The sequence below is a fragment of the Ceratotherium simum genome, chromosome 18, assembly GCF_057802395.1.
Source record: "Ceratotherium simum simum isolate JZ-2026a chromosome 18, ASM5780239v1, whole genome shotgun sequence".
NCBI classification, from domain to species: domain Eukaryota; kingdom Metazoa; phylum Chordata; class Mammalia; order Perissodactyla; family Rhinocerotidae; genus Ceratotherium; species Ceratotherium simum.
This window is the reverse complement of record NC_141917.1, coordinates 54,292,698-54,364,786: the sequence shown is the minus strand read 5'-3', so window position 1 is coordinate 54,364,786 and position 72,089 is coordinate 54,292,698. Positions and strand designations below refer to the sequence as shown.

Below are 72,089 nucleotides of genomic sequence, written 5' to 3'. Positions count from 1 at the left end.
TCTTCATTTCCATCTGTCTGATTTGGTGCTTAGTGTAAGTGTTGTCAGTCACAAAGGCAAAGTCACCAATTTCTGGAGGGTACATTTCTTCATATTTGCTTGCAATAAACATGGCAGTGACACCAACCAGCTGCAGCATCTTCTTAGGCACACAATTATTCTGCAATGGGAATTTCACCTTGATTAAGTAACACGTATTTGAAAAAGGAGACACAGAGCTATGAATGAGAGGTGGGAAAGACCTACTCCCATAACAAAATCTCAGTTAATGACACCCTCTCCACCAAGACAGATTTTAGCTGAAAACATCTGTTTCTTCTGACTATGCTAGGACCCTGGAAGGAAGAACCCTCAATTACTGAATTATGCTCACCTGCATGAACCGATCAATAATGGAAACAGTCATGTACATGGTCTCCTGCAGTAACCTGAATTTCATTTGAACCTGCACTAGCCAGTCAATTAGGATGGCTCTCATGTTTCCAGTGACTTCACGACCAAGTAGGTATTTTGGTCTGACTGCTTGCTCTTCCTGCAAAAAAAAAAAAAAAAAAAAAAGCTGATTATCCTTAGAAGCAAGACTCCATGTGACATTTCTGACCAAAAATATCAGTCACTACAGAATAGCTGTGGAGCATTTAGAATCTCTAATAATTCTAAGCTTAATTATTTATATGGTCACTATAAACAGCTCTATCACTGAGGAAGAAAGCCAACATTAAATAGGAAAATGTGACAGGTTTTTCATATTGGCAAATCTATGTTCAATTAACCATCACTGCTACTGGCCCACACCCCGCACTCACTTCTTCCCAAATAAAGATGCCATACTATCATCTCAGATCTTTTCACTTAAGACTCTAAACCCAGAACCTGAGCTTTATGAAGTAGAGAAAATAGCAGCAGCTCCCAGATCAGCTGGAACCTAATGTGTTACCACTCTCCTGCTCCAGGGTTTAAACCCCAAAAACACCACAGATAGAGAAGAATGAACCATCAAGGACCAGCACATACATCTGCTAAGCCCACTCCTCCACAGTTAGAACACAAACTTTAAAAATGGTGAAGAAACCCAAAGCAGGTCCTGGCAAAGAAGTCTTCTTGCAGGACAATCCTGTAGAAAATGGAGATCCCCAAAAGAACCAGGCAAGAAACTGAAGATGTTAATGATGCCAAGAGAAGAGAATGCATTATAAACCAACAATTGGGTCAATTTAGTAACTGTATAGCTCATGTTGTTAGCATACAGAATGCTTCCTTAGTTTTGGGGGGAAAGTGCAAATGCCACCAATAGAAAGTTTCGGAAGTGGGATGAAATGGAAGAAAATTCCTCTTGGACACAAACAACAATTTCCCTGATATGGCACACCCATCAGCCACATTCACTCAAAATGCCATGTGTTGGGGTTGGCTGTAATTTTTCAGCATCTTCTGCACTACCATCCACCTCCTGCCTGTTAGCCTTCTTAAACCCAATGTTTGGGACTTGCTGGCTCCTAACTGTGATGGATATCAATATATCCTTCAATCTGCGGACTTTCCATTACAAAGAGCCATGGTAGTATCTGCTCTCACTTGGAAATCTCCCTGTTCAAAATGGAAAATAAAGACTTCATTGGTCTGTTTAGCAACTTTTTATGTTTGGTATTCTATGAAGGAGATTTTGAAAGTGAAATCTACTGTTAAGAAATGCCGCTCACATCATCCTTGAACTATTGTAAACTGTTAATGGAAATATCTTTAATAAAGCTAGATGCAGTTTAGAAAAAACAAAGACTAATAATACTGACCTCAAGTTGTCTCAGATAAGCATAGATATCTTTCACATATTCACTACAAAGGTTTGGATCGGCTCCATCTTCTGCATCCACATCATTCACTGCAAGAATTACATCAGAGAAAGCCTGACACAGATATTCTTCTGCAGGGGCACATCCAGATGTTTCCATTGGGCTTGGAGAGGGAGTATCAACCTTGAAACAGAGAGACCTTCTGAAATAATAGCAAAGAAGAGCATCCAATCTGGGCATGAAGGTCAGATTACTGGTACCAACTCAAGAGACCATCTGCTGAACAGACATGTAATTCATTTCCTTAATGGAAAAGGATCTTCTTTTCAAATGTATTCAATTTCTCTTTAGGAAGTGATTAATATGAAAACTGAAATGCCAACTTAGACTGAGCCAATTTGAAGAGAACAGAACCTAAACACTAACAGGTAAAACAGAGAAGCAAATTCATATTCTAGACTTTCCTCCAAAGGAAACTGATAAGTAGTTAATCTGTTTATCAGCAACATGTGAAGTTAATCCAAAGGAATGACAAGTCAGTCTTTAGACTTTCTGTGAAAACATGGACTGCTTCTCACTGCTCAGGAGAACATAAGTTCTACCAAGGATTAACTGACTTTATCACCATTAACCATTTTCTTCAAGCTCCAGTCACCCCATTGTTCAAACATTTATGGAACACTTTCTTCAAGTCAAGCTCTGTGCTAGGCACTGGCTTTATGGTGTCCTCAAGGGGCTTTGAATTTAGAAGAAATAAGTAAATGAAGTAAGGAGACTGATTCTAGGAACAAGGGTGAGGTTGGGGGAAGTTAGGGAAAGTTTCAGGAGTTGATGCTTGAGCTGTTTTGCAGGATGCAAAGGTTATTAGCTAAAAGAGACAGAAGGTGGGAAAGGCATTTTTAATAAGCGGGAAAGCAAAGGCAAGAATCAGTATGGGACTTTCAAGGAAACCTCAGGTGGTTTGGTATGGCCAATAAAAGACTGCATGCTACAGGTTTCATGTGCTATGTCCAGAAGGTCAATACTAAAGCAATAGCCTCAAATCTCCTACCCTCAGATATAAGGAGCTAGGCTGAATGACTTTTACAGATATTTTCCCAAGAAGTTTTAACTAAGTTTTTAAAATTAGAGCTTCAGAATGTAGTTCACTGCAACTTCAGCAAAGTAGCCTCTTTTAGATGGTCTGATTTTCCTTCCCAGGAGTAGAAGGTATTTACATACCTGATAGTTAATAAAAAGTTCTTAGTTTTTGAGGCTACACATTAACTCATCTTCTTACCTGTTCTCTGAAGAGCTACACTTTCTTTCTGCTTTACATCTTTATATATTGCAATGTTACAGGCTTATTAATTATTCAGTGGTCATATTAGGGAGTAAAAAAGAAGATTCAAGAGAATAATTTGTGTTTCAGTCAACAAATATTGGACAGTGATGGCTTGTACCAAAGACAGCAAAATCACTGGTCCAGGCAGCTACTACTCAATACCATTAACGAAGGAGGGGCAATAGAACAAAACGATTAAAAGCACAGGTTCTGAGGCCAGACAGCCAGGTTTTGAATCCAATATGTGCCACTGATTAGATGTGTGACTCTCGAAAAGATACTTAATACTTTTCTAAACCACTATCTAAAAAAGTAGAGGTAATAATACTAGGTAAGAGAGTATAAGATTATGTCAATGCATGTAAGGCCCTTAGCAGAAACTACCTCCTGCTAAGCACTGGATAAATGTTACAATTTTTAGTATTTATTTAAATGCTATTCCATGCATTAGTAAAACGAGGGGCAACAAACAATCAACAGATTCTAAACTGGCACAATAAGTTTACCAAAATAGGCTCGGGAGAATGTTTTTCTTCTTTAACAGGCTCAGGTTCGGGTTCTGGCTCAGGCTCGGGCTCCGGCTCTGGCACAGGCACGGGCGCCTTTTCCAGTGGTTTTGGTAGTTTTTTAGCAATAACTTTTCCAGCAGTTAAAGTTTTTGCTTCCTGTGGATGAAAAGGAGAGAATGGAATGTTCCTCCATCAAGAGTCACAGTTAGAAGGTGGACTCAGGGAAGTTGAATCGGGAGATAGTTACCTTTTTCAGAGGCAGTCTGGCCTGCGGCTGCTCACTCACTTTGTTACCTATGTCTCCAAGAGCTGTTCTTGGCCTCAGCCCGGGCTTGGAGGCTGCAGCAGTTGCCACAGGCACGCGCTTTGCGCCTGCCATACTGACCTTCGCCTTGTTTTCAGTATTAATTTTCGTGTTCTGAAAGAAGCAAGAGCACTTTGAGAGCTGGCCCAGCCAGGTTAGAGTGAGTCAAGGGTTAATCAAGGTGGGACAAGAGAGAGGCTCTCCGGAGGAAAGGCGGCTGTAAATGGGTCCAAGGGAAACTGGGGTCCCAGGGTCTACGCTATGGCTGTGACAAGTTAGTTTCCTCCCAGAACTTCTTCTTTCACCCATCGAGGTTTAGTCCCCGCCGGCCCTAAAATACCACGAATTTACATCTGAAAGAAAACCGAAAAACCTTCAACTGCAGGCACCTTCGTTCCGGGAAGGGGGTTAAGCAATCGGTGGGAGCTCACTCAGGGGCCCTGGTTTCCCGTCAACCCTCCACTTGCCTCCCCAACATTTATCCAAGGCCCGTCCAGTTCTCTTTCTCACCTTCCTCTCTCTGTCCGTACGTCCCCCAAACTCCCCCACCATGCCAGAGGCCCACCAACCCCCCTCCACCTCCCCAGATCGCTGCCTGGGTCCGCTCCTGCCGAGGGCGGGGGGGAGCCTCCGGAAGGCGAGATAGGGCGAGGACACGCAGCGCACCAGTAAGGCCGCATTTGTTCACCGTCCGCAGCAGCTCACCCTGGTGACCCGGAGCGCCATGGCTTCCTCTTCACCAGGCAGCAGTTCAGTGGGGAGAAGCAGAGCAACGGAGCCCCCGACGAGCCAGGAACCTGAACCCACCACCGACCAACAGCCGTTCCTGCGCAGCACGCCAGGAGGAGCCGGGCCGGCCTCAGGTTTAAACCCCGCGCCGCTCCCTCCTTATTGGGCTGTTCGTGGCACTCGCTCCCTTCCCATTGGCGGCTGCCGGTTCCTGCGAGAATGCGTTTCCATGGAGATCCCGCGAAGTGGTTCGAGAGGGGGCCGGGCCAGAGCGAGGCTGCGGCCCGGGGGAGCCTGGCCAGGCCCTCACGTGGCCTGGCTCCGCGCCTGCGCTCTCGCGCAGCTGCTGCTGGCACCTGGGTAGGCGAGTGGTGCGCGTGTGGGCCTCCTGGAGAGGCAAATTTGTGTGCCGCCCGAGCTAGGCAAGGGGACGGCCTTGTATCTCGGGAAAGTGACAGTGGAGCAGCCGCAGTTTGTGAAAGTGAGAACGTGTTATGGCTCTGGTCCTACTTATTGTTACACACTTTACTACAGAGGAAAGACTTTTATATATGTACCTTCTTTCGTTTGATCATTCCAACACTCTGGGGTGGAGGAACTGAAGCTCGGAGAGGCTTTGGGTGGCTTTCCCAAGATCACACATTAGTAACACAGGGACCAAACTTAGGTTTGTTTTGTTTTTCCGGATCTGTGATATTTCCACAACACTAATTGTCTCAAGAATATTGTCAGGTTCTTAACCTGCCAGATTACTTCTCAAATTGTTTACCAAAGCCAATCTTTTTGTTTTAGCTTTTTATTTGAAAATAATTTCGAACTTAGACTTGGTGGTCAGGGATGGTCTGAGAAGGTGACATTTAAATTGAGGCTTAAATGACAAGGAGGGGCCGGCCCTGTGGCTTGGTGGTTAAGTGCGCGCACTGCAATGCTGGTGGCCCGGGTTCGGATCCCGGGTGCGCATAGAGGCACCACTTCTCCGTCCATCCTGAGGCCGAGTCCCACATACAGCAACTAGAAGGATGTGCAGCTATGACATACAACTATCTACTGGGGCTTTGGGGGGAAAAAATTAAATAAATAAAAATCTTTAAATGACAAGGAGAACATTGCGGATAGAGGAAGGAGTCTGTGAAAACCCAATGATAGGAATGAGCTTGTCATGTTCAGAAAAGCCAGTGTGGCTTGAGTATAGGGCAGAGGGGAGAGTAGAGATGAGATTAAAGAGATTGGAGAGGGTAATATTATACAAGTCCTTGTAGACCAAGCTAAGGGGTCTGGGGTATCATAAGTGCAGTGGAAGCCCCGTTCAGGGTTTTAAGCCAAGGTGTGGCATAATCTGTCTTGCAAAAAAGATTACCTTAGTCATTGTGGAGAGAATGTGTGTAGGTGGGGAGGTGGAGGGGAAGCAGGAGGAGAGAAGCAAGGGGAGGCATTAAGAGGCTATTGTGGGAGGCCAGGCAAAAGATGATGGCTTGGATGGTACTAGTAGTGCTAGACAGAAAGGGATGGGTTCTGGATATATTTTGGAGGTAGACTTGCTGGATCTTGATGGTTTGCCTGCTTGGAGTGAGCGAAAAAGGAATCAAGGATGACTGAAGTTTTGGCTTGAGTAACAAACAGAGAAGACTAAGAGATGAGCAGCTTTTAGGGGGTAGCAGGTTTAGATAGGAAATGATAAATTCTGCTACTTTTGGAATGCTTAGAGATATGCAAGAGGAGAGGTTCACTAGGCAGAGGTCAGGGTAGAGCTAAAGCCTCCTTTTGCTCTAGATAGTATTTAAACCCTCACACACATGAGGTCATCTAGAGAAGAACTGTAAAGAAGAGTAGATGCCCAGGAGCAACCCCTGGGGCCCTTCATATTTAAAGATTGTACAGAGCAGGAGAAGCCAGTTAAGAAAATTGGGCAAGAACACCAGAGAGGTGGGAGACCAAATAGTGGTGTCTCAGAAAAGAGAAGACAGTGTTTCACAGAGGGAATAGTGGTTTAACATGGCAGATTGAATATACACATTTCTCTCTCTCTTTTTTTCCTGAAGACAGTAAAGGGATTTAAAAAAAAACTGCAAAACTCTCAAGGATGGGTGAGGAGACAATACCGACAACATTTTGGAGGCAAGAAAGCACATTGAAGAATCGTAATAGAAGTATCAGACAGCCCAAGAAAGTTGAAATCTAAGCTAGCAGTGGAAAGCCAGGAAGCAAACTGGTTCATGCAATAGACTCCATCAAGTCTCAGGGATTGGAGGCACCAGGAGCCTATGAAATTGGTGTCGGTGGAGCTGGAAAGAGGCTTAGTAGATTCCCTCCTGCACATCTGCGCACAGTGAAAGTGCAGCCTCTTCCTGGTCCTGGCAGATGACTGGAGGTTTATTTTATGTTCTGGTGAGGCCAAAGTAAAAGAACTCTGGAGTTCAGATGAAGTAAAATTCTTCATACCAAATGGTGAAACCTCCAGTTCTCTTCGCCCACTCAGTCCGCTAAATGCAGGCAGCTGAATTTATATCCTCCTAAATGAGATAAGAGCATGCTTCTCTGTGGAATGGACCAGCCCAAGAGAAAAGTCTTAAAAATATTGATGGTTAGAGTGTCCAGTGAAAAGGCTGAGTCACCCTTAAAGTGATGCTCAGTACTTGACATGCTTACAGACTGACACAGAGCTTCTAATCAATATTTTAGTGTCTTACTCTTAACTATTAATAGCCATCTAGGGAGCACCAGACATTTGAGGAAATCCTCCAACTTGAAAGAAAAAGACCAAAACAAACAAACATAAAAAGAAACTCCAAGGTAACAGGCAATTCTAAAAGTAGAAAGCTAAGAAATAAAAATAAGTTACCATCTATATCATCAGAGAAATAAAAGATAAGAATGCATCCAGAAGCAAGTTTAACAAAGAGCTCTAGGAGGGGCTGACCCAGTGGCATAGTGGTTAAGTTCGGTGCCCTCCACTTTGGGGGCCTGGGTTCACGGGTTTGGATCCGGGGTGTGGACCTATGCCACTTGTCAAGCCATGCTGTGGAGGCGACCCACATACAAAATGGAGGAGGATTGGCAACAGATGTTAACTCAGGGTGGATGTTCCTCACCAAAAAAAAAAAAAAAAGAGCTTTAGGAAATTAAAAATATGATAGCAAAAATTAAAAATGCAATAGCAAGTTTGGAAGAGAAAGTCAAGGAAATTTCCCAGAAAAAAGGCGAAAAGATGGACTATAGAAAAGATAAGAAAATTAGAGGATCATCCTACAAGGTCTGGTATACAACTAATAGGAGTTCCAGAAAAAAAGACCAGAGAAAATGCAGGGAGGAGATTATTAAAGAAATAATATAAGAAAACTTCCCAGAAGTGAACTAAATGAGTTTTCCGAACTGCGTCTGAGTGCCCTGCACAATAAGTGAACAAAAGACTCATCCCATGGCACACTGTGCTGGCATATGACATTAAGAATAATGGGAAGACCCTAAAAGGAAACAAAATCAGCATACAAAGGATCCAGAATCAGAAAGGAATTGGACTTTCAACAGCAATGTTGAAAGCTAGAAGATTCTGAGGGAAAATGATTTTCAGTTTATAATTCTGTACCAAGCCAAACCAGGAAACAACCATGAGGTAGAATAAAGGCATTTTCAGATTTACAAAGTCTAAAAAATTATCTCCTGTGTACCCTTTCTTAGGAAGTTATTGGAGTGTGTAGTCTCCCAAAACAAGGATGAAAATGAAAAAAGAGGAAGATGTGGGATCTAAGAAACAGTAGTTCCAACACAGAAGAGGGGCAAAGGAAATTGTCAAGACTTGGATGATCCTAGGCTGGCACCTTTCAGTAGGCATAGAGAGCAGTCAGTGCACGCTGGAGAATGACAGGGATGGTTGGCTCTAAGTGGGACATCGCCAAGGGAAACAATGAAGTTGATAAATTACCTGATGTATTTGAGCTTACTGAGAAGAGATTTACACTTCTGGTAGAGCTGGAGATAAATTAGTGATAGGCATAAAAAACTAGGCAAATGAAAATAAACAAGGCAGTATTAAATCTGGAGCAAACTAAAAGTTGTTAAAAGAAAAAGGAAATGTAATCACAATAGGGTACATAGGGCACTATGGTAAATCATACAGTCATAGTAATGGAAACACTGAATACTGATTTAACCAAAAATTATGATTCAACTGTATTGAGAGAGTGGGGAGAGAGAGGGATATATATGAGTGTACATGTGTGCTGGTGGTGGTATAAAAGAGCTAAACCCTCATCTTCCATTGTAAGAAGTTAGTGGGTAATTTTTAAAACTGTATAACCAAAAAATAGCAGTATAAGGACATTATTGAGAATTATGACTGTAAACAGTAAATCACACAGTTAAAAGAATAGAAAATGGTTCCTTTTGGACAGCAGGAATGGGCTGCTGATCAGAGGTGTGCTGATTTTGTTATAAGATTTAAAGAACTATCTGACTTAAAACTATGCACATATGTAACTGAAAAAAATGAAGTTAAAGATGGGGAGTGGTTGATTGTGTTGACTGAAAATCAGGGACATTCACACTAAAATGGAGATAGAAACAGGAGTTGAAAAAGAAGACCCAGGATATAGAGAAACATCATGAAATAACTTCTTCAATCATATACACTGACTGTCCCATTTGTAGAGCTGGTATATACTTTAACCTCTTACCTCTGTTCGTTGAATTGTTGATGGTAGCTTTGCTATTTTTTTTTTTTTAGGTTTTAGATGCTACATCTAACAGTCAAGGAGGTTATACCATAAAGAGTAAGTCCTCCTCCACAACCAAAAATGTATTGAAGAGTTCTTGGGTATCCTTGAAGAACGTTCTATGTACATGTAAGAGTACATAGATTTCAAAAGAATCTTTAAATCTTTTTTTTGGTGTGTGAGGAAGATCAGCCCTGAGCTAACATCCTTGCCAATCCTCCTCTTTTTGCTGAGGAACATTGGCCCTGAGGCCGAAATCCATGCCCATCGTCCTCTACTTTATATGGGACGCGGCCTCAGCATGGCCTGACAAGCGGTGCATTGGTGCGCACCCCAGATCCGAACCCGGGCCACCAGCAGCGGAGTGTGCGCACTTAACCGCTATGCCACGGGGCTGGCCCTTAAATCTTTTTTTTTTTAAATTGTGAATAAATCAAGTTTATTCAATCAATAAATACTTTTTGAGCTTTAACTATGTTTTACACACTGTGCCTAGGGTTACCTGCTTTTAAGGTGCTCACATTCTTACAGATATGAAGATAAATTATTACAATATGATAACATTAGACAGAGTTCCTTCTCCCATCAGCCCTTTATTTTCTTCCCTTTTTCATCTCTTATGGGCAGGGTGACTTTGGTTAAGAGGACAAAGAACTTCATTAGCATCATAACTATTATAAGGACTTTTTGTTGCAGGTGATAAGAACCCAACTCCAACTGGATTACGTAACAAAGGAAATTTATTTGCTCCCAAAACTGACAAGTCCAAGGAGTACCTAGCTTGAGGCATGGTCGGCTCCAGGTATCAAGCAAAGGAGACTGTCTCTCCGTCTCTTGCTGTGCTTTCTTCCTTTTGAAATTTAAGAATCTTTAAATCTTTAGAGAAAAAAACAACAGAATATTGTATTGAGAGAGCAAGAAGCATCAAGATACCTCTGCTCCTACCCCACTCCACTCTGTGTATGTGTGTGGGCGTTGGGACATGCAAATTGGTTTACAGAGGTAAGAGTGTTAAAGAATTAGTACTTGAGAAGATAGTGAAAAACTGTTATATTTAGAATGTGGTCTGTATGTATTTAAATTTTTCTTGAATTGGCTCTCATGCAAAAACGTCTCCTCAGCACTGAGGCTCTATTTATTGTGACTAATTATAGCAGTCTAGCAAGGGGAACTTGGTTACAAAGCCTCATTTTAGTCCTCAAAGGACTTTCAGTTTGCAATGTTAAGTGATGGCATGAAGATGGAGGCAGATAAAAGGGAAAGAAGAAAAGGAAGTGCAAGTAATAAAAGAGGAGGCCTGAGAGAAAGTGATGGAGAATGAGAGAGGGCTCATGCTAGTCCTGGAAGTTGAAGTAGGATTCTCTTCCACAATCCACTCCCAGGGTTACTCTGCACAATAAGCAGTCTTTGTGTAGTGAGTAGTCTTTCCAGAAGGCTGAGTAGCTTGAGACTCTAAAGACTGGAGCTGAGTAACATGGGGTACAGTACAGAGCAGAAACTTGAAAGCACAATTTAAGTCTTGCCTTGGCGCCCAACTGTACTTTACAGTCAGCTGTTTGGTGGAGTCAGAGGTGGGAGTAGATGAAAAGTGCCATTGATCATCCAAAAACTCTGTGATGCTCCTAGCTGAGGAACCTGAAACTCAGAGTTTTAGCAGATTTGTCACATAGCCAGGATATGGACAAGTCAAGCTTCAAAATCATAGCTAAATCCACTGATTTTTCCTGATTAACAATGGATGCCCTCTCCTCCGTAAAGGTTTTTTTAATCTCCTATGAGAAAGAGTTTTCTTCTGCTTCTGAACTCAGAACGATATTACATTTACTTTTCTCCCAGCATGTATCTCTTCATTCTTTTTTACATATTTTTATATGCTCAGTAACGATTGCCTCCCTGTAAGGGCAGAGGCCATATCAGACCTCTTTGTTTCATCCACTGTTTTATATATATTAGGCATCTGTTGACTAAATATGTGGCTCTAATGGTTCCCTTGGATTAATTTAGGACTATTGCCTTGATTTCATAGGACTGCAAGAGATCATCTCACATTCGTTGGATCCAAAACCCATCATTCTAAGTCAGAGAATAAGCGACTGGCCCTTAGATCACAGCCATGGTGGAGGGTCTTATTCCTAGGCCAGTCAGTGTCCAGCCCACTGGACAATTTGCAGTGTTCCGTATTAGGCATTCCTATCCTGCTCCTCTGGAAAATCGAGGCAACTCCACAATGGGAAACTACGTGAAGGAAGGCATTTGAAAAGTATCAGTCAGTGTAACTTCACCTGATGCTTTTTCAGGGCTAGACAATTAACCCTCATATGATTACCTAACAGGTCTGTGGTTAACTTGTAACCTGGTATTCAAGTACCCTCAATGCCCTGCTCCTAATCTTCCTTTCTAATTGTAGGCCTACTCATTCCATACCCAAAAGCCACAATTATGCAAAGCTGAACTACTAATGGGATTACACATTTCACTCCAGGTGGAATTAATCCCCTTGCCATCATATTTCCAACCCCACTGGTCCGTTAGGTCTGTCAAATGCCACCTCCTCTTCCCTTCAGCTAAAAGTAACCTCTATATTTTGAATTTTGCCACTCCCTTACAGCACCAAATCTCTCTAAATCTTGAATTATAGTTATTTACATCTTATCTTCCCTACTGTAATAAGTATATTGAAGGCAGCGTTTGTGTCTGATTCATTTTTTACCTTAAACAGCAAACTTACAAATAAGAGGCAATGAATATGTTACCTAGTCCAAGTCCCCGTCCTCTCTCACTTGGGCTTTGGTAAAAGCCTCCTAACTCTCCTCTCGATTCCACTTTCATTCTCCTACCCTGATGCTGTGTTACCCTGAAACACATCAGCTCAATCCAGTCCCTTCCTCAAAGCCCTCCAGAGGCTTTCCAAGTCCCCACCACACCATCTGCCCAATCTTGCTGTCACATTGGCCTTCTTGCTCGTCTTCTGTCATGCTAAGCACCTCCTCCTAGAGGCCTTTGCGTTTGACATTCTCTCAGTCTAGAGTAGTGGATATTAGTAGAATATGGTCTAGGACACTGGATATTGTTCGCCTTCCTACTTAAATGAGCTTCTAAAGTCTTCTTCCATGGGGATCCTCTTTGGCCAATCTCTAGCACCCCTGTCACTATCCTCGTATCCTGCTTTAGTTAAGAGGGTCAAGCCTGAAAGCAGAGTGCCTGGTTTGGAAAGTTGGCTTTACTACTTACTAGGTGTATGATTTGGGGCAAGTTAAACTTTTTATGCCTCCGTTTCCTCATGGGTAAAATAGGGGTAATAATTATACATATTTATTGCTTAGAACAGTGCCCATCTGGTACATGGTAAGAATTCAATAAGTTATTGCTTTTCTTCATAGTACTTATCACAACCTGACATTTTTATATATTAGTCTGTCTCCTCCACTAGAAAGTAAGCTCTGTTAGGGCAGGACTTTGTTTTATTGATGGCTTTATCCCTAGCGCCTAAAGCAATGTCTTGGTATAAAAGACTTCAATAAATTTTTGTTGAGTATGAATGAATTTATTAAATGTTTAAAAAACCATAAATATTGACTTATATTATTTTCTTAAACAGATTTGTCATAACTGTGTGAATATTAATTTTGATAGATTGATGTACTATACTATTGCAAGGGGAAACCTCCTTGGCCTTTAAATTCAAATGGAAAATAGCCATAAAGTGGAACAATATGTACCTGAAAAAATCTAGTCTACTATACTGCATTATTGAACTGATCAGTTATGTGATAATACCAGAGTACTAGGAGAAAAAATGCACTTAAAGGGCTTACTACAGTGCCTAGCACATAGCAGCTTCTAAATTAATAATTACTAGCAAACTATAAAAACACTTAAAAAAGAAAATGCAATATAGAAGTTAAATTATAATTAAAAAGATTTTGACAGTTATGTACAGCTGTGTAACCACTATCCTGCTCTAGATATAAAACATTTCCATCACTCCAAAAAGATCCCCCCTGCTCCTTTTCAATGAACTCCCTGTCTGAGGCAACCACGTAGTAGGCAGAATAATGACCCCCCCCCCGGCCCCCACAAAAGTGTCCTTGCCCTAATGCCCAGAACCTGAGAATCTGAACATAGCTGTGAACACATTACATGGCTAAAGGAACTTTGAAGACCTTGAGATAGGGAGATTATCCTGGATTACCTGGGTGGGCCCAACTTAACCACGAGTCCTTAAAAGTAGAAGAAGAAGGCAGAAGAGTGTCAGAGAAAGATGCAACTGTGGAAGAAGAGGCAGTTGAGACTTGAAGTGTGAGAAGCACATGACCCATTGTTACTGGCTTTGAAGATGGAGGAAGACCCATTGTTGTGGCCTGGTGCCACAAGCCAAGGAATGCAACTGGCCTTAAGCACCACCTGCTGGGAACACCAGCAAAGAAACAGGAACCTCAGTCCTACAACCACAAGGACTGAATTCAGCCAAGAGCCTGAATTGAGCAAAGCAATGGATTCTCCCCTAGAGCCTCCAGAAAGAAATGCAGCCCTGCAGCATCTTTTTTTTTTTTTTTTAAAGATTTTATTTATTTATTTTTTCCCCCCAAAGCCCCAGTAGATAGTTGTGTGTCATAGTTGCACATCCTTCTAGTTGCTGTATGTGGGACGCGGCCTCAGCATGGCCAGAGAAGCAGCACGTCGGTGCGAGCCCGGGATCCGAACCCGGGTCACCAGCAGTGGAGTGCGCTCACTTAACTACCAAGCCACGGGGCCGGCCCATGCAGCATCTTGATTTTAGCCCAGTGAGACCCACACTAGACTTCTGATCTACAGAACTGTAAGATAATAAGTTTGTGTTAAGCCACCAAGTTTGTGGTAATTTATGAAAGCAGTAGAAAATTAATACAAATCACTTTCTGTGCTCTGTCACTATAGATTAGTCTTCTCTGTTCTTGGACTTCATATACATGGAATCATATGGTATGAACTCTTGTGTCAGGCTTCTTGCACTTAACATAATGTTTTTGAGATTCACCTATATTGTTTGTAACAATTTCTTTAACTGCTGAGTAGTATTCTGTTATGAATACACCACAATTTATCCATTCTCTTGTTGATGAACATTTGGGTTGTTTCCAGTTTTGGGCTATCACAAATACATACATTCTTATACAAGTCTTTTTGTGGAGACACCTTTCCATTTCTCTTGGGTAAATACCCAGGAGTGGAATTGCTGAGTCACAGGGTAGATGTATGTTTAACTTTAAAAGAAATTGCCAAACAGTTCTCCCAAGTGGCTGCATCATTTTACACTCCCATTAGTACTGTGTGAGTTCTATTTGCTCCATATCCTCACCACTTCACTGAATTGAACACTTAAGATCTGTGTATTTTATTGTAATTTTATTTATTTATTTATTTATTTATTTATTTATTTATTTATTTATTTATTCCCCCAAAGCCCCAGTAGATAGTTGTATGTCATAGCTGCACATCCTTCTAGTTGCTGTATGTGGGACGCAGCCTCAGCATGGCCAGAGAAGCAGTGCGTCGGTGCGCGCACAGGAGCCGAACCTGGGTCGCCAGCAGCAGAGTGCGTGCACTTAACCGCTAAGCCACGGGACCGGCCCTGTGTATTTTATTGTATGCTAAGTATACCTCAATAAATAGAAAAGAAAAAAATGTAACAGAACACCATGTTTGTATATGCACAAAATATAATAACCATCTGTGAGCATCTGTGTCATAAACTGTGCTGTGGATAGAAGGAGCAAGACAAAAAAATTTGATTAAAAAATCCAATTTTACCATTTTAATGGTATTATATATTACTATTTACTAGAAAATTTTCCTTCTGTAAAATCACTCTAAAAATGAACATTAGTGGTTTTATAATTCATCTCAGTTTGGCATCTATATATACTCTCTTTGCATATTTAACTTGCATACAAATTAAGGCTATTAGAAATATTTGCCTTAAAATTTCTATTTTAAGACATCTAGGGACAGCCCTGGTGGCCTAGTGGTTAAGATCAGCACGCTCTGCTTCGGAAGGCCGGGTTTGGTTCCTGGGCGCAGACCTACCTACACCACTCATCTGTCAGTGACCATACTGTGGTGATGGCTCACATAAAAAGAGGAAGATTGGCAGCGGATGTTAGCTCAGGGTGAATCTTCCTCAGCAACAAACAAAAAACAACCAAAAACAAACAACCAAAAAAGACATCTAACATTGCTGATGGGAGGGTAAATTGTTACAATCTCTATGGAGTTCAATTTAGCAATATTTTTTAGATTTATAAATGCCCTAAACCCTTTGATTCTAAAATTCTGCTTGTCGGAATTTAGTCTATTTATTTGCACATATGCAAAATGATGTTTATACAAGGCTGTTCATGTTAGCATAGTCTACAATAGCAAAAGATTGGAACCAACCTAAAAAATCCATCAATAGGATTACTAAAGCAGCTAAGAAAAAGAATGAGGATGCTTGTTAATATTTCAAGCGTAGAATAATTTCTAAGTGGAAAATAATACATACATGTATTTCCTTGTATATTCATAAAATATCTGGAAGAATATACTAGAAACTGACAAGTGTGGTAACTTCTAGAGAGGAAAGCTGTGTATCTGAGTGAGAGAGGTGGGAGGCTTTTTGCCATTTACTCTTGAATTTTGGACCATGTGACCATTAATTAGTAAAAACATGCATCTCTGCATTAATATAGTAGATATTTTAGGGGAGAATCATAATCTAAATTTAAAGTAAAACCAGAATCCTTTAGTTAGAGATATGTATATATAGCTTCATTATTCTTCTGCTTAGACAAGTTTAAAGTTTCATCAATTATTATGTAAAAGGCACAATAAATCTATATTATAAAAGATGTAAAGTTTATTCTAAGTGAAGATCATGAGCTCCCAAACTGGTGATTAGGGAAAACAATGGTTGGAGAGAAAAGGAAGGAGAGAGATTAATAGGTGTAGTAAACAACCACCACCACCCTTCTTGGGGCAAATAAACTGTTCAACAGGCTTCTGTTTGGGTATTGTTTTAAACTTATTTGTACACGTAACATCTAATTAATCTCTTAGGAAGCTGATTTAAATAGAAAAAAGAGATAAATTAATGAAAGCTACCTTTGAAGTCAGGTTTAAAATAATAATTCCTCAACTTTACTTAGCCCTTTTCAACTTTCGATTCATTTTCACATACATTATTCCTTTTGCTCCTCATAACCCCGTGAATTTGAGCAGTTTTTATTCTGATTTTATGTATGAGGGGAAAAAAAGATATCAAGAGAGGCTGATTTGCCTGAAGTCACATGGGTTTTTTTTTTTGGTGAGGAAGATTGGCCCTGAGCTAACATCTGTGCCCATCTTCCTCTGTTTTGTATGTGGGTTGCTGCCACAGTATGGCTTGATGAGCAGTGTGTAGGTCTGCGCCCAGGATCCAAACCTGCAAACCCCAAGCCACTGAAGCAGAGCACACGAACTTAACCACTACGCCACTGGGCTGGCCCCAGTCACATGGTTTAAATGAGCTGGAACCAGTACCCAGTTGCTCTCAATACTGGAGTCTTCCTACTTTCTTTTTTTTTTTTTTTTTTAAAGATTTTATTTATTTTATTTTTTCCCCCCAAAGCCCCAGTGGATAGTTGTGTGTCGTAGCTGCACATCCTTCTAGTTGCTGTATGTGGGACTCGGCCTCAGGATGAACGGAGAAGTGGTGCCTCGATGCGCACCCGGGATCCGAACCCGGGCCGCCAGCATCGCAGCGCGCGCACTTAACCACCAAGCCACAGGGCCGGCCCATGGAGTCTTCCTACTTTCTACCTACATCCCCTTACCCTTCAGCCGCTGCCCTCTTTCTCACCTTGATAGCTCTCAATCACATTAATTTTTCTGCTATTTGTATGCCTCCCCCCCCACCCCAAAGCCCCACTAGATAGTTGTATGTCATAGCTGCACATCCTTCTAGTTGCTGTATGTGGGACGCGACCTCAGCATGGCCGGAGAAGCGGTGCGTCGGTGCACGCCCGGGATCTGAACCCGGGCCGCCAGCAGCGGAGCGCGCGCACTTAACCGCTAAGCCACAGGGCTGGCCCTTTTTTTTTTTTCCCAGTAATTTTATTTATTTATTTATATTTTCCCCCAAAGTCCCACGGGACCGCTAAGCCATGGGACTGGGCCTATATGCCTTCTCAGGGAAATAATTTTAATAATGGTATAATCTTTACTGTACCTATCTACTTAAAAAAACTTTTAATTTATAAAAATTGCATTAAAATATCAATATGCAATTATTTTCCCACCACTCAAAAATTTTAACATGTAGATTCTGGACCAGAAAATGTATAAACAGAAGACAAGGAATACCAAAATAACTTATAACAAATTTCTAAAACCTCTCACACATGAAAGTTGGTAAGATAAAAATATGATTTACAATACATGTTTGCCATTACGGTATAGATAAGAAAATAGTACCCATACTAAAATTAATTCATCCTACTTATCAAAATTCCTAGTATAAGAATGAAAATATTCAGATGCTTATAAGTAGACGGGTATTCAAAAATTTCTTTTGAACAACATTCTTTGGTGTTCATAAAACTGCATATATTATTATATATCTATATATCATAGTCTTTTCAGACTACACAGTTTAATTTATTAATTAATTATTTTTTCCTCCAAAGCCCCAGTAGACAGTTGTATGTCACAGGTGCATATCCTTCTAGTTTCTGTATGTGGGACGTGGCCTCAGCATGGCCAGAGAAGCGGTGCGTCGGTGTACGCCCAGGATCTGAACCTGGGCCGCCAGCAGCAGAGCGTGCGCACTTAACCGCCAAGCCACGGGGCTGGCCCTACACCTTCAGCTTAAATTGGAAATGAAAAAGTATAAACTAGATATTACTATAGGAAGTACTTATAGGGTATTTTGATTTCATGGTGCCCAAGTGTTTATGGACAAGATTTACTTACTAAACTTTAAAATAACTACCTATTCTTTGATATTTCTTATATATCTACATGTTCCAGAAATTAAAAAAAAAAAAAAAAAGTTACATCTCTAGGAAGAAAATTCAACTTTGAGTTAACAGTTATTTATGATTCTCTCAACCGGCTGCTCCACAACACAGGGAGCTAAAAAATGAAAAGATGGAAAGCCTAGCATTGCTTGGATACCAGCTTGATATGCAACTTGAAATGCCTGATGCCTAACAACAAATAGAATATTCTACGTTAGAGGAAGAAGACAAGTGATTGAGTAACATGCACACAACTTAGTATAAGTTCTTTACCCTAATAAAGTAATTATTCATTTGCAAATATTACCAAAAGTAAAAAAATTTATTTTACACAGTGGTTGGTTTTTGTAATACATCAAAAACTGTAATGTTATACTTCCCTATTCTCACTGCTTGTCTCATCTCAGTGGTTGAAGTTTCTCCCAAATAATTTAGTTTACATTTAAAGTGGCAATACAGCTTTTACTTAATGGATTTAAGTTATAATTAGAAACCAGTTTTATATACATAAAATCCATAAATATAGAATTTTTATTCCTATTTTATCCTAGGGCTATGCAAAAAATTGACTAAAAATTTTTCAATTGGGTCTTTGTAATAAACATGTAAATACATTATTTACAACGGAGATCCTTTCTGACAGAAAGTAAACACACAGAAGTAATTTTGATCTTGACTAGAATCCATCATTATATGTTCATTTTTGAAGATGATATGATACATCATATTCACTCAAATTTTAAGATTCCTGTTATAATTCAAATAATTACTTTACTTGTACAATTAATGCTTCATTCTGTATTTAAATTTCCTTTAACAAAGATTCCTTGATCCAATAGTAAGAAGGTTTAAAATTTTTTTTCAAACATGGCAAAATGTTTCTGTACAATTATGTGCAATTTTTTTCTTTCTGGCAATATTATAAATACTGAGTCATTTAATCTTCATTGTTTCATACTCCAGGGGTAATTCTCGAGTCATCTCACATGATATAAGTACCATCTCTGTAGTATTTCATGGACTCCATTTGTTTTGTCATAGCCAGAACATCATGGAATCCAGTACTTAGGCCAGACATATGTTGAAAGTATGCCTCTTTTTCCACTTGAATTGTTAAATTGTTTACTCCAGCATCTTTAAGTATTCCTGTAACCTGTTACAAAAATCCATACATTTTAATGCCTTTAGTGCATATGTCTTAAATGATTGATATCACATTTTTTTATAGCTACAGATAGTCAAAGGTAAATCCACAAAGTAATGTTTATTATTTAGTTGGTCAAACGTTAGATAGGATGTTTTAGAAGGCCAGTAAATTACTGACCTGACATTCAAAGTAGAAAAGGGAAACAGCTATTGTTTCCAATTTGGTATGCCTAGGATAGAGCTACAGGAACTATTTTGATCCTTATCTCCAACCATAGCATATACCCTGCCAATTGTATTGTTCTTATTATTAATTTAGGGCTATATTTATAATAACATTTCTGGATAATCTATTGGAAACTAAGGTGAATCATAAATGAATTTTTTTTACATAAACTTGTCCTGTAAATACTAAAACTTGATTTTATTTTAATCATTTTTGGATATAAAACAAATCTACATGTAAAAAATAAGTTACATTATCCTTGGACAGCTGAAAGATTGATATTTTTGAATAGTTAAATGACTATTGAGCTGTATAACTTATAATGTGTGCAATTTTATGCATGAATTACCTCAACTGAAATTACTTTAAAAACAAAAGATTTATTACCTGCTGTACTATTCGTTGTTCCAGCACATCGGATGTCACCTGTATGTGAATTGTTCCTGCCACAACACTGGCAGAATGACGCCAAAAATGAGGGTCTCGGTATGATATTAATCCTTCAATTTTCTGTATCTGTCAAATAAAGAAAGAGGTGATATAATGGACTTAAAGGCTAATTTACTTCACATAAAGCAATCTTTTTGGTTCAGGAATAGACCAAATCAGCTAAGAAGCTGATTAAGGAAAAAAAAAAAAAAGGTAAGAAGGAGAGCCAAGAAGTGAGAAAGGAATAGGAGAGGGACAACTAGCTTCAAGTAAAGCTGCCCAAAATATTTCGACCTGGGAGAGATGCCAGGGAAGGAAGCTCTCAATAGGAAGTAAATGGGGGTTACAAGTATCTTTACACCCAACAGTTGCACACCTGTTTTCACCTATATATAAGAGGTACTTTGCCTATTTTAAACACTGGATATGCTCAATGAACTACACGGTTTCCTTGCACTGATAAAAACACACTGGCATATTATTTGTTATACAGATCAAAAGATATCTTCCATGTTCAACAACAGAGGCCTGGTTAAATAAATTACAGACAACCCATACAGTGCAACATTACACTGTCATTAAAAACGTATTAGAGAGGAGTGACGTCAGCGTTATGGTGGAGTGAGTTTTCCCATGAACTCTTCCCCCGATAAGATACAACAAAAGGAACAGTCACAAAACAACAACGGAATCCCAGACAGTGAAAAGCTAGATCGGAAAGATCCATGCTGCTGCACATCTGAGATTGGAACGTGCTGGGCCCCTGGAGGAAGTAGGGAGAGGTGAGAACTCCTCTCCCTCCCCATCAGATCAGCGATCCCGGTCTGCCCGGCTCCCAGAGATGGGGGAGGGGCGGTTCTCTGCGGGGAAACCGTAACTCTTCGCGCTCTCTCAGCCAGTGGGAAACTCGCACACAGAGGACTCAGAAGAGCCACAGGGCTACCATCAACATCTGAGCACCCCAGAGAGCGGATAACAAGGGGAAAACGAAGGGCAAATGAGAAGCCCCCCACGCCAGGGACCCCAGAGGGCAAAAGAGAGAGACCCCCCCCCCCCGCAAACCAGACCCTGCAGCTCAGCCAACCAGACCAGCCCAAGTGATTTGCGGCAGACCAGACCAAGTGATCCTACCGGCAGACCAGATCAAGCGATCCTACCCGCATATCGCAGCGGAAAACATGGCAGAGGGCAGGGGGCTTAGATTACACAGCCCTTTACCACCACACAGTGGTGGCGGGTGGAAATTGCAAACAGAGATTTCCAGGATGAGGAAAAACAAAGCCAACACAGGAACCACAATGCAAAGTACATGAAATCACCAGACCAGAAGGAAAATGACAAGCACCCAGAAACCAACCCTGAAGACAAAGAAATCCATAATCTAAACGACAGAGATTTCAAAATAGCTACCATAAAAACACTCAACAAAATACGAGACAACACAGACAATTCAATGAGATTAGGAGTTTCTTCACAAAAGAGATTGAAATCATAAAGAAAAACCAATCAGTGCTGATGGAGATGAAGAACACAATGGAGGAGATAAAGGAGAATCTGGAATCTTTAAAGAACAGAGCTGACAATATGGAGGAAACAATTAACATTTTTTTAAAAATTTTTATTTATTTATTTATTTATTTTCCCCCCAAAGCCCCAGTAGATAGTTGTATGTCATAGTTGCACATCCTTCTAGTTGCTGTATGTGGGACATGGCCTCAGCATGGCCGGAGTAGCGGTGTCTCGGTGCGCGCCTGGGATCCGAACCCGGGCCGCCAGTAGCGGAGTGCCAGCACTTAACCGCTAAGCCACGGGGCCGGCACAAGAATTAGCATTTTAGAGGATAGGAATACAGATATGCTCCAGATGGAAGAAGAGAGAGAACTAAGACTAAAAAGAAATGAAGAAAGTCTCCGAGAAATATCTGACTCTATTAGGAAATGTAACATAAGAATTATCGGTATTCCTTCGGGAGAAGAGAGGGAAAGAGGAAGAGAGAGCCTACTCAAGGAAATAATAGCTGAGAACTTCCCAAATCTGGGGAAGGAGCAGGAAATACCAGTAAGTGAAGCCAATACATCACCTAAACACATCAACAGGCAAAGGCCCACTCCACGACCTATAGCGGTAAGGCTGGCCAAAGTCAATGACAAAGAAACAATATTAAGGGCAGCTAGACAAAAACAAAAAATAATGTACAAAGAACTCTCATCAGGCTCTCAGTGGATTTCTCAACAGAAACTTTACAGGTTAGGAGAGACTGGAATGATATATTCAAAATAGTGAAAGACAAAAACTTTCAGCCAAGAATACTCTACAAAGCAAAAATTTCCTTCAAATATGATGGAGAAATAGTAACTCTCCCAGATAAACAAAAGCTAAGGGTGTTCATGGCCACGAGACCCCCACTACAAGAAATACGCAAGAAGGCCCTCAGGCCTGAAAAAAAGAAGAGAAAGGGAATACAAAGCTTGGAGCAAGGAGAAAAATAGGTAGATAAACTCAGAAAAATAGTAGATCTTTACCGGAATAGGTTAGCAATCACTTAAATACCAAAATCAAAGATCAAAGGAAGGAATTCATCAAAAATAAATTAAACCTCATCAATGTAAACACATAGCCACAACACAAGATAGAATAAGGTATAAGAAGAACGACTTAGAAGGGGAAGAGGAAAGTGATTGAAATGATTTAGTATAAGGAAATAGGAGGCCATCAGATAATGGACTATCTCATACACAAGATTTTTTACACAAACCTCAAGGTAACCACTAAACAAATAATCAAAACAAAACCACACAGGATAAACAAAGAGAAAACTAGAAGAGTCATAAGACAGAACAACCAAACTGAATTGGCAGTCTGAAACAAATGGGACAAGAAACAAAGGAAACGCAAAAGAACCAGAAAATAAGTGACAAAACAGCAACGTTAAGCCCTCATATATCAATAATGACCCTAAATGTAAATGGATTGAAGTCTCCAATCAAAAGATACAGAGTGGCAGGATGGATTAAAAAGCAAGACCCAACAATATGCTGCCTCCAGGAAACACATCTCAGCACTAAAGACAAGCACAGGCTCAGAATGAAAGGATGGAAGACAATACTCCAAGCTAATGGCAAACAAAAGAAAGCAAGTATTGCCATACTCATATGAGACAAAGTAGACTTCAAGATAAAGCAGGTTAAGAAAGACAAAGAAGGGAAATATATAACGATAAAAGGGACACTCCACCAAGGAGACATATCACTTATAAATATATATGCACCCAACATAGGAGCACCAATGTACATAAAGCAACTATTAACAAACCTAAAAGGAGACATTAACAACAACACAATAACAGTAGGGGATCTTAATACCCCACTTATATCAATGGATAGATCATCCAGACAAAAAGTCAATAAAGAAATAGTAGACTTAAATGAAAAACTGGACGAGATGGACCTAGTAGACATATACAGAGCACTCCATCCAAAAACAGCTGACTACACATTCTTTGCAAGCGCACATGGAACATTCTCAAGGATAGACCATATGTTGGGAAACAAAGCAAGCCTCAATAAATTTAAGAAGACTGAAATCATAACAAGCATCTTTTCAGACCATAAGGCTATGAAACTGGAAATGAACCATGAAAAAAAAACTGGGAGTGACAAAAATGTGGAGATTAAACAACATGCTACTGAACAACCAATGGATCATTGATGAAATTAAAGGAGAAATCAAAAACTATCTGGAAACAAACGAAAATGAAAATATGCCATATCAAACCATATGGGATGCAGCAAAAGTGGTCCTGAGAGGGAAACTCATAGCAATACAAGCCCACCTTAACAAACAAGAAAAAGCCCAAATAAGCAACCTTAAATTACACCTAACAGAACTAGAAAAAGAAGAACAAACAAAGCCCAAAGTCAGCAGAAGGAGAGAAATAATAAAAATCAGAGCAGAAATAAATGAAATTGAGACCAAAAAAACAGTAGAAAGGATTAATGAAACAAAGAGTTGGTTCTTTGAGAACATAAACAAAATCGACAAACCCTTAGACAGACTTACTAAGAAAAAAAGAGAAAAGGCCCAAGTAAATAAAATTAGCAATGAAAGAGGAGAAATTACAACAGATATCACGGAAATACAGAGGATTATAAGAGAATACTATGAGAAATCATATGCCAACAAATTGGACAATCTAGAAGAAATGGATAAATTCTTAGACTCATACAACCTCCCAAAACTGAACCAAGAAGAAATGGAGAATCTGAATAGACCAATCACAAGTAAAGAGATTGAAATAGTAATCAAAAACCTCCCAAAAAATAAAAGTCCAGGACCAGAAGGCTTCTCAGGTGAATTTTACCAAACATTCAAAGAAGATTTAATACCCATCCTTCTCAAACTATTCCAAAAAATAGAGGAAGATGGAACACTTCCTAAATCATTCTATGAGGCCAACATCACCCTGATACCAAAGCCAGACAAAGACAATACAAAGAAAGAAAATTACAGGGCAATATCGCTGATGAACATAGATGCAAAAACCCTCAACAAAATATTGGCAAACCGAATACAGCAACACATTAAAAAGATCATACACCATGATCAAGTGGGACTTATACCAGGGACACAGGGATGGTTCAACATCCGCAAATCAATCGTGATACATCACATCAACAAAACAAAGAATAAAAACCACATGGTCATCTCAATAGACGCAGAGAAGGCATTTGACAAGATACAACATCCATTTACGATAAAAACTCTCAACAAAATGGGAATAGAAGGAAAGTACCTCAACATAATAAAGGGTATTTATGACAAACCCACAGCCAACATCATACTCAACGGGGAAAGACTGAAAGCCATTCCTCTGAGAACAGGAACAAGGCAGGGCTGCCCACTGTCACCACTCCTGTTCAACACAGTACTGGAGGTTTTGGCCAGAGCAATTAGGCAAGAAAAAGGAATAAAAGGAATCCAAATAGGTAACGAAGAAGTGAAACTCTCAGAATTTGCAGATGACATGATTTTATATATAGAAAACCCTAAAGAATCCGTTGGAAAACTATTAGAAATAATCAACAACTACAGCAAAGTTTCAGGGTACAAAATCAATCCACAAAAATCAGTTGCATTTCTGTATGCTAATAATGAACTAATAGAAAGAGAACTCAAAAAGATAATACCATTTACAAATGCATCAAAAAGAATAAAATACCTAGAAATAAATCTTGCCAAGGAGGTGAATGACCTATACAATGAGAACTACAAGACATTATTGAAAGAAATTGATGATGACATAAAGAAATGGAAAGATATCCCATGCATGTGGATTAGAAGAATAAACATAGTTAAAATGTCTATATTACCTAAAGCAATCTACAGATTCAATGCAATCCCAATCAGAATTCCAATGACATTCTTCACAGAAATAGAAAAAAGAATACTAAAATTTATATGGGGCAACAAAAGACCCCGAATAGCTAAAGCAATCCTAAGAAAAAAGAACAAAGCAGGAGGCATCACAATCCCTGACTTCAAAACATACTACAAAGCAACAGTAATCAAAACAGCATGGTACTGGTACAAAAACAGACACACAGATCAATGGAACAGAATTGAAAGCCCAGAAATAAAACCACACATATACGGACAGCTAATTTTCGACAAAGGTGCTAAGAACATACAATGGAGAAAGGAAAGTCTCTTCAATAAATGGTGTTGGGAAAACTGGACAGCCACATGCAAAAGAATGAAAGTGGACCATCTGCTATCGCCACTCACAAAAATTAACTCAAAATGGATCAAAGACCTGAAGGTGAGACCTCAAACTATAAAATTCATAGAAGAAAATATAGGCAACACACTATTTGACATTGGTCATAAAGGAATCTTTTCGGATGACATGCGTACCCACACTAGGGAAACTAAAGAAAAAATAAACAACTGGGACTTTATCAGACTAAAGAGCTTCTATAAGACAAACGAAACCAGAATCAAGATGAACAGAAAACCCACCAGCTGGGAGAGTATTTGCAAAACATACATCTGACAAGGGGTTGATCTCCATAATATATAAAGAACTCACACAACTGAACAACAAAAAAACAAACAACCCGATCAAAAAATGCGCAGAGGAAATGGACACTTCTCCAAAGAAGATATACAGATGGCCAATAGGCACACGAAAAGATGTTCACCATCACTAATCATCAGGGAAATGCAAATCAAAACAACACTAAGATATCACCTCACGCCCGTTAGAATGGCTATAATCACCAAGACAAAAAACAACAAGTGTTGGAGAGGATGTGGAGAAACAGGAACCCTCATACACAGCTGGTGGGAAGGCAAACTGGTGCAGCCTCTATGGAAAACGGTATGGAGATTCCTCAAAGAATTAAAAATAGAGATGCCCTATGACCCAGTCATCACACTACTGGGAATCTATACAACGAACCTGAAATCAATAATCCAAAGAGGCTTATGTACCGCTATGTTCATTGCAGCATTATTCACCATAGCCAAGAAGTGGAAGCAACCTAAGTGTCCCTCGACTGACAACTGGATTAAGAAAATGTGGTATACATATACAATGGAATACTACTCAGCTATAAAAAAAGACAAAATCGTCCCATTTGCAACAACATGGATGGGCCTGGAGGGTATTATGTTAAGTGAAATAAGCCAGAAAGAGAAAGACAAACACTGTATGATCTCACTCATATGTGGAATATAAACCAACACATGGACAGAGAAAACTGTATTGTGGTTACCAGGGGCAATGGGGGTGGGGGGTGGGCACAAGGGGTGAAGGGAGTCATATATATGGTGATGGACAAACAAAAATGTACAACCCCAAATTTCACAATGTTAAAAACTATTAAAACATCAATTAAAAAAAATGTATTAGAATATTTATCAACATGACATAATTAAGTGGGGAAAAATTTACAAAAGTTTTTGCCATTTTTATCTTCAAAATATTTTTATACAGAAAAACAGCTTTAAAAGTGCGTCTTTCCAGGTGGTGGAATTACATGCGATTTTTTTCCCCATTTTTGTTTTCTGTAATGGACATGTATTATTTTTGAAATAAAAAACTTTTTTTTTTAGTAGGATGTACTATTCACTAATTACGAGAAAGTGAGAAAATTTTACTAATTTTATTTATCAAAACAGTGGGTTAAGATGCTATACCTTAAATACACAAGATGCCAACTTTTCATCAGCAGACCCTAATTACTTGAATATATGGCAAAACACAAGCTGAAAAACATTCTATTTGTTTTTTTCTGTGAATTGCCTGTTTATATAATCAGTCAATTTTTCTACAAGACTGCTTTTTTCTTGATTTAAATGATTATGGATAGTAGCCTTTGCCTATTTACCTATGCTGCAAAGATTTTCTCCTCCTCTGCCTTTTATACTTCATACTTGTTAATGGAATCTTTTGCCAATGGACAATTTTCGGTTAGTCCAATCTGCATATTTCTTTTTCCTCCCTTTCTGGCTTCTGGTTTCACTTCAACCTTATTAAAAAGACTTTCCCTACCTCTGTGACTCTAAAAATATTATTCTACTTTATTTTAGCAGTTTTATAATTGGTCATTTACATAGTTAATCCAGTGGAAATATATTTTTATATGGTACGGTATAGAGATACAGCTTTTCTTTTTCATCAAGTGGAAATGTTCATTAGGTCAACCCTTTCTCCCCACTGATGTGAAATGCTATCTCTGCTAAATGCTGAATTCCATAAGTTCCCGGGTCTGTTTCTGGACAACCTATTTTTTCTGAAATTTATTTATGTGTTTATTCTTGTCCAAGGACAAAACTATTAGTTTTGTTAGTTAATTCTGTAACTTTATAATCACAAAATAGGATCTTATTAATTAGTTAAACTTATGTATTTTTTTTGTTTATTCTCAAGCATTAAGTCCTCCAAATAAGCTTCCAAGTAATACTAGATTGGCTATCCTCTCCCAAAACAAAAACAAACAAAACAAAACAATTGCAATGAGAGGTAACTGCATTGAGATTTAAATGAAAGAGAAGCAATATCTTCACAATACAGTTTCCCATCCAAGAGAATATCTCTATTTATTGTCCCTATTTTATGTCCTTTAAGTAAAACTGTATTTTCTTCATTCATATCTTTCACATTTCTTATTAGGTCAACTTATATAATTTCAAATACTATTTTAAAAGGAAAAAAATAGTGAATTACACATAATACCTTTTCTAAAGCAATATGTAGTTCTTTTTCATATTCTGGTGGCAGTCTCAGAAGTAGAACCTGACAGGCATCTTTAATCAGTGGAACAACACTGAGAAATATTAATACAGCAATAAAAAGAGAACAGAGGGGATCAGCAATGAACCATCCAAACTGCTCTATAAGAATTGTGGATACAATCACACCAATACTGCCAAGTGTGTCTGCCAAAACATGTAGAAATACACCTAAAAATAAAATATATAAAAACATTAAAAATTAAAGCACATCTAATTTAGTTCTTTTATCCATTCTACAAATATTACTGGGTAGCTACTATGTACCTGGCACTCTGCTTGGGGCTGGTACTTCAAATGCCCTCAAGGAATTCATAGCATAGTGGTAAAAAGGTAAGGATGTGGGCAACTATAACAGTGTGGTGAGTTTCATGATGGTGTGGTTTGTCTGGGAAGGTTTCCTAGAAATCATACATGAGCCAAGTTTTGACATTACCCAAATTACTTATATTAAACCATCAGAATAAATAATTCAATGTAATAAGTGATAAAATATTTCCCCCATATATATATATTTCTTTTTGGTGAGGAAGATTGTCCTTGAGCTAACATCTGCGCCAATCTTCCTCTATTTTGTACGTGGGACGCTGCCACAGCATGGCTTGATGAGTGGTGAGAAGGTCCGCGCCCAGGATCCGAACCTGCGAACCCCAGGCCGCCAAAGCGCAGCGGGCGAACTTAATCACTAAGCCACTGGGCTGGCCCCATTCCCCCATATTTTTTTACAGTACAATAAAAATTTCCTGGTTCTTTTGTAGTCAAAGTTCATAATGGCACACTCAAGGTTTCCCTTCCAAGTAATATTTATGCAACCATCACTATGAAAAGGACTCTGCAATTACCATAATCTATTTAAAAACTAACATTTATGAACAAACATAAGCATTTAGTACAGCAGATGACTTCAGACCTTTTTTTAGCCACAGATTGCTTTTCAAAAATAAAACTGTACAGAAGCCCAATATTTAATACAAACTATAAATTCAAACATAGTTGAAAGGTAGGACAATATTTGACAAGGACTCACCCCTCATGTTAGCATTCATGCCTCTGCCAGCAGATCCGTGGCTGTGACCATGCCCATGGTCACTGTGTCCATGCATATGGTGTGAATGGCTATGATCAGATGAGTGACAGCTTCCTTGAGAAGCTCCATGGGTATGGTTATGGGCATGGCTAAAGGCACAGATACCAATAAGGTTTACTATCAGCCCTCCAACTGAAACTGGCTAGCAAAAGGGAGAAAAGAAAACCTTTAAATTTGTAATTTAAAAAATAAATTTGTTATTTAAAAGTTACTATATAGCTATATGTTTTTCTGTTTACAGTTTTGAAAGTATTCATAGTAAAATCTAAGTTCAGTAGGTAAATCCAAAATTTAAAAAGTGTGAATTTTAGAATATTTTATTTTATTTTATTTTTTTTTTTTTTTTGTTTTTTTAAAGATTTTATTTATTTTATTTTTTCCCCCCAAAGCCCCAGTAGATAGTTGTATGTCATGGCTGCACATCCTTCTAGTTGCTGCATGTGGGACTCGGCCTCAGGATGGACGGAGAAGTGGTGCCTTGATGCGCACCTGGGATCCGAACCCGGGCCACCAGCATTGCAGAGCGTGCACTTAACCACCAAGCCACAGGGCCGGCCCCATTTTAACTTTCAAATACCAAAGGGGTTAACAAGTAGAGGGATTTGGACTTACTTTAATTAAGTGATTAAGAATAATATGTGCTTGGTTCATGGCTTATGAATAAATAAATGATGCTAAAGTTTTGTTTTATTTATTAAATAAAGACTTTGAAAGTACTGCTTACTAAAACAAGTATACACTGTACCTGAAATCTCATTTATCTTACTAGGTGAATTTCAACAGTTTGTAAGGCAATGATCATAATTTACTAACTAGTGGATTCCAAATAAATAGTCTTATTGTGTCTTAAAAAAAATATCACAAAGTAGAAAAAGTACAATGGAAAAGCAAACATATAATACTAATCTCTCATTTTTTTTTAACAAAGAGAATAGAATTATCTTGATTTAATGGTGCCACAATAACACCCCAGAGGATAAACAAAGTTATTTACCCTTGATTATCCTCTCTTACAAAATAATTTTGAATAGTTCAGGGTGTTATTTAATTTACATACATCTACAATTTCTCCTTTAGAGAAATCGATTTGTTTTATAAAAAGAACATATAACAATAAGGAGGGGGGGCCGGCCCCGTGGCTTAGCGGTTAAGTGCATGCACTCTGCTACTGGCGGCCCGGGTTCGGATCCCGGGTGCACACTGAAGCACTGCTTGTCCAGCCATGCTGGGGCACCCTCCCACGTGCAGCAACTAGAAGGATGTGCAACTATGACATACAACTATCTACTGGGGCTTTGGGGGAAAAAAGGAGGAGGATTGGCATGGATGTTAGCTCAGGGCTGATCTTCCTCACAAAAAAAAAAAAAATAAATGAGGAGGACAGATAATTTTAATTAATTTTCAAAGGCAGTGAGAGAAGAGATTTACTTTAGTAAACATGTATGGAGCTTATTTACTTCTTCCTGTGACTCACACCATTAGTCTGTCAGATTTTAAAATTTCAGTTAGCTGTATGAGCTTGAAGATGGTTAATGAATTTTGAATGAAATCAAATACTGCTTACAGAGACCCCCATCACCTCATAAATACTCCTCCTCCACTGAGAAATACTTTATATATTTCATCAGAAAAAAATAAAATAATGTAGAAAGTACAGGCCCCCTATAATTCTACGCCCAAGAGTTAGTCACTCCTAAGAGAATGGTGTATTTTCTATGCACATACTAACATACATACATATACAACTTTTTAAAACAATAATAGGATCATATTATAATACTGTTTTGTAAATTTTTTTCCTTAGTACATCTTATAAATATTTTTTATGCCAGCATATGTATATATACACCATTCTTTTTATTTTATTTATTTTGTTTGTGAGGAAGATTAGCGCTGAGCTAACATCTGATGCTAATCCTCCTCTTTTTTTCTGAGAAGATTGGCCCTGGGCTAACATCCATGCCCATCTTCCTCTACTTTATATGGCACGCCCCCACAGCATGGCTTGACAAGTGGTATGTTGGTGCGCGCCCAGGATCCAAACCTGTGAACACCTGGGCCGCTGAAGCTGAGTGGGCGCACTTAACAGCTATGCCATGGGGCCGGCCCCTATACCTCATTCTTTTTAATAGCTGCATAGTATTCTATTATAGGAATGACAAATTTATTTAACTAGTCCTTTCATTGGTGAACACTGGGGTTTGTTTTTTTTCTCTTACCATTATAAACAACACACCTTTACAAACCTGTGCAAATATTTCTGTAATAAATATTAAAACTCAAAGGATATGAACATTTAAAATTCAAAATGTATTTCCAAACTGTAATCCAGAAACACTTTACTAATACAGGTTTCCACCAACAAGACTCATAACTGCTTTTATTCATTCAACAATTAATTGCTGATTTCCTACTACAAGCCAGGTGCTAGAACTTAAGAGTTGATACGCAATTCTGGTCCTGAAGACACTTCACTTACATCTTTAACTGTGAAAGAATGACAAACTAAACAACAGTTATAACTCAGTGTTGCTAAAAGAAGAATGCAGAAGATACGATGGGAATATTGAGAAAGGGAAATCTAACCAACTTTGAGGAGGGAAGAGGGGGATTAAGGGGAAATACCCGACCAGAGGAGCAAAGTCTTGAGGAAGGCTGAAGGGCACAGGTGAGGGAAGGGCATGCCAACTACAAGAAACGGCACATGTAAAGGTTTAGAGGTATAGGGAGAACATCAAAAGTTGATATAGAAATAATATTATCTATAGAATAAAGCCTTTAAAATTATATTTTTCTGATTCTCTAACATTTTGCCAATTTCCTCAGGTATTTAAAAACACCTCTTCAAACAAAAACATTTAATAAGTTAGAAAGAAATCTGTATGTTTTACAATGTCATCTAATATTTTGACTACTAAAATATTAGAGAAAAGGATTAATTAATTTCTGAGAGTCAGCAGTGTAAATGTAAATAATAAGATAGGAAGTTATGTTGATTTAAATAAAAAATAAAATAAAACCTTCCTAGATCAATAATTACAAATAGTTAAACTTTAGCATGGAAAAAGCTGTATGAGTACAAGAAATTCAAATAGGAAAATAAAAAGACTTACTGTTAACATGTGAGTGTCTAATTCCGGAGGATCAATTAATCTAGCTACTGACTCCATAAACACAAAAAAAGCTATTACCATTAGAAAAAGTCCATTAATAAATCCAGAGAGAATTTCTATTCGGCCATACCTAAAAATGTAGAATATATTTTTAGAAAAAGAAAATGACAAGTATTATTAAAGTATAAAGATTATGTTACAAATGAGGAAACAAGATCAGATTTTCGACTATATAAATAGTAAGATTAGAAGATTACCAAGATTTTAAACGTCATACTAATGCTGGAAGATTCCGTACATATATCTGTTTGGTGAAATTTTATATATTTATTGAAGTTCTTTTTCAATGTTTCCTCTTACACAAAGTCTTTCCTAATTTCCTAGCAAGAAGTTATTTCTCTATCCTTTAAGCTCTTGATATGTTCTGTATTTCTGTGACAGCACATAGATTCTGCTTTGTACCAAAATTATTTGTATTTTTGGCTCAGCCATCTTTCAAAATATAAACAGTTGAAAATAAGAGCTGAATTTATTAATCTATTTAGAGTAGGTCTTATCAAAATAAGAGCTGAATTTATTAATCTATTTAGAGTAGGTCTTATCAAAATAAGAGCTGAATTTATTAATCTATTTAGAGTAGGTCTTATCAAAATACCTTGCACAAATCAGGGATTCTAGTATTTGCTGAACTGAATTATTCACTTAATGCAAGGATACTTTATGCATAGCCACTTCAAATTCTGAATACTCTTTCTAACAGCAAAGATGTGAATGATCATGCACATTCCATTGCCTCAAAGAAACATCAGGCAAAGAGCTCAATATTTAACGGACTTTTGCTCCCTACTTATAAGAGGGATGTGTCAGGGAGTATAATCTTGAGCTTACTGTCATTCAGTATTTATCAAACAAGTGGTTTACTTTCTCTTATTTACTTCAAATTAAAGAAGAATGAAGCTCTGAAAAATGATTTGAATTAAAGTAAAATTTTATTCTTTGCGCTAAAGATTTTTTCACTGTGCTGTATTACCTTGACAGTCAGTGTACCCACCCATAAGAGAAAATCCGCGTTGCTTTCCACCTACTCATCAGGGCCGCAAAAAGTCCCATGACCAAAGCAGAGCAGTCGAAGAGCATGTGAAATCCATCTGAGATCAGACCCAGACTATTGGTCAACACGCCATAGAATAATTCCACAAAGGTAAAAAGCTAAAATATGTTTAAAAAAAAATAGGGAAGGAATGTGTTGGGAAATACTGTTTCAAGAGATTTATCAGAATTTAATCACAAGGATTTTAACCCTTACTTGAAGATATGATATAACTGCCTCTTTAGTTATTTAACTGGCACTTATATCAGAAACCTCACTGCATATAAACTGTAAGAAACTAAGCTAAGTCAGATATATCCATCTTAGACATTACTTAAAAGGAGATAGTTTTATTTATGTGTCTATAGAACTCAATATGCCTATCAAGCCATGCTGTGGCAGGCGTCTCACATAAAATAGAGGAAGATAGGCACAGATGTTAGCTTAGAGCTAATCTTCCTCAGCAAAAAAGAGGAGGATGGGCAACAGATGTTAGCTCAGGGCTAATCTTCCTCGCCAAAAAAAAAAAAAAAAACAACCCAATAAACTAAGCTATAAAATGTTAGCAATCTGGTCTGTATTGAGATCCTATAAAGAATAGATAAAAATCTTTAGAAGCTACTATATTTACTGATTTGAAATAGCACACTAGGGCCGGCCCTGTGGCTTGGTGGTTAAGTGCGCGCGCTGTGATGCTGGAGGCCTGGGTTCTGATCCCGGGCGTGCATCGAGGCACCACTTCTCCGTCCATCCTGAGGCCGAGTCCCACATACAGCAACTAGAAGGATGTGCAGCTGTGACATACAACTATCTACTGGGGCTTTGGGGGGAAAAAAATAAAATAAATAAAATCTTTAAAAAAAAAAAAAAAAAAAAAGAAATAGCACACTATACCAATCTTTCTGAAATGCCTCAAAAATTGTTTGCTTAATCTGAATATGATCCTGTAATCTTTCTACTACTTAGAGAAAATGTAATTTTTAGCTCATCTCTAATTCCCAGAAATTTGGGAATTTCTAAAATTATACCAGAACTGTCAAAATTTAAAGATTAAGCTTTTAAGATATGTCATTAATACTTAAAAATCTTACCAGATTCAAGCATAAGAAGTAAAAGATCTGCCTAGAGTCATTCTCCTCAAGAATTTGTTTCAGTGATTCCTTAATAAACCTGGGGATCGATTGGGAGCTATGCTGAAAAGCATCACCCATAAAATTATAAAGAGGTGTTCCTTCAGGAGAATATCCAATTAGGGTACCTTTCTGTCCTCTCTTAGAAGGAGATGATAAGATGTTGGCAGCTACGAGAGGGGAAAAAAAAAAAGAATATTACAGAAGTTTTAAAAGTTTAAGCTACCAAAAACCAGCACAGTATCCATCAGCACTAAAGGCAAGCATTGAACAAATCCCCAAATTAAGTAAATGATTGGAACATCAGAATCTATAGGAAGAAATTTGCTAAGGGGAAAAATGCTCACACAAAATGAAGAATATAGCGCTCACTACCACTCCTCCAGACAAGACGTGTTCAGTGCTCTCCTGATGTGTTGCTTTATTCATAGCCCGAAGCTGGTCTGTTATTGGATGCGTCCAAAAATTTCCAAAAAGTAGAGCACTAATAAAAATGGGAAAAGATCCATAGCGGGCACATTTGGAAACTTCCATTTTGATTGAACAAATGGAATCGACATAGAAATCCAGGATCATGACAAAAAAGATAACCGTTGTGAAAGGCATAATGAGAGAAAACCAAGACTCAACTTTACTCTAGAAATTAAAAAAAGAAAAACTGTCAATACTATACATGTATAAAGTTCACATCTTATATTTTAGTTAATTCCTTTATGTATAAACAAATATTCTCATGATTCAATATGATTTGTAAAATGCCAAAATATAAGAGCTATAAGATATTGGTACATTTTCCCAGTATTCCCCAAAGTATTAAAAAACAAAAGCATTATCATTTAATAATTTTATAAATACTAGGTGAGTCACAATCATTGTGCCTAACACATGGTAGGTATTAAATTGTTTCTTTGATTCCTTTGGGCCACAGGAATGAGAGGGATATATAAATGTAATAGTATTTGATTTTTATTCTCTATAAACAATAAAATTAACTCCAAAAATTTTTCAAAAACTACAAAGAAAAAGCAACGATAATTTAACCCACTTGCAACCTCAAATTGAAATGAAATACAATGTACTAAACTATAATTTATAAGTAATAGCAATTCATTTCACTTATTACCAATAAATTTCTGTTCTTACCTCAGTTGTCACAGAAAGAACAATGACCCATGGGCATAAGAGAAGTACAGAAACAACATGGGATAAAGCATGAAGACGTTTGGCTCCACCAACATCTACAGCGAGTTTTCTGGAAGCTGTATGAAAACCAACTTTACAACACAAAGCCAGTACTAGCAACAATACTCCACCCTATGAGTAAAATCAGATAAGTCTCATTAGAAACATACAGTCTAATACTGAATCCTCAAATACACATTTGAAGAAATGGAACTAGCATGTTTTTCCACATCCCAAATTACTCAACTAATTAAACGGCAAACAGTATTGTGAATTACTGATAACTTATTTTAAATGCACTTTTAAAGTTATAGTTGCTGTAACTTTTCAGAATCTCTTGATCATGTTAGGAACAAAGACAAGAACATACCTTGTGATCGGCCACACCTAAGAAGGCAATGGCTGTGTAAAGCATGTGAGTTAGGGCGCTGTCATGATGTCCTTCAGCTAAGGGACTCAGAGTAAGGGAAAAAATTCCAAACATTAACTCTTTGAATCCTGAAGTCCTCCTGAAATTTTAGCTACATTACTTTGGGTTGATTATAGACTAGTCTGGGAGCCCCAAACCTGACTACCCTCCAACAATATGTTTCCCTTAAAAACCAAATAATTTAAAATTTAATTCTGGGACATGATTCATAAAGTGGAATGGCTTGTATTCCTTTTGTTGTCTCAAAACAATGACAATAGTGCTTAAGACACAGTTGTTAAATTTCAGTACTTAACCTCCAAAAGACATCTGCGTACATACTGTAAGTAACACAAAGGGACAAGAGCAAGGGGTGTTCTTGGGCCACTCTATCCAATGCCCTTTTAGAATGACATGTAAAATTAGTCCTAAATCTGTTTCCAAGTCGCTGATTCCATAAGCCTCAGCAAAGCAAGCAGCAAGCAAAGAGGGTGGGGTGGGGAATAGTTGTATCACAAGCAACCTGGAGTTTTGCAAAGTCATGCCACTCTCTTTCATTGCAACAAAGTAAATTATTATTAGTTAAGTAATAGTTTTTAAGGCAGTGAGTATCAGTAATCAGAAGAATCGAAACTGGTGTTCTTAGTTCTGCTAAATGGAGTGGGCAAAGGTGTATGGATAGGAAAGAACACCGCATGTCTGTAGAGGAAAGGAGTAGATATATTTGACTGGAAAGTTGGGTGTATACAGAAGAGTGGGGGCTGAGGTGGAAATAATAATTTAAAAGCAAGAGAGTGAATCTCAGGTTAAGGAATCTGAACTTTTTCTTACAGGCAAAAAAATGCCAGAGGTTTTTCATTTAATCTCAAAGAAGTTTATATTTAATATTTGCCACTGCCTTCTAAATTGAGCATTTAAATTGTTAAATTACGAGCGAGTAAATAGATTGATTTTGTTGAGTGGCAAATCATCTGTTTTTTTTTTTAGCACCAGGACATTCTAAAATATTCTTTCATTGTTGCTAAATTTCTGAATATTTCAGGTGCTGTAGAAGATACTGAAGTGCTATAAAATATTTAATTCAGAATTTATTCATTATTTGAATACTGATTTAGAATACCTACATTCATCTGAAAGTTTCATTCATGATTGATCAGTTTAATTAGGTCGCCCCTTCTTTTCCTATTCTGCCAGTCTTCTGTTTTTCTGCAAGACTAAATAACTCCGATCTATTGCAAAAGGATACGGTGTTCAGCCATTTTAGCCATGAGATCATCATTGTCGAAAAGCAACAGGCAGATCACAGCAATAATGAAAAAAGCAGCCCCCCTTGTCTGAAAATGAAGAAAATAATACTAAGGATGGCTTTTTCAAGGGTTGATTTTTAAAACCATGACTATACAAATGCTGAAGAAAAAAAATTTTTCAAATAAACATCTAAAGAGAAATAACATCTGACATTGAAGTCTTTATACTATACAACATAAATTTACAGTATTAATGTAAGATATAAAAGTAAAGAGCTCCAACAGGATATTTTAAGGGCATTTAAGACACATCATAATGACAACTTCAACTGTCTCCTTGCTAATATGGCTAGGCATGTTACTATGCACGAACTGTTAACATTTACAGAATTAATCTTCCTAAATGTTACTTTGCTTCTGGTTGAAAAGCCCAAGTAGCTAAAGAATAATTAGTAGGGATTTATTTTTTCTCGACAACATGCAAGTGATGGAGAAGACAGTTAATTTACAATAATATCAATATTCTAGTTACCACTCTTCTAGGAAAAAAGAACTAAGAGCACATTAAGAAAATTAGCAAAGTCATTTCTAATATTGAGTAAAGATGTAACGCATTTAAAAGCTGATAAATTTTTAAGTCTATGTTCTCATTCCAGGGAAAGGATTTTGACAAAAGAAAATTATAGAAAGGACATACTAGCCTAGTTTATGCAAATACTTCAGAATTTTTGGTATAAAAGCAATCTAAATAGCATTTTTACAATCTATATTTACAAATTTACAGGTATAACACCAGATACTTTCATTAAATAAAAATTTAAAATAAAAAGTGAGGATTTCATTTATTAGCTGATTACTACCACATGTGATACATTCTCTATTAGTGTGGTGGACATTCTGACAAAAGTCAGTATACATAAACCACACAATTTTAAATTTCATTATTTTCATTGAATTAGGATATGGCAACATCAACAACACTCAAATACAGGAATATAATTTAATCTTTTGTTAACAAAGAGGGCAACCGAGAATTTTGTAGTGCTTCAGAGTCATAACTAAGAAAAAACAAATCATTGAGTCCTGGATAGATGTCCAGATTCATTACTGATACTAATGAGACGATATGTAAGATCTATACTCTCATTTTTATTATTAGTGCAGCACAATTTTTGGTTTTTTAATGTTTTAAAGTCATTTGTATTTCTTTTGTGAGTTGTCTTTCCCTGTCCTTCGCTCATTTCTGTTGAACATGCTAAGCATTTTTCTTAACTGATTTGAGTAATTTATATTTTAAATGTAAAACTTTTATTTGTGGCAATATTTTGTTGTTGTTTGCAAAATGATTTCTGTTATATAAAAGTCCATAATCATTAGGAAGTTAAACGTACTGAATTTTCCCTTTGTGATTTTTTTCTACTTCTTCATGCTCAGAAAGTTCTTCTCTGCCCATAGATTAATTATCCATCTATATTCTACTGTTTTTACAAATTATCTTTTTTTATAACCACATAACTCTTCAATCCACTTGACATTTATTATGGAGTACTCTCCGGGAGGGGAAGGATGAAGTAGTGGTATGTGCTTTAATATTAACGATCCAACGTGAAATCTATGGGCTAGGTATTCTCTCTCCTCTCCCTGGCACGTTACTTTGTTCACTGTATTTTTTTCATCTGTCTCCATTCTTAGCCTGAAAGCCCCTTTCACAGCAGGGACTATTATACCTTATTTGTCTTTATTTCTCCTTTCCCCCGTAACTAGGACAATGCATCACGCACAGGAAGCATTTAGTCTGATAAAAGAGAAATACTGTAGTTGTAAGAATTTGGAATTGCAGATTGGTGACTCATTTACCAAAAGGAGATAATACTTAAGGTAAATAGGGTTGCCTAGTTGGCAAAATGTTGGATAAATGTTCATTAGACTTTAAATAGAACAAATTCTTGGGTATTTTCAAAAACTGATGTATAGCGGTTAAGAATGAGGCAGGGGAGGCGTTCAGGTACAGCATGAAGAAGATCTTTGTGGTAATCAACCAGTTCTATATCTTGATTGTAGTGGTGGTTACATGAATCTACACACAAAGTGTACGCAAAACTGGTGAAATCTGAATAAGGTCTATGGATTGTACCATTGTCAATTTCCTGGTTTTGACAGTATATACCTGAGTTGGGTAGGAAGTTACCACTGAAACTGAGTGAAGGGCACATAGACCTCTCTGTACTATTTTTGAACTTCCTAGGAATATATAATGATTTCAAAATAAAAAGTAAAAAACAAAAAGTTTGTAAGAAAAATTTAAAATTAGCAGAAAAAGCCCCTGTATTCTTTTAAATGCTAATAGAAATAGATACTATTTACTTGCTTTGGATAATATTTTACATGTATACTTTCAATTTTCAAGTAACTAATAATGGAAAATTCTACCTTTGCTGGTCCTCCTCCAGAACTAGTGAACAAAACACTGAGCAGTGAGATGACAACAATATCACTGTGTTCAAATAGCAGCAAAGTCCTACAAAAATAAATCATTATTATTCATGAAATATATCTGATCTTTATCAAGAAGCATGAATTCAACTAGAGTAAGAGAAAAGAAAATAAATATTTCACCTTGATTTCATAAAACATTATGAGAAAAATAAATAGGTACAACTGTTTTGAAAACTATTTTGGCATTATCTACCTTGGAAAGGCTGAAGCTACAAATACTCAACAATAGTACTTGTAGGATTATATCACACAGATTTCTTGTATATATGTACCAGAAAACACTTATAAGATTGCTCATACCAGCCTTGTCTGCAGTAGGCCAAACTGGAAACAACCTAAATGCCCACTTATAAGAGAGCAGATAATATAGAGTATATCTATTCAATGGACTATTGTAGAGCAGTAAAAATGAATAAAATCCTATGAATATACTAAGAAATACTGAATTTTACACTTTAAAAGTACTATTGACTGAATGTTTGTGTCCCCTCCAAATTCGTATGTTGAACCCAATCCCCACTGTGGTGGTATCTGGAGGTGGGGCCTTTGGGAGGTGTTTAGGTCATGAGGTTGGAGCCCTCATGAATGGGATTAGTGTTCTTATAAAAGAGACCCCACAGAGATCCTGGACCCCCTTCCACCATGTGAGAGCATGGCAAGAAGGCACCAGCTATGAACCAGGAAGAGGGCCCTCACCAGAATGTGAACATGCTGACACCTTGATCTTGGAATTCCCAGCCTCCAGAACTGTGAGAAATAAACGTCTGTTGTTTATAAGCCACCCAGTCTATAGTATTTTTGTTATAGTAGCCCAAATGGACTAAGACTAATAGAATAAATTTTATAGTATGTCAATTATATTTCAAAAAACTGCCATAAAAATGAATTATATACATATATATATATACTAGATGCATCAAAATAGGCAAATCTCAAACATAACATGGAATGGAAAAAGTATGCTGCAGGAAAATACATGCAAAGTCATTCTATTTATATAAAGTAAAAAACTTGCAAAGTTAAACATTTAAAAATAAAGAATTATGTACACATGTGGTTAAAACTATAATAAAACCAAGAGAATAAAAAACAAAACTTAAGAGGCTGGTTACATCCAATGGTAGAGGAAGAGGGGCACACAGGGCTTCAAAGGTATTGGTAAGGTTTTATTTTGGGGGCTGGGTGTTAGATATGTGAATGTTAATTTTATTATTATTTAAACATTTATTTATATTTACTCTTTTATATGTACGACAACTTTTTAAAAAAACATTAGGACCAGCAAAGGGGACTTATAGGATCTAAATAGTAACACATTCTCAGCTGCTCATTAAAAAAATTTTCATTTTTCCTCTTTACCCAAAAATCTGTAATGATGGAACAAAGCAATGATAACTTTAGTTCTATTAATATTTGGGAGATTATAATTTAAGAAAATAAATATATCAGCAGAGCAATACTAACCTAAAGTAAGACACGCTATGAAACACCAAAGGAGTCTTTCTAATCAACAAGTTGCCTGATGGTTTTAGTAAAAGAATGAGAGAGGTAGTGTTGGCAGAGGAGCTGGTGGCAGTGCGGGGTTGTAAGGGCAGGAAGTAGATAACTAAATTAGGAGCAAAGTAAGAATTTAAGGATTTTTCCCCTTCCTTCCCTATCTTAACATATAGGAACAGTGATGTAATAACACAGGGACCAAAACATAATTTCATGAATAAGAAATTTAAAATATTAGGGATGATAAGCAATACCACCACTCAATCATATTCAAGCATAAATTGAAAAAGCTCTCTCCAAGGTGAGAAATTCCAGCCAGCTTTCCCACCACCCCAGGATGCTGCTACTGTCATGGACAGAGTACAGGGTAAACAAGCCAAAGGGACCCAAACCCAGAAACTATTCTGTTGGCTGGGAGAGGGGAAAGGACTTTTCACAAAGCATTTCCCACCTATCACTTTCTACACTGTGATTCTACACAAGATTATTTAGAACATCCTTCATTTTAGTCCTTACCTCTTGTCCTCTTATTCCTCCTTCATTAATGGCAAGGTACTTTTTCTTATACTTTTACCCAATAAATAAAACCCATTAAAGAAATACTAAAAGACTGCTTATGCATAGTTGCACATGTTACATTTCCTGTTAAATTAAGTGCCCTTAAGCATGTTCCCCATGAACTGGCCCATGTACACAAAAAGATGACTCCATAGAGATCTAGGGGAATATGAAATGAGAGTTAACTCATCTTTGTTTTTATTTATTTTTATTTATTTATTTATTTTTTGGTGAGGAAGACTGGCCCTGAGCCAACATCCCTTGCCAATCTTCCTCTTTTTGCTGAGGAAGATTAGCCCTGAGCTAACATCCACTGCCAATCTTCCTCTTTTTGTACGTGAGCTGCTGCCATAGCACGGCCACTGATACATGGGTGGTGTAGATCCTCGCCTGAGAACGAAACCTGGGCTACTGAAGCGGAGCACGCCGAACTTAACTAGACCACCAGGGCTGGCCCCAGTTAACTCATCTTTCATCTGATGATTGATACACTATTCCCAAGACATTTGTTTACAACCAACTCTTTGAAGCATTTTCTGTGGGTTCTCGAGTGCTTTCAAAGTTGTGCCGAAAAAAAAAGTACTTTTAAAAGATTTTGCTCTCCTCCTTACTGGTTGGTTTTATTTATCACTTCAGATCTTTTAGTTTCTAAAATCAGTTGGTAAAAGGGATCACCAATGAATGATAAAAAAGCCCCTTATGCTAAAAATTTTCTGAAACTCTCTGAACTCTTAACTAATAAAATATGTATGACAGATCATGAACAAAATATTAATGGTATTCACCAAAGAATCAGTCCACAACCTAAATAGGTACTCATTATAGATTCAAAATGAAGAGATATAAACAAACATTCAAAATATGCGTTTTATTTACCTTAGTGGTCCACAAAGAGTGAGGCCAAAAAACCACAACAGTGAAATGATACATCCAGCAACTGCATGTTTAAATATTTTGACCCACTATAAATGGAAAAAAAAAAATTAAAAATTTCAGTCATCTGTGTTTTGCTAAATATTTCAAATCTTAAATAAAACACATAGGGAAAGATAATAATGGTAACACTTAAAATATTTTAAAGGCTAATTACATATTTTGAAATTAAATAGAAAATGTTAAGATTCCTTGACTAATTCTAGATTTGCAAGACAGTATTCTGTTTTCCACTTCTGTTATTAGATCTTGAAATCTTTTTCTACAGAGTACAGTTTTCTCTCTTTTTTTTTTTATTAGTTTCTTTTTTTTTTTTTTGTGAGGAAGATCAGCCCTGAGTTAACATCTATTGCTGATCATCCTCCTTTTTTCCCCAAAGCCCCAGTGGATAGTTGTATGTCATAGTCGCACATCCTTCTTGTTGCTGTATGTGGGATGCCGCCTCAGCATGGCCGGACAAGCGGTGCGTCGGTGCGCACCCGGGATCCGAACCCGGGTCGCCAGTAGCGGAGCGCGCGCACTTAACCGCTAAGCCACGGGGCTGGCCCCCATTAGTTTCTTACTAGTTTGCTAGGAATACTTTAATATTTTAATCTTTAAATTCTTTTCCATCAGGAATATAAAATGTTTCAATTATTTGACAAGAGAGAAAAAATTTAACATGGGGTTTAAAATATTAATCCTATTTTATTTTACTTTTTTTTGTGAGGAAGATCAGCCCTGAGCTAACATCCATGCCAGTCCTCCTCGTTGTGCTGAGGAAGACTGGCCCAGGGGTAACATCCGTGCCCATCTTCCTCCACTTTATATGGTACACCACCACAGCATGGCCTGACAAGTGGTGCATTGGTGCATGCCTGGGATCCGAACCTGGGCTGCCAGCAGTGGAACGCACGTACTTAACCGCTATGCCATGGGGCCGGCCCCTATTAATCCTATTTTAAAAAACATTCTTGATCTCTAAAACAGAGGTACTTAAATTTGTCATTTTGATAAAAAATCATGGCAGAGGCTTCTAAGTTGGAGTATAAGGCAAACAGGTAGTAGGGTATAACTACTGTCCAAAAAGGTGATAATGTGAGATGATTATGCAGAATACAGGATGTTTCTGTTATGCATCCTGAACCTCAGGTGCCTAAAGGGAACAATGATGATGATAAGGGTGACATCTATACATATTGTATACTTACTATATGCCAGGCACTATTTTAAGAACTTTACACGTATTAATTCATTTATTCCTCACAGCTCTGCTAAGAAGGTATTATTTCCATTGTACAAGTGAGAAAATTAAGTAGAGAAATTAAGTAACTTGCCCAAAGTAAGAGTTAGTAAGTAGGACAGACAGAATATGAATTTGTCTGACTCCAGAGGCCTCATTCTTAACCCCTATGCTTTATCTGCCTCCCAATAACATTTCAGGCTCTTGGGCACGTCTCTGTGTCCGATTTGTAAACCTTTCAGAATACGGATTCTGTATTTAAAAAAATAATTATGAGCGTGCTTTAAAAATTTTCTCTTTTCTGAATTTTTAAACATTCCATTATCTTAGCACTTTACAGTTTACTCTTGAAGGCTCAATTCTGAAAAGACAAGTCAAGAGCAAGTTGACATTGGAAAAATTCTGCTGTGCACTTAAATCATTCATTAAGTAACCCTGATCAAGGAAAGAGCATTGTCTCCTGGCCCACTGAATGAGAAGCTGCTAGGAAAAAAGGATTCTGTAAAAAAACTTACCTGGTGTTTGGTAATACTTTTCCCAGAAGAAAATGGCTTTTGAAACAAAACCATAAAAAATGCAGTCCTGTGAATATTAAATTATTAATATATTAATATTAATCAATCTTATATTGAAGGTGTGGTTTAAGAAAAGACACTTATTTTAAACAAATATATTAGAACTTGAAAAGCATGTTATCCTCTAAAGAAATTATACTGGAGAACTATATTTTAATAAGGCTTCCATTGCAACATTTTGGGAACTTGTCTTTTGTAATTGCCTTCAGAACCAGTTCAAAAGCCACAAAAGAAAAGGAGTCTCAATATTTTTTCATACTTTGAAATACCAAAGAAAATAATTCCTATCTTCTCCAAAATTTAGTAATAACAAATCTTGAAATAATATAAATGAAGAAAATAATTATATGTCCCCAACCCTTCACATTCCCAAAACAGTTATGTAAAAAGGTATAAAATTCGTGCTTAAAATTTCCTATTCAAGAATCACTTTTCATAATTACTAATATTATATTCCCAGGAGTTTCTAACAGATTTTTATTAACACCGAGGGTGGTCATTATCAATCTCAAGGTCCAGAGAATCTTTATTTAGAGAGAATTTCTTACTATATGCAGAATAATGTAAAATTTATACTCAATGCGGACCCTGTACTGTGTGAAGGGACATGTAGAGAACACACCCAGCACGGTTTAACTTAGAAAATAAGAAACATCTGTGCCAAGACAAGTTTCAGATAACATTCTACACCTGGGGGAATGTTGGACTACACCAGTGTGGTATGGCCGGGGAATCCCTAGGGCCCCTGAGACCCTTTCAGGGAGTCTGTGAGGTCACAACCATGTCTATAAAAACACTAAGACATTATTTCCCTTTTCACTCTTATTCTCTCAGGGGCGTACACTGGAGCTTTTCAGAGGCTGGTTGATGTGAGATACTGCAACAGACTGAATGCGGAAGCAGACAGGAGATTCCAGCTTTCTATTAAGCCAGACATTAGAAGAAATTTGCAAGAACCTCATTAACACAAACTCAAGTAAAAGTCGATGTTTTGGAAAGCTATTATAGTACAACAATCCTTTTTTAAAAATAAATCAGTTTCTTTGTACCTCTAAACTTAGGTATTCTATTTTTTAAAAAAAAGTATAAAATACTTGTCAGGAGGAATAAATTGCACAAAATATTCTATATAAAATTTCCTAAAGATACTCAATTAAAACAGGATTTTCAAAGAAATAAAAAGATTAAGAAAAAAAGAATCTCACACACTCACCCAAGTTTTAATATAAAAATGAATTGAACAATGTGAACTACTTTTAGGAGATCATATGATTCAAAAAGTCCCACAGCCTTCAAAAATTTACTGAAACATAGTAACACAACATATTTCATTAATCTGAAAAATAAAAACAAAAACAAGTTTCAGTATCACTGAAATCACAGGGAACTCTGTAATCTGTTTTTTTCTTATTATACAAGTAACAGGCATCATTATAAAAACCATAAATATACATAAAAAAATGAAACAAACAAAAAAACCCAAACAACTCACTATCCATACGATGATTACTATTAACATTTTGGTATATACTTGCAGATTCTTTTCAATGTATATTGAACATATATGTATAGATAAAGTCTATTAAAAAAAAGGCCAAACTAAAAATAAAAATGTTCTTGGTTAATTGAGTTGCCTAGGCTATTTTGTAATCTGCTTTTTAAACTTAACAATTACTTCACACAAATAAAGAGAAAAAGAATAGAAACCAAACTCTGTCTGTGATGAAACCAGAAGGCCACGCTCTAGGAAGGAATGGAGGAAGGGTAAATGTCTTAGATTTGCCCCTCCTCTGCTTTGCTACATGACTGCAGTGAGAGTAATGGTTAAAAAGTTAAGTGACCCGACCTACAGATCCTGCAAAGGCTCAAGAATCTGAAGCAGCTCAGAAAGGGCCTGGGGAGCTGAAAAGAGGAAGATCATTAGGAAGTCTTTCAAGTAGGTCCCCAGATTCCCACCTAGCACAGCCAGGCAACCATCCCTCCTGTCAAGACAGGACTCGTGAGGCTGAGCCTCTGGAGGAGTCTAGACATAGGCAAAGGGGAAAGGAGGGCTGAGGTGTTGGACTAAAATCAGGAGATTAAAAGGGAGTTTCCCTCCTTAACTCCACCCCACTTCCCTTTCCTCATTTAACTCCAACATCTTAACGGCCAGGCTTCAGTCTCCCAGGTGAACCCTTCTCTGGAGAAGGCCCACACAGGTCTAACTAGCTTTTTAGGTCTCATTCAAATCTGAATGGCTAACATGGATAATCAATCCTTTAAGATAAGCCTATGAGAGACCAAACAAGCAAAAACAACAAAGAAATTTAAAAGATACAGAGATCACAGTGAATAGCAGAAAACAACAAAGAACTATAAACAATATTCTCCAAGAGATAGGAATATTGCATCCATGAAAAAATTAGGTTGCCATAAAAAGAAAAGAAAAAGGAGCTCCTGAAAGAGAAGTTAGAAAATAGAGAAGAAATTATCTCGGTTTTCTAGCCTAGTAGTCTGATCATACACCTCTAGTAGCAAAAAAATTCTGCACATGAAACCCCTTATTTTTTTGTACATTATAAACACATACTACTGCACTGATGTTACTTTATAAAACATACACAAATTAGAAATTTAAAAGAATGAGATAAAAAGTTGAGAAAGTCTAATTTTTTCCCCTACCTAATAGGTCACCCTGTGCAGGCCACTCAGGAGACCATTTTTTAAGCTCACATCAAACAGGTGTTAATACATTAAAAAGGCGGTGTAAGGGATGTCAAAGGCCAGCACACTGGCGGGAATAAGAAGTTTCTACCAATGGGAGAAAAAAATACAAAAAGCTAACAGAGAAGTTTAAAGGAAACCTGAGTTATTCAAATAGTAGAGTTAAAACTAACACATAACAGGGGTATCAACGTACGCAGGATGGTATAAAAACTGATGAGTGTGAATCAAGTACCATGGCACTGAATCAAGAAGAAAGAGCTATATTATATTAAACAGTAATTTGCTTAAGAAGACATGGAAATATACATGTTAGCAAGATTTTGATGCAACTATTAAACTTCAGTACTTGAAAGAATGAATCTCAGCAATTCCAGCATCTTCACCATCCAAGATAGCTCATTTTCTGTTTTACGTATATATATCTGTCCAGATAATACAAATTAAATAAAATCAGATTTAGAGCAAAGTGGTTTTTCCTATCATGAACATAGCCTGGGGGGCCTTTCTTATAGGATAATCTGGGGATTTTAACAATGCGATAATCAATTGTCAAGAAACAAATAAAGGGGCCAGCCCTGTGGCTTAGCGGTAAAGTGTGTGCACACTGCTACTGGCGGCCCGGGTTCAGAACCCAGGCACACACCGACGCACCGCTTGTCCAGCCATGCTGAGGCGGCGTCCCACATACAGCAACTAGAAGGATGTGCAACTATGACATACAACTATCTACTGGGGCTTTGGGGAGAAAAAGAGAAAAAAAAAAAAGGAGGAGGATTGGCAATAGATGTTAGCTCAGGGCTGATCTTCCTCACAAAAAAAACAAAAGAAAGAAACAAATAAAAATGTTATTGTGGAATAACGTAACTCACATCCTAAAGCACAGAAGTCCCTACTTGACCCACCTGTAGAATAGTATAAATTTCATTACAATTTCTCATTAAAAGATCAAGCAGATTTTCTGGGGTGATGAAAATATCCTATAGCTTGATTGTGCTGAAAGTTATAAGGGCATGCACTCATGAAAAATGCAAAGTGGTACCTTTAAAATCTATGCATTTTACTCTATGTAAATTACATCTCAATGAAAAAAGAACTATAAAAAAATAATAAACTTAAAAGTATGGCTATAACAAGAAAAAAAAAAGTGTATTTTGTTTCTGGGTTGTTTGTAGACTAGCTAAAAACATGAAGTACAACACGGAAAATCTACCAAATCCCTAGCAACTGTCTAGGTATGAAAGTAAATGTATATGTTCTGGAAAAAATTGAACATTACCATTTAAAAGCTGAAAAACACCTTAGAGATTCTCTAGCCCAATTGCTCTCATGTCATAAATTGGGAAGTTGAAGTCCAGACTTAGCTAGGGGCAAGTCCATGTCTCTTAAGTATGCCCTCTTTAACATGTCACACAGAAAATCAAATTCATCAAAAAGGCTTTGAGGATTCCTAGCTTCTAAACTGTTCCCAATTATACACTCACATTGGCCCACATGAGCAGTAAAATCATCTTTAAATATGGAAGACAGAATGCATATTAAAACTTAAGATTAATTTAGATTTTGGCCCATTTTAAGCTAAAAAAGTCATACTTAAGTACACTAACTGTATTAATGCTAATTATTCTGTTCATGGCAGCAATTCAAAAGTAGCCAGTAACACAAGCTAGAAATCCTTTGTTTATTCAGTTCCTAACACTGGGACTTTCATAATACGTGCTCAGCAAATGTTTATCAAATGAAAGAATATTAACTCTACAATTACACTTGTGTGATAGTCATATCTAGTACAGTAACTTACAGAGTGCAGTAATGGACTACACAGGTGGCAGTCAAGCTTCTGGCAATTTAAACTATCAGCAACCCAACCAGGAATTCATAATGAAAGAAAAGAATGAAATCAAGTAGAGAGGGATGCTCAGACCTCAAGCGCTTTGCTCCTTAAGCTCTTAACTAGGTGTAAAAATAAGGCAGCAAGGACACAAAGAATAATAATACTGTCAACAAGATGGGGAGGGAGGGAGAAAAAGGCCAGGAAAAATAGACATAAGTACATTAAAAATCACAGCAGTCGGGGAACTCTTGATGTCAGCAAAGAGCTTCATACATCCCTGCCATGGGGCTATTTAGCCATTCTTCAAGTATTCCCTGCTCACTTACTATGTGCCATACGTGGTCAGTGAGACCTAAGAGAAGTCTGACAGGGTGGCTTCTGTCCTGATAAAAGGGCAAGATGCAGCTGGAACTACTTCCACCTTCTTTCTGCCTTCAAGGGAGGACTTTTATCTAAAATTTATCTAAAAACTGTTATCGAAATGTTTACATTATTTTAAAAATGTTATCCATTTTATAACCAGCCCGAACATGAAAGTCAATACACTTAGGATGGCAGAGAGCAAAGACAAAGAATTTGGGTCCTAGATGGTATCACTGAGGGGCAGAACAAACACCAGCAATCTCTGGTTTCTTTTATGTGAGAAGAATACATCCCTATTTGTGTAAAGCTCTCTTAGTTCAGTTACTTACAACTAAACACATTTCTAGATGCTATCCAAGCCACTAAATGTAATAGAGACCCTGCTCTCAAGGAGTTTGAGGTCTAAGAAAGACAGGCAAGTAAACAAATATTTATGTGACCCAGATAAGTAAGAGAATTCTAAAAGAAGAGATGTAGAAGCAACTAACTGTAACTAGGGAAGTGAAGGTCATCTTCAGAGCCTGAGCTATGTCTGTATTACAGTTTAAGTAGGAATTACAAAGCAAGGAAAGGGAAAAGGTATTTCAAAGTACAGAGAGCAGCATAAGCAGAACACTAGTACTAGGAAGAAATGACTGTATTTAAGCTCAGTTAACCAGATGATGCTCATAATGACCAGAAGTCTTCAAGGAAAAAAAGCAAATTATATTTAATATACTTGTTTTAACAAGATAGGGCAACATGTAAAAGTATTTCTAAATAATTTTTGTTTAAAGCATTAACAAAACTTTATTTTTTTTTTTTTTAAAGATTTTATTTATTTTATTTTTTCCCCCAAAGCCCCAGTGGATAGTTGTATGTCGTAGCTGCACATCCTTCTAGTTGCTGTATGCGGGACTCGGCCTCAGGATGAACGGAGAAGTGGTGCCTCGATGCACACCCGGGATCTGAACCCGGGCCACCAGCATCGCAGCGCGCGCACTTAACCACCAAGCCACAGGGCCGGCCCAAAAAACTTTAAAAATTTTACACTTTAATGGTAAGATTTAATCACATGGGACATTAAATAAAATACTTCTTGATAATATATTACTATTAAGATCTTTCTGACACTAATTTTCTTTATTCTCTTTTCAATGTTTAAAAAACAGATTACAAAAGTAATTCCTGAGTAGCTGGTTGTTACAAAAGTTTTAAACAAAATCATTCCCAATCTCCTCCTCATAGGTCACCAATTGGGTACCTCCTTCCAAACCTTTTCCTCTGCATCTCCACATATGGACACATATATTTTAGATACTTTCACATATTCACAATTGTACACATATTTTAACAATGCTATGTGACTTTTCATGTAATATATATTGAACATCTTTTGCTATCATTATTAAATTAGGAAAATTATTTTGACATTTAGTTAAAAGTTTACACTTTGATTTTTAAAGTCTCAATTAATGAAGTCTTTCTGTTGGGCTAAAGATGGAACACTAGCTAAGGCCAGGTAACCCTATACTAAAAAGTACACATTCCTAGTTCACGTAGTGGAGGGAAACAATGACCAGCTTCATTTACTAAAGGGGACACATGGGCCACAACAAGGGGGAGGCTCTTAAACAGGGGCAGTGGCCTGTAAACGACTCACTGACCCTCTGAGCAACTCAGGGGGATCCAATGCACCTCCCCAACTTATAAATCATTATTTACCATTAACTAGTCTCATCAAAGGTATCACTGGTCTTTTCTGTTAAGGGTTAGAAAAATCTCTGGTTCTCTAAACCTGGAAATACTGAAATTTCGGTTTGGATTCAAACCTGCTTCTTGGGTTTTGGCCGCTGCAGCAGCTCACAGTTCTCCAGCTAAAAAACAAAACCAGTGTGTGTAATTCTAGCTCGATTCATTCAATAAATATTCAAGTGTCTACTATGTAGAAGGCATCAGGCTTGGGGTATGGGATAACTGACTCCCAGTTCAGTTATTAGGTGTGTGACTTTGGGAAAATTACTTTTCTACATCTCAGTTTCCTGATCTATGAAACAAGAATACCACTACCCAGTCTGTAGCACTGCTGTAAGGATTACATGAGAGCTGTACTCAAAGCATTTGGAACATAGGAGGTACTCAACAAATGCTGACCGTCACCCTCTGCCTTTTCCTGCAAAGAGGAATTATAGAAACCAAAACAGAAACATTTAAAACATTCGTATTTGTGAATTCAGGCATAAAAATATCCACAATTAAAGGATTTGTCAATTAGTTTTTGTTGCAGATTATAACCAGTATTTGATTTTTAGTCTATACAAAGCAAAATTCTTGCCATCTATTCAAAATTCAACCAGTCCTGAGTTGAATTTGATTCTGCAATGAACTACAATAGAAGGGCATCTCTGCTAAGCAAATAATGCAAATAAGATGACAAAGGACTGTTCACCACATCTATCTAAGACAATAAGCTCTTGAGTAAAGAACAATTTTAAACTATTTAAAAATAATTTCAAGTTTACAGAAAAGTTGCAAGAATAGTATACCCTTTACCTAGATTCCCTAATTGTTAACGTATTGTTCCCTTTGCCTTATTATCTCTCTCTCTCAATACACAGACTTTTTAAATGAATTATTTAAGAGTAAGTTACATATACCATGCTCCCTCACCCCTAAATACTTGTATTTCCTAAGATCATGGACATTCTCTTATAAAATCAGTAGAGTTATCAACTTCAGAAAATTTAACATTGATATGATACTTTAATGTAATCTATCGTCCACAGTCCAATTTTGTCAACTGACCTAGTTACTGTCCTTTATAGCATTTTTCCCTTTACTATGAATCCAGACAAGAATCGCCTATTGCATTTAGTTGTCATGTCTCAGTAAATAATATCTGATATGCTGTTATTTATAAAGTAAGTTAGATAAGATTAGAAAATTAAACTTCTACTATAAAAATGCAGTTGATTTAAGTTCTGTTCTAGCATTTTATATGTTCTTTCCTTTTCACAAAAAATAGTTATGTTAGTAATGCTATTTCTACTGTTCCGAAGAATTTATCAAAACAATCTTTAAGTCTCAAAGGAAGTATTCAAGAAAAAGTTAATCTCATTTAAAAGGGAAGGCAATGAATAGCAATTCCAACCAAATTGTTGGGCCATATTTTATGCACTTTGACACTCCCTCAGAACTTGGGACGGGTCAAGAAAGCCACACTCGGAAGTGGTCACTGTACTCACGTCTTGGTAAGGGTTAGTGGGAGCATTGGAGGCGGAAGAGGGTAAAGGGGAAATTTCGCCTTTTACTCTATGAATTTCTATACTGTGTGAATTTTTTGACAATGAGCACATATTTCTTATTTAATAATAAAATAAATCAAAAAAGTTAAAGAAAACTAGATGACGGACTGGATTCTTGATGTGCAGGGTTAACCTGAACACTGAAGTTCATCTGTTTGTATTTTGGTTTCTTCGCCTGAACAGATGATGGGGACACCTGCCCCTAACTTAGGCAGGGAGACGTCAGAGAGGTTAAGTAGTCAATAAACTACTAATTAAGAGAGAAACAGCCAACAGAAATGCTTCTCGTAGATCAGAAAAACCTCTCACGTGAACTGGCTGGCAGTTCTAAGGTTACCGTCTGCCTTGAAAACCAGAAACTCCAGCAGAACCTTCCTGGATTTTACAGCATTCACTGCGGCGGCAACGCAGGAGCCCAGAGAGGCCAGCGCAGCCGGGGGCCGAGGGCGAGAGCACGGAGGCTCGGGGCGCGCGCGGACCCAGGGCGGCGTTCTGGGCTGTCAGCCGGCTGAGCCCCGCGCGCCCGGGTGGAGCCGGCAGCAGCCGAGCTGGCCGCTGCCGTCCGAGTCCGCGAAGGAGCAGGCCGGCGCGGGGAGAGCGGCTCCGGAGGCGGGAGCCGGATCGGTCCCTTACCGAGCGCTGGGCACGTCCACCGGCCCGAGGCCGCCGGGGCCGGCTAGCACGTCCCCACCGTACTTTTCCTCCATCCCGGGGCTCAGGAGCCGCCGCCGCTGCCCCCGCCGCGGGGTCTCCTCATGTCTCGCCGCTGCCGCGGAACAGCGGGCGCAGGCGCGTCACTCCCCCATGGCAGCGGCCCCGTCGGGCCCCCGCAGGCCCGGCCGCCGCCGCCGCCGTGCCCGGCTCCCGCTAACGAGCACAGGCGCGTTGGGACTAGGCCGCGAGCAGTACCGGCGACACCTCACTTCGCGGAGGCGCACCGGAGCGGACGTTGCCAGGCCACGTCATCCGGCCCAGCAACCCTCACTCCCGGGGGAGTGCCCAGCCCTGCGCCTGCGCACAACAGAACACGTGCCGTCCCTTGGCCTCCCTTAGGCTCCTCCTACCGCGGGGTGACGGATCGAATCCTCCCCTATCAGCCCCTGCCATTGACACGGTCAGAGCGCGTAGTATCTGTCCCTGCAGCGCCACCTATGGGCCGTCAGGGATACAGCGGGTTCTTGTAGCGCAGAGGGAGGGGGCATAGAAAATGCACGACGTGTGATTAAATAGAAAAGGATGTCTGAAATTCTGGTTGCTGAACTGTGCTGCTTAATCATGGCACATCTGTAAAACCAGGCCCGGTAGGACCGGGCCTTATAAGGGTTATGTTTTGGTCGCTAAAACGTTAGGAACCTGGGCTTTTGTGTCTGTCTTGGTGTGAATGCCAACTCGACCACTCACTAATTTGTCACTGGGCCTTTCTGTACCTCAATCTTCTTATCTGTGAATTAGGAATAGTAATATCTGTATCATTGGGTTGTTGGGAGGATTGTATGTGTTAATATGGTGAAAAGTGTCTAAAACAGTGAATGGTACAGAGTAATCAATAAATGTTAGCTATTATTATAACATAAGGAAATTTGAGGACTGGGATTTGGAGATGAAAATAGGGTTTTGAGCAGTGTAAATTATGATTAGTTTACAGTACTCAGTTTGAACATACATAAAGAGCCTTAGTAACACATAAAAGAATGAGGAATCAGTCTCTGCCTGCTGGAAATTCATAATCTATTGTGGAAAATATTTAGCAATTTGAGAGGAAGGCCTGGTTGGCAACATTACACGTTGAAGGCACACGTGCTAAGGTTGTCCAAATAACGTGTGATATGAGTATAACCAGAAAAGACTCACTGATAGACAGAACCTGACCTGGAACTTGGATAGGGTTTTGGATATGTGAGAACGTCATGGTGGGAAGACTCATCCCATGCGTAGAACACAGAGAAAGGCATGACCTTTAAAAACTAAACATATTTTCCTATTTGAGGCTATGAAAATTAATAAAGGGAAACCTCATTGAAAATGGAGTCTAGAGGCCAGAAGGGGGAGCCCTCATGCACTACCATTGGATGTTAGTTACAGGAAGAATCCTCAATTGCAGATCCCAACAGGAAGAGAACTATGTTGCATCTCCTCCTCCTGTCCCCAAGAAATCGACTACCCCCTGAAGCCTCACCTTCCACTAACTGGACTTTTGTTCCAAACAATCCCTCCCAACTTCCTCCTTTTTCTCTGTAAAATAAAGTTCCTCTCCTTTGCTTGCAGGACTTGGCTATGACTTTTGCTATAGCTTGCTTGTCCCAGATTGCAGTTCCTTTGCTATTTCCGAACAAACCCATTTTGATGTTAAAATAACTGGCTGTTTATTTTTAGTCAACAAGGCAAATAAGAGAGCAAGGATACATTACTCCATCAGTCATATTGGGGTTTTAAATTCAGGATATTTCATAGCATTGTGTTTGTTTATTGAATTTGTACAGAATATCTGTGTATCTTGCCTGCATCAGATGATAATCATTGGCCCAGAGTTGGGTGGATCAGGTAAGGCCCAGCAAAAAGTGATATTCTTGCTTCACTTTCTCCAAGTGCCTTTTTGATAGAAATTTTTTTGGTAGCAATTTCTTTGTAGAATTGCTATTTTCTAATCAGAATGGCAGTGGTGACAACTAACTATTGTGTTTCTCTAGAGCTAGTTTCATTCCTTTGGAGCTCAGAGAACTAGGTAAAATGACATGTATAAATAGAGATTAACTTTCATCCCAAGTGAAACTTGGAATTCAGTTGGTATTTCTGATTAGGTTAGAATTACGATACTTTTCTTTTAGGCCAATATAAATGCATTTCCTACAATTGTTTTTGTGGTGGAAGGGGAAGTGTCTCTGTTTTCTTTCTTCCTACTCATTTCTCAACCCATTCCAGCCTGGCTTCTGCATTCATCACTCCTCTGAAGCAGCTCTCTTATGGGTATTTTTCAGCAGTATAGTACCTCACCTCTCTATAGCTTTCTACAAAGGTGCTCTCTCCCTCCTTCTTGAAACATTCCCTTTCCTTGGACTCCAGAACCCCACATTTGGTTGTCTCAAAGGAAGCTCAAGTTCTTTATGTCCAAATCTCATAATCTTTCCCCTAACCTGATCCTTTTTTAATGGATCCTATGTAAATCGATGGCACAATTTATTCAGTTTAGCACACCAAAAGCTTAGGTATCATCCTTAACACCTCCCCTTCCTGATGATCTACATCTAGTCCATCATCAAGTCATGTCATTTTTTTTACCTTCTCAATATTTCTTGAATCAATCCAAAATTTTCCATCTCCATCGCTACCATCTAGTCTAGACTACCATCAACTTTTGTTTAGACTGCTAAAGTAACCTCCTTCCTAGTATTTCCAAGTTCACTCTTTCCTTTCTCCAATCTGTTTTTTCACATTCTGCCTCAATAATATTAATACTTTCCAAATGCAAATCTTATAAAGCACTGCCTGCCCCACTGCACTCCACTCTCCAGCCTTCCAGTGGCTTTCCATTACTGTTAAGATAAACTCAAATCATTAACATGGCCAACAACATTCTGTATGGGCTTGCCCTAGCCTAACTTTTCAGCTTTATCTCACATCAAGCTGCCTCATGCTCTCTGAGTTACAGTCACCCCTTTTTTCCCTCAGTTGTGCTATTTATCTTCTAATACAAGACTTTGCTCAGACTAGTTTCTGTGTCTAGAATACTCCCCACACAATCTTTGCATGTGAAGATCCTACTCACTCTTTTTGTCACAGGTTGAGTTCTCCAGGAAGCAGACTCTGAAATGGAGTTTAGTGTGCAGGATTTTTATTAAGGACTGCTTTTGGGACCAACAAATATAAAAGAGAGGGAAAGGAAACATAACTGGGCAGAGGGAGAAGTCAAGAAGTGGTATAGTCCAACAAAAGCCTCAGTGGACCTCATGGAGACCTCTGGAGCTAAAATGGCCCTTGAGAAATATTTTGATTATTTTCCTAATAAAGTCCTTCATAAATCCAAGATCCAATCCGGAAGCATGTGTTGCATTTAATTGTCGAGTCTTGTTTTCTTTTATCTTGGACAGTTCCTGGTCTCTCCTTTTTTCATGACCTTGACATTTTTGAAGTGAACAGGACAATTACTTTGCGGAATGTCCATGAGTGTGGGTTTGTCTGATATTTCTTCATGATTGGGTTTAGGAATACATTTTTGGCAGAAATATCACAAAAGTCATTCTATATTCCTCTCAGTGTGTCACATCAGAAAGCACATGATGTTGATTTGTCTCATTACTGGCGAAGTTAACTTTTATCATTTGGTAAGATGATGTGTGCCAGATTTTGCAATGTAATGTTAATGAATAAGTATTTTGTTTGGAGATACTTTGAGACCATGTAAAGATTCTGTTCCTGATCACACTCTCACTCGTTTGTATTAGTATCCATTTTTGCTCCTTACCCAAACAATTATTACTATAAAGTTTTCCAAACGGTAATCATTTTCTTCTGTCATCTCTTCTACATTTGTTAGTTGACCTTCTACTGTAAAGTAAAACTTTCCTGTCCCCCCATTTATTTATCTATTTACATATATTAGTATGAGCTCATGGGTTCCTGTTTTATTCAATGGGTTATAATCAATTGCTATCATTGTTTTGATGTTCAAATTGTCCCAAATTTAGCCAGTGGGATTTGCTGGCTTCTGTGTCATTTTGACATATCCCTTTCATTCTTTCAGAATTTCCATACTTTCTGGTACAAGATATTCCAGATTCATTGTACACTTCCCTGCCTTAGGTCTGGAATTAGCCATTTCTCCAAGGAGCTCCGGATCCTTTTGAGGAGAATGGTGTTTAGAAACCAAGGGCTGCGTATTGGGTATGTACGTTGCTGCTGGTGTACTTATTGCTTCTTTGACCTCCAAGTGGACAGAGTTAGGAATCACGTATGCGCACATACACATATCTGGGGTGTGTGTGTGTGTGTGTGTGTGTGTACATAGATATATCTTTCCATTTATCATCTATCTATCAGAAACCAGGAGTTCATACTTATACTTCCAATTACAATCTAACCTTAGATGTTTTATCCTAGCCTTTCCCCTTTCTATATTTGTACCTCTCTTCCCTGAGTGAGAAGCCTGGCTCCCGTTACCTTCCATGTATTAACTTATTTGCTTAGTCTTTTTGTAGGTACCCAATCTCCTGATCATGTGGGCCATCTTCTCTTCGGCCCTGCCAACTCATGCTGGCCTGTGTTAGCTGAGACTTTTCCTCTAGCTCAGCTATTTTTTTTTTAAATCTATATTTGACTCATTTGCACACAGTGATAAATATGGAGATGAAACATTTTCTCCTGATTTAGCTTTCAGGCAGCTGAAAGGAGCAAGAAAGGGAACTAAATTTTTGGAGAGGCTACTATGTACCAGAAATTCTATTTCATTTAATTTTTAGAAGACTCTTTCAAGGTTGGTATTATTTCCTGTTAGAGTTTAACCCAAAAAAGGTTAAGTAAATTGTCCAAAATTATATAACTAGTAAGGCAAGACTCCCCACTAGCCAGGCAAAGTGCACTTCAGTGTCAGCTGTTTCGCTACTTTCTTCCAGATTGCATGAGTGACAACTGATTCTAATGATGTAACAGAACAAGATGGGAAGGGCCTGTTTCATAAGCCACCTCCAGGAATCTGGATCAGAGAATATGGTGGACACTGTCATGAGTGGCAACTTAGTGCCTGCTTCCTTCCTTCCAACAAATATTTATTGAGTGCTTACCATATGCTAGATCCAATTCTACTCTTGTTGGGTTTCCCAAAAGCAAACTCTGAGATGAGGATTTGTATGAAAGTGATTTATTAGTAAACATTCCCAGGAAAAACTGGTAGAAGAGTGGAAAAGTGGGACAGGAAAAAAAGACAAGCAAGGGTGTGCTGTGAGGCAAAGCCCCGCTGAAGAGTTCGGGTACTGTGAAGGTCATGCCTCAGAAGGTCCTGATCTGGGGCAAAGTATCTCAGTCCATCTGGGCTTCTATAACAAAAATATCATAAACTCAGTGGCTTATAAACAACAGACATTTATTTCTCACAGTTCAGGAGGCTGGGAAGACCAAGATCAAGGTGATGGCAGATTTGGTGTCTGGTGAGAGCCCACTTCTTAGTTCATAGATGACGTCTTTTCACTGTGTCCTTACATGGTGGATGGGTTGAGCTAGCTCTCTGGGGTCTTCTTTACAAGGGCATTAATCCCAATCATGACCTAATAACTTCCTTAAGGCCCACCTCTTAATAGCATCACCTTAGGATTTTAACATGTGAATCTTGGAGTGACACAAACATTCAGACCATAATACAAGACAATTGGGATATTTTGGGAGCAGTTCTCTGACAAAGAGACAAAGGTGCTGACTGGCTGTTAGGAGTGCTCCCGGCATGTGTAAAAATGGGGAAAGGATCCAAGGGGATATGGGCAAAGGACTTATTAACAGTGTCCACTACAAGGCTACATATATTTTGGTCATTTCCCACATTATGTGTTCTACCTTCCCAAGGTTGAAACCACAAAACTCACATTCCCAGACTTCCTTGCAGCTAGGGTTCTGGCATGTGACCTGGGTTTCACCAATCAGACATATCCAAGTGTGATTTGACTTCAGCTGAGGAGGCAGCAATTGGGGGCACTGATTTTCTACTCTGACAGAGGCATTCAGTATTTTGGAAGTAGCAGTGGCAGAGTTTCTGGTATCCATTCCTGGGGTAATTGGTGTCAAGTGGCCATGGCAGTGGTGTTTTTGGCAGAGTAGCCTCCATGGCGTGGTTGGGCTTTACTTCTGGCTGCCTAGTTTCAGAGTCTGGCTCTCTGGTCCGCCATGAGGTTCTATGAATTTTACGCAATATCCCTTAATAAATTTCTTTTTTTTTAAAATTTTGTTTATTTATTTGTTTTCCCCCAAAGCCCCAGTAGATAGTTGTATGTCATAGCTGCACATCCTTCTAGTTGCTGTACGTGGGACATGGCCTCAGCATGGCCGGAGAAGTGGTGCACCAGTGCGCCCCCGGCATCCGAACCCCGGCCGCCAGCAGCGGAGCGCGTGCACCCAACTGCTAAGCCAGCCGGCCAGCCCTCCCTTAATAAATTTCTGCATGAAGTAGTCAGAATGGAGGTTGTTTGCAATTAAGAACACTGAATGGTTCAGGTGATATGGCACCAAACCTTCAGTAATAATAAGCTGCTCATAGATTTTGTAAGTGCGTTTTATTTCAGACCAAGGAGCAGTACAACACTTGTAAATATCCACTCTTAATGTGTCTCACCTTGGAGAAAGCTATCCCAAACTCATCAGATGACTTCACTTGATGTCAAACATTTTCTTATCCTCTATTTGACAACAGAAAAGGAAAATAAGACAATGTTCAATAATTCCGTATCCATCCTGACCAGGTGAGAAGAAGAATGGAAGTGTGAGTGCTCTGGAATTCTCAGGGAGATATTGGGCTTCACAATACAATGGCAAAGTCATAAAGGGAAGCACTGGATAGTTTTAAGGGTTTGAGCTTTTATCTGTTAAGGACTCTGATGTGTGTAATCTCTTTAGCAGACATTAAATGTGGGCAATTAAAAATGAAAAACACTAGTTATCTACCAGAATTATTAGGAGGATGCAAATGAGGAGATGGAGAGCAATAGTTCATATTTAGACATTCTCAACTAGAAGATCAGAATTTTACAGTGGATCTTGAAGTTTCATGATAATTATGCCCCAGGTTTTTCAAGAATTTATCCTTCCATTCATCCATTCATCCACTCAGTAGTCAAAATGGTAATATTTATTGAGGGCCTACTGTGTGCTAGAACCAATTATATGCCAGAGTGGAGGAAACTATGGTGTTACCCTTCTTCTCAAACTGATTAGAAAGTCAACTGGTAGCAACACACTGTGGAAAACAAATGGGAAAGAAGAAACATTTTGGAGACGATTCTCTATGGCTTTCTTGTGTTTCTGCATGTCTTTTGAGCAGAGGCATTGACAACTTTTGTTCCAGACTGTGTTTTCAAGGATGTTTGTATAGCAAAACGGCCTTGGAAGATTGAGATAATATCTTTTTCTTGGGCAGAGGGAAGATTTGTTTGCTGATCAGGATAATACAGATGATGCCTTCCTCTAGGAGAAATGCTGGGCAGGTTTGCTAGCTGCCCTTTAAAAGACTGGAGTTTCCTAAACTCTCAGTGCATGCTAAGCATCTACCTAGGCTGCCATGCATCACCCCCAGGGGATTTGGGAGTGAGAGAGGCAAGGTGAAGTGACGCAAACATGAGGTTCATGCCGCCTGCATGACTAACCAAGTTCTTTGTCTCTGATCCAGGAGTCTTGTGCCTTCTGCCAACTTCCAGGAAACTGGCAGGCTAATTGTGAGCTTATAAGCAGGGTAAAATCGTAATCCCTTTACAGTTTTATTTTTCACCCCTTTGTTTCCCATTTAATTCATCTACCTTTATAGTTTTATTTTTACTGAGGTAATGTTATATAAATTTCAGGTGTACATCATTATATTTTGATATCTGTGTAGATTACATCACGTTCACCACCCAAAGACTAATTACCATCCATCACCATACACATGTGCCCAGTCACCCTTTCCCCCTCCCCTCATCCCCTCTGGTAACCACCAATCTAATCGCTGTATCTATGTGTCTGTTTGTTGTTGTTGTTTTTATCTTCTATTTATGAGTGAGATCATATAGTATTTGACTTTTTCTGTCTGACTTATTTCACTTAGTATAATACCCTCAAGATCCATCCGTGTTGTCGCAAATGGCAAGACTTCATCATTTTTATAGCTGAGTAGTAGTCCATTGTGTGTATATATCATAGCTGCTTCATCCATTTGTCCCTTGATGGACACTTAGGTTGCCTTGATGGGCACTTAGGTTGTTTCCAAGTCTTATCTATTGTGAATAATGCTGCAATGAACATAGGGGTGCATATATCTTTTTGCATTCATGTTTTCATGTTCTTTGGATAAATATCCAGCAGTGGAATAGCTGGATCATATGGTACTACTACTCTTAATTTTTTTTTTTTAAAGATTTTATTTATTTTATTTTTTCCCCCCAAAGCCCCAGCAGATAGTTGCATGTCATAGCTGCACATCCTTCTAGTTGCTGTATGTGGGACTCGGCCTCAGGATGGACGGAGAAGTGGTGCCTTGATGCGCACCCGGGATCCGAACCCGGGCCGCCAGAATTGCAGTGCGTGCACTTAACCACCAAGCCACGGGGCCGGCCCTACTACTCTTAATTTTTTGAGAAATCTCCATGCGGTTTTCCATAGTGGCTGCACCAGTTTGCATTCCCACCATCAGTGTATGAGAGTTCCCTTTTCGCCACATCCTCTTCAACACTTGTTATTTCTTATCTTGTTAATTATGGCCATTCTGACAGATGTGAGGTGATATATCACTGTAATTTTGATTTGCATTTCCCTGATAATTAGTGATGTTGAACATCTTTTCATGTGTCTGTTGGCCATCTGTATGTCTTCTTTGGAGAAATGTCTGTTCAGATCTTTTGCCCATTTTTTAATTGGGTTGTTTGTTTTTTTGTTGTTGAGTTGTATGAGTTCTTTATACATTTTGGATATTAACCCCTTATCAGATATACGGTTTGCAAATATCTTCTCCCAATTGTTGGGTTGTCTTTTCTTTTTGTTGCTGGTTTCCCTTGCTGTGCAGAAGCTTTTTAGTTTGATATAGTCCCATTTGTTTATTTTTTCTGTTGTTTCCCTTGCCTGGTCAGACACGGTATTTGAAAATATGCTGCTAAGACTGATATCAAAGAGCATACTGCCTATGTTTTCTTCTAGAAGTTGTATGGTTTCAGGTCTTACTTTCGAGTCTTTAATCCATTTTGAGTTAATTTTTGTGTATGATGTAAGATAATGGTCTACTTTCATTCTTTTGTGTGTGGCTCTCCAGTTTTCCCAACACCATTTATTGAAGATACTTTCCTTTCTCCATTGTATGTTCTTGGCTTCCTTGTCAAAAATTAGCTGTCCATAGATGTGTGGGGTTATTTCTGGGCTTGTGATTCTGTTTCATTGATCTGTGAGTCTGTTTTTGTGCCACTACCATGCTGTTTCGATTACTATAGCTTTGTAGTATATTTTGAACTCAAGGAGTGTGATGCCTCCAGCTTTGTTCTTTTTTCTCAGAATTCCTTTGGCCATTTGGGGTCTTTTGTTGTTCCATGTAAATTTTAGGACTCTTTGTTCTATTTCTATGAAAAATGTCATTGTAACTTTGATAGGGATTGCATTGAATCTGTAGATTGCTTTAGGAAGTATGGACATGTAAACTATAATTCTTCCAATCCAAGAGCACAGAATATCTTTCTATTTCTTTATATCTTCTTCAATTTTTTTCAGTAATGTTTTATAGTTTTCAGTGTACAGGTCTTTCACCTCTTTGGTTAAATTTATTCTTAGCTATTTTATTCTTTTTGTTGCAATTGTAAATGGGATTATATTAATTTCTCTTCCTGCTACTTCATTGTTAGTGTATAGAAACACAACTGATTTTTGTATGTTGATTTTATATCCTGCAACATTACTGTATTCAGTTATTATTTTTAAAAGCTTTTTGGTGGATTCTTTAGGATTTTCTACATATAAAATCATGTCATCTGCAAATAGTGGCAATTTCACTTCTTCCTTTCCAATTTGGGTCCCTTTTATTTCTTTTTTTTGCCTGATTGCTCTGGCTAGGACTTCCAATACTATGTTAAATAGGAGTGGTGAGAGTGGACATCCTTGTCTGGTTCCTGTTCTTAGAGGAGAGCTTTCAGTTTTTCTCCATTGAGAATTATGTTAGCTGTGGGTTTGTCACATATGGCCTTTACTATGTTGAGGTATTTTCCTTCTATACCCATTTTATTCAGAGTTTTTATCATAAATGGATGCTGTATCTTGTCAAATGCTTTCTCTGCATCTATTGAGATTATCATGTGATTTTTATTCTGCATTTTTTGAATGTTTCATCATGTTGATTGATTTGTGGATGTTGAACCATCCCTGCATCCCTGGAAAAAATCCCACTTGATCATGGTGTATGATCTTTTTGATGTATTGTTGTATTTGATTTGCTCACATTTTGTTGAGGATTTTTGCATCAATGTTCATCAGTGATATTGGCCTGTATTTTTCTTTTTTTGTGTTATCTTTGTCAGGTTTTGGTATCAAAGTAATGTTGGCCTTGTAGAATGAGTTAGGAAGCTTTCCCTCCTCTTCAATTTTTTTTTTTGGTAAGGAAGATTAGCCCTGAGCTAATACCTGTAGTCAATCCTCCTCTTTTTTGCTGAGGAAGATTGACCCTGGGCTAACATCCGTGCCCATCTTCCTCTACTTTATGTGGGACGCCTGCCACTGAGTGGTTTGATAAGTGGTACGTAGGTCTGCACCCAGGATCTGAACCTGCAAACCCTGGGCCACCAGAAGCAGAGTGCACGAAGTTAAGCACTATGCCACTGGGCCGGCCTCCCTCCTCTTCAATTTTTTGGAAGAGCTTGAGTAGGATAGGTATTAAGTCTTGTTTGAATGATTGATAGAATTCACCAGGGAAGCTGTCTGGTCCTGGATTTTATCTTTTGGGTGGTTTTTGATTACTTTTTCAATCTCCTTACTGGTGATTGCTCTATTTAGATTCTCTATTTCTTCCTGATTTAGTCTTGGAAGGTTGTATGATTCTAAGAACTTATCCAATTCTTCTAGATTATCCAGTTGGTTGGCATATAGCTTTTCTTAGTGTTCTCTTATAATCATTTGTATTTCTGAGGTGTCCATGGTACTTTTCCTCTTTCGTTTCTGATTTTATTTATTTGAGCCTTCTCTCTTTTTTTCTTGGTGAGTCTGGCTAAAGGCTTGTCTGTTTTGTTTATCTTTTCAAAGAACCAGCTCTTAGTTTCATTGATTTTTTTTTACTCTCTATTTCATTTATTTCTGCTCTAATTTTTATTATTTCCTTCCTTCTACTGATCTGGGGCTTTGTTTGTTCTTCTTTTTCCAGTTCCTTTAGGTGCACTGTTAGATTGTTTTTTTTTTTTTTTTTTTTAGTTTTTATTTATTTATTTTTCCCCCCAAAGCACCAGTAGATAGTTGTATGTCATAGCTGCACATCCTTCTAGTTGCTGTATGTGGGACATGGCCTCAGCATGGCTGGAGAAGCGGTGCATCAGTGCGCGCCCAGGATCCGAACCTGGGCCGCCGGCAGTGGAGCGCACGCACTTAACCGCTAAGCCACAGGGCCGGCCCTGTTAGATTGTTTATTTGAGATTTTTCTTGTTTGTTGAGGTAGGCCTGTATTGCTATAAACTTCCCTCTTAGTACTGCTTTTGCTGTATCCCATAAATTTTGGCATGTCATATTTTCATTTGTCTCTAGATACTTTTTGATTTCTCTGTTGATTTCTTCATTGACTCAATCATTGTCCAGTAGTATTTTGTTTAATCTCCACATATTTGTGGCTTTTCCAATTTTCTTCCTGTAGTTGATTTCTAGTTTCATACTGTTGTGGTCAGAAAAGATGCTTGGTATTATTTCAGTCTTCTTAAATTTATTGAGACTTGTTTTGTGGCCTAATATGTGATCTATCCTGGAGAATGTTCCATGTGCATTCAAAAAGAAGGCATATTCTGCGGTTTTGGGATGGCATGTTCTGTGTACATCTGCTAAGTCCATCCAGTCTAATGTGTCATTTAAGGCCAATGTTTCCTTATTGATCTTCTGTTTGTATGATCTATCCATTGGTGTAAGTGGAGTGTTAAAATCCCCTACTATTATTGTGTTACTGTCTCTTTCTCCTTTTATGTCTGTTAATAAATGCTTTATATATTAGGTGCTCCTATGTTGGGTGCATAGATATTTACAAGTGTTATATCCTCTTGTTGGATTTTTCTCTTTTTCTTTATGTAGCGCCCTTCTTTGTCTCTTGTTACAGTTTTTGTTTTAAAGTCTATTTTGTCAGATATAAGTATTGCTACTCCAAGTTTCTTTTCATTGTCATTTGCATGGAGTATCTTCTTCCATCCCTTCACTTTCAGTTTGTGAGTGTCTTTAGGTCTAAAGTGTGTCTCTCGTATGCAGCATATATATGGGTCCTGTTTTTCTATCCTGTCATCCACCCTACGCCTTTTGATTGGAGCATTTAGTCTATTGACTTTTAAAGTATATATTGATAAGTATGTACTTATTGCCATTTTGTTTCTTTTTTTCTGGATGTGTTAGTAATTCTTCTCTGTTCCTATCTTCTTCTCTTGCTCTCTTCCCTTGTGGTTTGATGGCTTTCCTTAGTGTTATGTTTGGGTTCCTTTCTCTTAATTTTTAGTGTATTTATTCTAGGTTTCTGGTTTGTAATTACCATGAAGTTCATATGATAAACTACGTAAATAGTAATCTATATTAAATTGCTGGTCTCTTAAGTTTGACCTGTTGCTAAAAGCTCTACTCTTTTACTCCTCTCCTCCCATATTTTATGCCTTTGATATCATATTTAACCTCTTTTTTGTACATTGTATCCATTATCCTCTGATCATGGAAATAGATAATTGTAGTACTTTTATCTTTTGACCTTCATAGGTGGTTGATCTGCTACCTTTACTGTATATTTGCCTTTACCAGTGATTTTATTGTTCTGTTTTGTTTTCTTTTGGTAATTTTCTTATTCCTATTTGTGGCCTTTTCTTTTCTACTTAAATAAGTCTCTTTAGCATTTCTTGTAAGGCTGGATTATTGGTGATAAACTCCTTTAGTTTTTGCTTGTTTGGAAAACTCTTTATCTGTCCTTCCATTCTAAGTGTTAACCTTGCCAGGTAGAGTATTCTCGGCTGTAGGTTTTTTCCTTTCAGCACTTTAAATATATTGTGCCACTCCCTTCTAATCTGTAAGGTTTCTGCTGAGAAGTCAGCTGTCAGCCTTATGGGTTTCCCTTTTTTTTGTGAGGAAGATTAGCCCTGAGCTAACATTTGTTGCCAATCGTCCTCGTCCTCTTTTTGCTGAGGAAGATTGGCTCTGGGCTAACATCCTGTACCCATCTTCCTCTTCTTTATATGTGGGATGCTTGCCACAGCATGGCTTGATAAGCATTATGTAGGTCCATGCCTGGGATCTGAACATGCGAAGATGAGGCCGCTGAAGCGGAGTGCACGCACTTAACCACTATGACACCCGGCCAGCCCCTGGGTCTCCTTTGTATGTAACTTGTTGCCTTTCTCTTGTAGGTTTTTGGATTCTCTCTTTATCTTTAATTCTTGACATTTTAATTATAATGCATCTTGGTGTGGGCCTCTTTGGGTTCATCTTGTTTGGTGCTTTCTGTGCTTCCTGTACCTGGATGTCTGTTTCCTTCCTTAGGTTAGGAAAGTTTTCAGCTATTATTTTTTTTGAATAGATTCTCTGCCCCTTTTTCTCTTTCTTCTCCTTCTGGGAAACATAATGCAGATGTTAGTGTGCTTGATGTTGTCCCAGAGGTCCCTTAGACAGTCCTTGTTCTTTTCAATTCTTTTTTCTTTTGTCTATTTGGCTTGCATGATTTCCTCTAGTCTTTCATCCAGCTCACTAATCCATTCTTCTGTATCATCTACTCTGCTATTGATTCCCTCTAGTGCATCTTTCATTTCCATTCTTGTATTCTTCAGTTTTGACAAGTTCTTTTTTGTATTTTCCAACTCTTTGTTGAAGTTCTCACTGAATTCATCCATTCTTCTCCCGAGATCAGTGAGTTTCCCTATGACTATTAGTTTGTACTCTTTATCAGGTAGATTGTTTATCTCTGTTTCATTTAGTTCTTTTTCTGAGGATTTGTCCTGTCCCTTTATTTGAAACATATTCCTTTGTCTCCTCCTTTTGCCTATTTCTCTGTGCTTGCATCTATGTATTAGGTAGATCAGCTATATCTCCCAATCTTGGAGAAGTAACCTTATGTAAGAGATGCCTTATGAGGCCCAGCAATGTGCTTCTCTTTCATCACCAGTCCCAAATGTTTCAGGAGTGTCCCCTCTGTGGGCTGTGTGTGTCCTTCTGTTATGGTAGGGTTGCTCTTACTGTGGGTGTGTGGGAAGGCTGGGCTGTCCCCCTAGCCAGCTGGTTGTAATGCTCAGTTGTGTGTGGCTGCTACCATCCCTTCAGTCACTTTATTGGGCAGTAGGAGCCCCAGCACAGTTGGCTGCAAAGTCTAATAGCACTTTCCTGCTGCAATTTTTCTGTTAACTGTGTAGGCCCCCAGCGTGGTTGGTTGCTAGGCTCAGGGGTTCACAATTGCTGTAGGCCTCCAGCCTGCAAGACTGTTGTTAGCTCTTTCAGTAGTGCAGCTGCATGGGGCTGGCCTCAGGCATGGTAGCACACAATTGTTTCAGGCATTGGAAGGTGTGGCAGATACTCTATATGGCTGTTTGAGAAGTACAAATCTGCTGTAGCTAACAAGGCTCTCCACCCACAGGCCCACACACCCCATCAACACAGTCCTGTCCTGTGCACACTCCTTGCCCCACTGAAGTGGACCCACTTGCCCTGCTGCAGAGGCCCCACACACCCCACCTATGCAGGCCCACCAGTTGCCCAAGGGCTTGCTGGTGGGTGGGGCCTGTTCCAAGGGCTTCCTGCCCTTGCTGAGCTGGACTAAATCCGTGCTTTAGTGGGTGGGACAGATCTCTGTGCTAACAGGCCAAGGGAAGAACTCCAATGGTATCTGCCATGGTCTCTGTCAGCACACCTGTACTAGGTCACAATAATAGCTGCCACCAACATTTCAATCCCTTGGGAGGTGGTCCCAGCCACCTCCTCCCTCCCTGAGATGCACCCAGAGCCTATCAAGTGAGTCTCTTTTCACCAAAGGACTGCATCTTTCTTTCTGGTGATTTTGTGTTGCTATCTGAAATGGGTGAATTTGTGTGTGGGCCCTTTAAGAGCAGGTTTTTCTTTCCCTTATGTTCGATAGCTTTTCTGGGAGTATTCCCCTTGTTGTTAACAGACAGCAAAGCCAGATATTATGACACTCATCTCGGTTGTGCTGAGTTCAAAAGCTGCTTATTATGGCAAAGCTCTCCCACTCAGATACCCCGCTTCTCCAGGGAAAGCTTCGTACCTTAAGATTGCTGCCAGCTGTGAAGTGCTGTGGCTAGAATGTGGCTTTTTTCTTCTCCAGAAAGGAATTTCTGCCTCTTCCATGTCAGTCAGCACTGTAAATTGTTGTGGGGGTTCCTTTTATCCAGTTACCTCAGGGGTAATTGTTCTAAGGGTAGTTGTAAATTTGTTGTGTCCCTGGGAGGAGGTGAGTTCAGAGTCTTCCTATGCCACCATCTTGCCAGCAATCCCCTTCATAGCTTTTGACATATCTTCACACAAAAATAATAGTATTTATCATTTAATTAGAAAAATTCATGATACACTGTTGTCAAGGGTGTGGGAAAACAGGGATTCTTGCATTCTTGGTAGAATTGTAAGTTCATATAACCTCTTTCAAGGGCAATTTGGCAATATCTATCAAAATTGAAAATGTACCTGATCTAGGAATTTAACCTATAGATATATTGCACAAATATGCAAATCATAAATATAGGAATATTAATTGAAGCATAATTGTTATCAAAAGTCTGTAATATATCATCATAATAATATTTATTTAGCTTTTATAAAGTCTAAAGCATTCTTTTAAGTAACTTCATATGTAATAATTAATTCAATCCTCACAACAACTCTATGAGATAGTACTATTATTATCCTTTCTGTACTAATGAGGAAACTGAGGCACGGAAAGGTTAAGTAACTTGCCCAGTGTTACACAGCTAGTGAAATTATTCCTAATAATTGTATGTTCATTCACTGGAATACTGTGCAGTTAAATGAGGTAGGTCTATTTGTAGTTTGTTAAAAAACAAGAGGCAGAACAGTGTGTTGCTTTATGCTTCTATTTATGTAAAAAAAAATAAGGATTAGTCCATTTATGTTTATACAGAGACCATATCTGGAAAGATAAAAGGAAAGAAATAGCAGTGAGAGAAAGTCAAAGGTGAAGGCGATACATGTTTTTCACTATACGTGTTTCTGTACCGGTTACATATTTTTTTTTCCAGGTTCAGGTATTATTTTTAAAAAAACTTTAGAAAATAGGGATATATAGTATACCACATCAATAGAAAAAAAGGAGAACAGCCACATGATCATCTAAATAGATGCAGAAATGTATTTGACAAAATTCAACCCTTTTTCATGGTAACAACGCTCAGCAAATTGAGAACAGAATGGAACTCCCTCAACCTGATAAAGAATATCTATGAAAAACCCACAGCTAATATACTTAATGAAGAAAAACTGAATGCTTTCTCTTAAGATCAGGAACAAGAGAAAGATGTCTGCTCTTGTCACTTGTATTCAATATTTTACTGGAGGTTCTAGCCCAGGGAAATTAGGCAATAAAATGAAATAAAGGTATTCAGATTGGAAAGAAAGAAGTAAAACTATCTCTCTTTGCAAATGACATGATCTTGCATACAGAAAATACTAAGGAATCCACTAAAACAACCTGGTACCAATAAACAAGTTCAATAAGATTGCAAGATACAAGAGGAATATACAAAAATCAATTACATTTCTATACACTTGCAATGAACAATACAAAAACGAAATTAAGAAAAAAATTCCATATACAATAGTATCAAAAAGAATAAAATACTTAGGAATAAATTTGACAAAGAAGGTACAATACTTATACTTTGAAAACTGTAAAACATGTTGAAAGCAATTAAAGAAAACTTAAGTAAATGGGAAGACATCCTGCGTTCATGGATCAGATGATTTAATATTATTAGAATAGGAATACTCCCCAAATTAATCTATAGATTCAATGCAATCCTACAAAAATCCTAGTTGGCTTCTTACAGAAATTGACAACCTGATTCCAAATTCATATGAAAATTCGAGGGACTCAAAATAACCAAAACAATATTGAAAAAGAACAAAGTTGGAGGACTCACATTTCCCAATTTCAAAACTTACTACAAAGGTACAGTAATCAACATTGTGTGGTACTGGCATAAAAATAGACACATAAATCAATGGAGTAGAATTGAGAGTCTAGAAGGAAACCCTCACACTTACAATGAATTAATTTTTGACCAGAATGCCAAGATAACTCAATGGGGAAAGAATAGTCTTTATAATAAATGGTGCTGGGACAACTGGATATCCATAAGCAAAAGATGGACCCCTACCTCAAACCACAGGCAAAAATTAACCTCAAATGTTTAAAGCCTTAAATTTAAGAGCTAAAACTATAAAACTGTTAGAATAAAACATAGGTGTAAATCTTCGGGACCTTGGATTAGACAATGATTTCTTAGATATAGCATCAAAAGGATAAGCAACAAAAGAAAAAATAGATAAATTAGACTTCATCAAAATTAAAAACTTTTGTGTTTCAAAGGATACCGTCAAGAAAGTGAAAAGACAAAGCGCAGAATGGGAGAAAATATTTGCAAATCATATTTTTGCAAATCAGATTTGCAAATCTGATAAGAGACTTGTATACATGCTACAACAGTGGATGAACCTTGAAAACACACTCAGTTAAAGAAGTCAATCACAAAAGAGCATATATTGTATGATTCATATGTATGTCATGTCCACAATAGGCGAATCTGCATGTAAAGTAGGTTAGTGGCTATCTAAGGCTGGTGGGGTGGTGGAGAAAAGGGAGGGGAGAGGAGTTGGAAAATGGGGAGTGACTGATAATTGGTACAGAGTTTCTTTTGAGGTGATTAAAAAATGTTCTAAAATTGATTGTGGTGATGGTTTCACAACTTTGTGAATATATTAGAAACACTAGAATTGTACAACTTTAAATATAGT

At 38.2% G+C, this 72,089-nt stretch overlaps 2 protein-coding genes across 4 annotated transcripts in view; both read right to left on the bottom strand.

Annotated features, from left to right (window-relative positions):
* The window catches only part of CCNB1 (cyclin B1), a 6,460-nt gene extending 1,661 nt beyond the window's left edge, over positions 1-4,799 (bottom strand). The window contains exons 1-6 of one of the 2 annotated variants that reach the window (XM_004422894.3): positions 4,633-4,799; positions 3,871-4,041; positions 3,621-3,779; positions 1,791-1,973; positions 374-532; positions 1-160 (exon numbers count right to left, since the gene is read on the bottom strand). The exon at positions 1-160 is cut by the window's left edge and continues 77 nt beyond it. In XM_004422894.3, coding sequence (XP_004422951.2) covers positions 1-160; positions 374-532; positions 1,791-1,973; positions 3,621-3,779; positions 3,871-4,041; positions 4,633-4,653 — 853 coding nt within the window. In that variant the 5' untranslated portion in view covers positions 4,654-4,799. Of the gene's footprint in view, positions 161-373; positions 533-1,790; positions 1,974-3,620; positions 3,780-3,870; positions 4,042-4,593 lie in introns of both variants that reach the window. The other variant, XM_087443370.1, reaches the window with a different exon arrangement.
* Positions 4,800-18,683: 13,884 nt separating this feature from the next.
* SLC30A5 (solute carrier family 30 member 5) lies at positions 18,684-54,153 on the bottom strand. Of its 2 annotated transcripts, XM_004422893.3 has the most exons (16): positions 53,835-54,153; positions 46,231-46,353; positions 44,958-45,024; positions 43,164-43,249; positions 40,167-40,254; positions 37,736-37,823; positions 36,451-36,527; positions 36,042-36,212; positions 35,246-35,534; positions 34,860-35,068; positions 33,730-33,887; positions 32,679-32,808; positions 29,506-29,707; positions 28,423-28,649; positions 20,142-20,270; positions 18,684-19,535 (listed from the first exon to the last, which is right to left on the bottom strand). In XM_004422893.3, exons 1-16 carry the CDS (start codon positions 53,906-53,908, stop codon positions 19,365-19,367), a joined length of 2,289 nt encoding a protein of 762 aa, XP_004422950.1. In that variant the 5' UTR covers positions 53,909-54,153; the 3' UTR covers positions 18,684-19,364. The 2 variants fall into 2 exon arrangements, with proteins under 2 accessions (XP_004422950.1, XP_087299495.1); XM_087443369.1 differs by lacking the exon at positions 46,231-46,353.
* Between the last annotated feature and the right edge of the window lie 17,936 nt (positions 54,154-72,089).

Excerpts from the sequence above, each read along its gene's own strand:
- SLC30A5 (XM_004422893.3), bottom strand. The coding sequence starts at position 53,908 with ATGGAGGAAAAGTACGGTGGGGACGTGCTAGCCGGCCCCGGCGGCCTC. Across the intron at positions 36,528-37,735 it reads GGCTAAAATGGCTGAACACC|CTGAAGGACATCATGACAGC; the intron begins GTATCCTTTTGC and ends TGAGTCCCTTAG. Across the intron at positions 28,650-29,505 it reads CATGAATGCTAACATGAGGG|GTGTATTTCTACATGTTTTG; the intron begins GTGAGTCCTTGT and ends TTTTATTTTTAG.